This window comes from Dendropsophus ebraccatus, chromosome 1 (assembly GCF_027789765.1).
Source record: "Dendropsophus ebraccatus isolate aDenEbr1 chromosome 1, aDenEbr1.pat, whole genome shotgun sequence".
Classification (NCBI taxonomy): Eukaryota; Metazoa; Chordata; class Amphibia; order Anura; family Hylidae; genus Dendropsophus; species Dendropsophus ebraccatus.
Window position 1 is genome coordinate 36,301,293 of NC_091454.1, and position 72,089 is coordinate 36,373,381.

Here is a 72,089-nt window from a genome sequence, read left to right on the forward strand (position 1 = left end):
GCAATGCTGTATACTAATTGGGGGAGAGCACACAGGGAAGCTAAATATTACTGGGGGGGCAACAGGGGGGCTATATACTACTGGAGGAGAAACAGGGGGGGTGATATACTACTGGGGGACCAAGGGGGGACTATAGGGGAGGGGGAGAGCACACAGGGGGAGAGATGTGTTTATTTTGTGTACTATTTGCCTGAACGCCGGATGCCAGAGCCGAACGGCATGCGTCCTGCCCGGCGAGGCATCCGGCGCTCTATTCGATTGTATTGGTGCGGCGCCGCATCACCGGAGCGGCGGTCCGCCAGGACGCTGCAAGATACGTCCTAACGCACCGACGGTCCGGCGATGCGGCGGCCACTATTTCCCGCCGCACATTTTGAACGATCCCATTGAAAATAATGGGATCAGTTCAAAGATGCGTTTCCCTCCGGCGCTTTTCTCCTGCGCCGGAGGGAAACGCCGCCGCACCGCCGGACATATGTAAACCCGGCCTAATAACATTGAAAGACAAGAAGGGGCTACACATAGGATTAGATGTTAGTTATGGAGGCCTAGTTGTGGCTATAATGGCCGGTCATCTACTGGGCAATAATTGGACAGGCACAGTCAGGTAGAAGGGCGTATTTCCTAGCTATAAAATGGCAACTGAGGGGTACTCCATCAAAAATCTTTTTCTTTCATATCAACTGGTTTCAGAAAGTTATATAGATTTGTATTTTACTTTTATTAAAAAATGTCAAGTCTTCCAGTACTTAATAGCTGCTGTATGTCCTGCAAGAAATGTTGTTTTCTTTTCAGTCTTACACAGTGCTCTCTGTTGCCACCTCTGTCCGAAACAGGAACTGCCCGGAGCAGTAGTAAATCCCCATAGAAATCCTCTACTGTTCCTGTCTTGGACAGAGGTGGCAGCAGAGAGCACTGTTCCAGACTGAAAAGATAACAACATTTGCTGCAGGGCATACAGCAGCTGATAAGTATGAAAAGACTTGAGATTTTTAAACAGAAGTAAATTACAAATCTATATAACTTTCTGAAACCAGTTGATTTGAAAGAAAAAGATTTTCATTAGGTTACCCCTTTAAGTAACAGGACTACATTACAACATATCTCACCATGTGGCCCCCAGGTGCTGGTCTTAGGCATTGCAGCTAAAGACGTGTTCAGATTGACTGTTCTTACGAAGACCTCTATGTACATTTCTGTAGAGCAGCCTATATGACTAAACATTTGTAAACTAAAGGTGCCCATTTACATTAGAAAATTGACCAAATCTGCTTATTTCAGTAGGACCCTCCTGTCATTTAATGTATATGGGGTTGTGCCGACTTTCCCCTAGTTGCAAAAGGGACCTTGTTCTTAGGGGAGATAAGCCACTGCCAGAAAAGTCTTATATTATTGTTATTCTCTCTATTGAAAGTATATGCATACTGGGGGAGGTTTATCAAACATGGTGTAAAGTGAAACTGGCTCAGTTGCCCCTAGCAACCAATCAGATTCCACCATATGCAGTCCAGTATATACTTTTAACTTTGCAATGTATTCTGATCCTAATGTGGGATCTTGTGTTCAATAAACATCTTACAAATGTATTTCTAGCTGGTATCTTACCACATGAAGCCAAACCAGAAACTATTACAAATAGACTGGAGGGGCTTGAAGAGTATTGGTTTGAATTCAGAAGAATGTATAGTTTTTTAATTGTCTATGAAACTTCAGTTGTATATATTACAATTAACCAAGTGTGAATAAACCTCTATATCCATATCTATATCTATAACCTCTATATATTTAATTGGTTTGAACCATATACAGTACAGTATATACTTTAAACTTTGCAATGTATTCTGATCCTAATGTGGGATCTTGTGTTCAATAAACATCTTACAAATGTATTTCTAGCTCAGTTGCCCCTAGCAACCAGTCAGATTCCACCTTTCATTCCTCATAGACTCTTTTGAAAATGAAAGGTGAAATCTGATTGGTTGCTAGGGGCAACTGAGCCAGTTTCACATTACACCAGGGGGGAGATTTATCAAAAATGGTGTAAAGTGAAACTGGCTCAGTTGCCCCTAGCAGCCAATCAGATTCCACCTTTCATTTCTCACAGACTCTTTGGGAAATGAAAGATGGAATCTGATTGGTTGCTAGGGGCAACTGAGCCAGTTTCACTTTACACCATGTTTAATAAATCTCCCCCTATGTTTGATAAATCTCCCCCTATGTTTGATAAATCTCCCCCTATGTTTGATAAATCTCCCCCTATGTTTGATAAATCTCCCCCACTGAGCTGAGTTGAGTGTGCACATGTATGCCATGGTTAGCAGGAATGGCTGATGGGGTATTGGCTGTTACCACTTTAACATATGCAACCTCGATAAATGTAGGACTAAATCCTACCAATGGGGCCTACCAATGAAAGTGTGCAGATTCCACAAAGTTCTTTGAAAGGATATAATTTGTATCTATTGATTAAGATTCACGTTCAGTACTATTGATGCCCAACTGGTCCCAAGCATCAGCAGCATAGAGCACATTTGTATGTCCTATTACCCCTGCGTCCTCTCTGTGCATTGACTTCTTCTGAACATACTGTCGGACTATGTCACATGATACTTTTGGCAGTCGCAGTGCACACAGCGTCTCAGAGTGGGGTTACTGTGTTTCACAGAGGCCAAGTGTTAAGGCTCTGAATTGTTAAACGTAAAGATGGACAGAAGGTGCTTTCCCAGAGGACATATCACCCCCATGATTAAGATTTGGAGTCAGTTTACAGTTCAAATGCTTCAGGCAATAAAGGATTTTAGCCTAAGTAGAAAGCGACTGGATGCTGGACTGGAGGATGCTGAGGCCAGGGCTTAAGTTTACAGCTCTATCAACCGTTACAATAAGTTCTCATACAGATGCAGCAGAGCCGAGTGTGTCACATGACTGATTTTTTTTATTTTTATGGTACATTGTGATCACTTACACATTTTTTTGCCAAATTGATGCCAATGAAAATCTCTCCAATAGATACGGATGGGTTATTTCAGTAGCATGGATATAGATTTTAGAAAAATTATAGTTTTTTTTACAATTTTGCACCCAAAGTTGTGCAGATTTATTCAAAGCTGTCATGCGTATGCGGAGTACCTGGAATAAACTGGTTGAACGGTGCAAGTAAAACTTTGAAAAAAACCTTCATTCTAGATCCATGAGAAATGGACATGTGTAGGAGACTTCACATGGAAATAACAAGAAGGGAAGCTTAATAATAATAATAATAATAATAATAATGATAACAGGCTGCACCTTAAAAATAATGTGAAAAATTACATATATCTTTTATTATGCATGTCCACTCAATACAAGATATTTAGAAACACTAAAAACCATATACATACCCTGCGCAGATCCCTGAAAAACAATATAGCAAAAGAGTTGCCTATCTATGACCTCATTAGCATGAAACCAAATACACACTAAGGCTATGTTCACTCAGCATATATTTTTGTAAAAGTACGGCCGTTGTTGCAATCCGCCACAACGGCCGTACTTTGTACGAAAAGACACGCTGCATGTTTTTCTATGGGATCCCGGCTGGAGTGTATACACATAGTATATGCTCTGTCCGGGATCCAAAGCAGCGTCACAAACAACTGACATGTCGCCGCTATACATTTAACAGTGGCCGTAGAAAACCATGTCAGCGCACACTATGAAGCGAGTGGCTCCGGCCGCTTGCTTCATAGTGTGCTATGGGGAGTTCTGATGCGGGCGTGCATGGATGCGCCCGCATCATAACTTTACGGTCATAAACTTTACGGTCATAAAGACCGGGATGATCTTTGCAGAGAGCGGCCGCTCCGTGACCCGGCCAGGTCATGGAATGGCCGGTACAATACGCTGTGTATACATGGCCTAATAAAGTGTCCTAGTGTTGTGCCAATATAACATACAATGTATGTAAGTATGATCAAATAATATGCAAGTGCACAAAAATACTAAATAGTCAACCAAGCAAAAAAAAAACAAAAAAAATAAAATAAAACAAGAATAGAGCAGAAATTTACACAGAAGAGGGTTAAGAGGTTGGGAAAAGAATGTAAGTGATATTAGTATTAGTATGTCACATGGTCCAGCTCTCAGAGGGTTGGATGGAACAAACTCCCACGCGTTCCGACCTCAAGACTTCATCTGAGGTAAATGACCATCAGTGCCGGTGCACTATTTATAGGCCAGCTACAGGTTATGCAATCAGTACCCGGTTGTCACTGTGTAGAACTTCATACACATTCCAAAACGTCAATGCATTTCAGATTGCATCCTTCTCCAACCTAAAGTCTGAAATGCGTTCTAGAATGTGCATGAATATGTGTTATATTCTAATGGAGCTTGATTTTGGAAGTGCTGGATTCTGCTTCCACATCTTTGTAGATTTTAAACAAACCCTATTGAGACAAAGAGAACCTATAGGTTTTTCCGTGGAGAGACAACGCATCATAGTTAGTGCTGCTTACATACTTAGCTCTACTACATCTGCTCTAGGAACACTAGGTATTCCCAAACAGCAGCAGCAACAATTATTTATAGTCAATGTCCGTCATATCTCTCGGCCTGTTTCATTCATGGTGGTGCAATAGAAGTCTGAAAGGACATAGTGGCCGCGTATTTCAATGCAGATGTATTTTTTATTTGCCGCAATTAAAATGTTTTAATGAGACAACCATAAAATCCACCATTAATTATTTATTTCCAACACTTCTCGACTCCTTTCAGTCGCCTCTATTTAGGAATACTTTAGCGAGGAGCCTGCAGTTTTATTCTTCGCCTGGTATTATACATAGGAGTGAAGAAGTCATTTATAAATAATTACACAATGTTTTGTGTCTCTTGGTTTGTATAATATATCAAAGCGATTAGTACAGCCATTGTCCCATTGTAAACGCCTTTTTTTCTTCTCCCCATCCTTTCAGTTTCACTTGCAATGTCCTCTTTCCTAACCCTTTTCTAAAAACCCTTTGTCTTCTTCATTCTTCCCCCTTGTTGCAGTCCTCACCCTTTATTTTTATTCAAACATTCACAGCAGGCAGAGAGAAAGCTACTTCTGTCCAGGCCTACGGTATAACATAACTTATCCTCACCGACTGGAGCAGAGGAGCCTTGCTTAATCCTTGACTACTTCACCCATCGTGCATAGAGAACAATGAGGATGAAAGAAAATTTACTCTTAGCTTCTTCATTTCATACTTGGTAGATGGTCCATCAGCAATATCATTGTCGTTTCATCACATCTTTTCTCTTTCTGCCGAAAAGAATTTCAGCCCTTGAATCAGATAAAAAAAATTCTGGAAGTAAATGTAATCTTTTTCTCTAGGATAAACTGCTATATTGAGAGAGACATATTAAGGGTCCTATTACACAGGCTGATAAAAATCCCAAACAATATTGTAAACGAGCGCCGATCTGCTTACATGCCCCGATAATCATTTAGCAAGGGCTGCACGGACATCATTAGCGATGTCTGTGCAGCCCTTGCCCAAACAGTTATTACTTTACCTGTCCACTCTCCCTGTCTTCTCCTGTGCTCTGTATCCGTGGTGGTCCTGGGACACTCTGAAGCTGCAGCACGCGGTGTAAAGTATTAAAAGTTTGGGCGATGTCAGCCGCCGGCCTTGCATCGCTATTAAACTGAATTTCCGGCCACAGAAAACTGACCTGTCAGTTATTTGCGGGGCCGCACAGATCCTGGCCGGAGGGCATACGATGGGTGTACGCTCCGGCCGGGATGCCATTGCTTAATAGGCTGTGTTCCACTGCACAAAAACTACGGCCGTTGTTGCCGATGCCGTAGTTTTACGTAGTGTGAACATAGCCTAAGCCAATAAATATATATATATATATATATATATATATATATATATATATATATATATAAGATTGTCAACAAAAAAGATCATGTTGTCCAACTAGTCTTCTCTTTTATTATTTCCTTCCTTATTATCTTAGGATAGATATATGTAGTTTATCCAAGACAGGTTTAAATTCAGCTGTTGTAGATTTACTTATCACATCTGCTGGAAGTTTGTTCCAAGCATCTACTACTCTTTCAGAAAAGTAATAATAGAAATACAAGTTGGCCGAGTCTGCAAATTTTAGCCGGAGTGCAGACTGTTTGTCATACAGTACATAGTTGGCCTCTTGACTCTCCTAAATTGATGATGTTGGAAGAGAGAAGAATTGTGCTTGTTGCATCTCAAGTGCCCCATCCTTTTGTTCTCTAAGAGATAAACTCAATGAGGAGTCTGGTAGCCGATTACCCCTCTTCTCTCCATTCAGGACACATGAATGTTTGGCCTGATCGTTCCTGTGTATGAAAAAGTGCTAGCTGTCAGCTGACGTGAGGGTAGGAGAACTTTTATCAATATCAGTCTGGTTGAGGTCTGAATCCCAGCGCCCACCAACAATCAGCTCATCACTTACCAGGCACAATGCTGTAGAATACTTTAACTAGTATTTTCTTATTCACTTCAATGGGGGTAAACTGTAATATCAGGTACAGTCAGGATGAAACATACAGCACTGTGCCTGGTAGTGTAATGTAGGTTGTGGCACTGTCATGATTGCCGCACCCCCTTCAGTCAGCTGATTGACGAGGATGCCAGGAGTCAGACCCCCACCAATCTGATATTGATGGCCTATCCTAAGGACCCTTTAGGAATAGATGTAGGAATAGCCAATCTCAATGCATACATGTAGTTTCAGGTGATTTTTGAGCATAAGTTGCCTTGTGTGTATACATGACCAGCAGCACTTGTATAATAATTTGGTTTATTGCATTTTTCTGCAGATTTCTGTTCTGCAATTTGCCTTTTAGCTGTCTTTCTTTGACCTTCCCTTCTCATCTTCCTTCTCCCTACTCCATAGACTTGTAGCTAGCTCAAAGATCAGCTTACAAGTAGTGTTGAGCAGATACGCCGAACTAGGAATGGAAGAAAGAGAGAACAGGAGAAAGAAGCACTTTTATCTGATAAGATATATTACAAATTTTCTTACTGTGTTTTCCTGAAAATAAGACAACTTCCTAAAATAAGGCACCCCCACCCCTCGGGACTCACCTAATCCCCTCGTGGACCTTCACAACCAGGCTGCAGGGATACTGGTCCATGGCCCGTCCAGACGCATGCCAGAGGTCACCTTGTGCTCCTGGTACCGCTGCTGCTGCGCTCCTGCTTCACTCCTACACTGAGGACAGTGATGAGTATGCTGGTGGGAGAGTTGGGAGGGGAGTAATTAGACTTCCCCAAAAAATAAGACATAGTGCCTCTTTGGAAGCACAAAATAATATAAGGCACTGTCTTATTTTCTGGGAAAAACAGTATATACGCTATATACGCAAGCTAGTACATTCGCTTGTTCTATTGATCAATGCAAAGGTCGTTGAAAAGACAGTCATTATCAAACATGGTGTAAAGTGAAACTGGCTCAGTTGCCCCTAGAAACCAATCAGATTCCACCTTTCGTTTTCCAAAGCTTCTGTGAGGAATGAAAGGTGGGATCTGATTGGTTGCTAGGGGTGATTGAGCCTGTTTCACTTTACACCATGTTTGATAAATCTCCCCCAATGTCTGTTTAATAGACCTGCCCTACTGTGTTATGTCTTATATCTAGTGCTGGGTGTGAGTGGGAGGATGTAAGACACTGTTTGATGTTACAGGGGTACTCTGGAGGCGGAATAAAAAAAAACTAACTCTTTTTTGCTAATGCATGGATTTTATAAAGTTATATTACAAAGCAAGGTATTTCAAATTTATTTTTTGTCTATATCGGTGTATGAGGCGTATTTATTAAACCATTAAAATGTAAAACATCTATTTTTTTCTAGTTTTTTTTCCCCAACAACTATTAAAGGGGTTATCCAACTTTGGAAAAACATGTCCACTTTCTGCTGAGACAACATCGCTCTTGGGTTTGGGCGGGGTTTTGCAGCTAAGTTCCATTGAAGTGAATGGAGCTTAATTGCAAACTGAACTGGAGACAAGAGTCGTGTTGTCTCTGGAAGTAAGTGGCCATGTTTTTCTAACACTGGATAACCCCTTTAATGTTCTAGAAAGCTGGGTGATAACTGGGTGATAATATTCTGCAGCCTGCAGGGAGCGAGACCCCCGCCAGGTTCCAGGATCTCCAGGGTGTCCACGTCGCCCCCCCTCCCCCCGAGTCATGATGTCATCACAACTTGAAAATGACTTCCGGCGGGGGTCCCGCAGCCACTCCAGCCACTCCCGATGGGCACAAGAAGAGGTACGTGTGAACTTGAAATCAATTTCCCCCCTCTCCCTGCAGACTGCCGGACTTCTCCAAGGGTTCCTCCAAACTTACCGAGTTTGCAGCGAAATCCGCTGCGGATCCTAATGTAGTGAAGGTCTATGGGGTCATTCCCCCCCCGCATCCCGCCGCCCGTAGCCCCGGTCCGGAGCATACATTACTTGCTCATCGCCGTGACTGTGTAAGGCTCCCGACTCCCGTCGATCCCCATCAGCCAATCAGTGCACAGCAGGTAATGTATGCTGCGGACCTTCACTATACCAGGATCCGCAGTGGATTTCGCTGCAAACTCGCAGCGTGAAATCCACTGTGTATCCGGTACATGTGAAGGCACCCTTAAGGGGTTTTCCGATATAAATTTACTTATCACCTATCCACAGGTCAGGGCACAAATATGAGATTGTGGGGGGTCTGACCTCTGTGCCACCCCCCCCCATCTCTAGATCGGTGCCCCGACTCCTTTGTTATGAATGGAGCCACGGGTTGGCGTGTAACACACAGCACCATTCATCCTCTATGGAGCCGCCGGAGAGTGCTAAGTGCTGCACTGGGCTCTCTCTTGTGGCTCCAAAAAGAATGAATGGAGCTGCGGGTCACATGCTGAGCTGCACAGAGTATAATCTCATACCTGTCCCCTATCAGCAAATTCCTTTAAGAAATATATATACATATTTAAGGCATTAAATGTTTGTTTAAGGCATTAAATGTTTGTTTAAATCCCCTAAGCAGTTATACTGATGATTCTGGTCCTAGGACCTCTCTTTTCACTTCCTGGTTTCTGATAATGCATTATCCTTGCAATCACTGGCCAAGGGGAAACACTGCAGAGCTCAATTGGCTGAGCAAGGTGGCTGTTTTCGCAGAAACATGGAAGTAGCTGAGAGGACCGTGGACTGGGAGAATCAGCGCTGCAACTGTGGGTAATTCGGAAGGTGAGTATACATTCAAAGTTTTCTTTTAGACCACCTCCAGGCATCTGTAAAAAAATATATTTTTGATTCTATGACAACCCCTTTAAGTGTTTTCAGAAACAGCGCGCACACTTTCGTCTGGTATTACAGCTCAGACCCATTCATTTCAAGAGGTGTCAAGTGTGGCTCTAATAGGAGTGATCTTACATCACAGATATTTATTGATCTCATTTTCCGACATGGTGTCCTGCAGAGAATTCGAGGGCCTCCATAGCTTGACCTCAGTTGACCCTAGGGTCTCCCAGTAGCAGCTCCTCCTGCAATCAAGCTATCTATTGGTTCTGGACAAAGGTTGCCAAGCTGGACAAACATTTAAAAAAATGCTTAAGTTATAGGTTTTGTCCTTTAGGATGAGCTAAAGTAACAGAAAATACTATCCAGTACCAAAAACTGAAGGGAAAGTGCACATCTGGAGTATAAATTATGCAACAGGAACTTTAGAAAAAGAAGGAAACTGTGTGTGATGATGGCCGTCATTGTAGCTCAGGGTGCTAGCTTTAATTGTCTTGGCTGGCGGGATCATTCCACATGATTACCCCTATAAAGCAATAAAAATAACATTTTTACAAGATTGTTGAAGCTCAGTCTGTAGGGATATTAGGAAGAGAATCAGCCCTCATTATGCACAGAGAGTGACACAGGATACTATACTGTCTGGCCCCGCAGATGACATAGAACGTGATATGGTTCTGCATATAAGAGGATTCTACTAGAAAGCCCTGTTATGGGATTAAAAGTTCACGAGATGGGATCAGATAGATTCCCAGCTCTTTATACAGGCACGTGAGAAAATGTTCCAATATCCAAAGTTGGAACACAGCTAATCCATGTTATCCAAAGGCAAAACCCATGGCACTTTTGGAGGTGGGGGGATAAATACTCTGCCCCTCTCATACACACAGAGGCTTAGCAGACTTTTTTTTCATACCATTTTAATGTGATTAACATAATTAAGTTTACTGTATAATATACACCTGCAGGTAAACTATATGAAACAATTCAGTCCCTACAAGGGTATTGGGACTCAAATAGGGACATTTCTTTAATTCGGCATCTAATTAGCATGGAAACCCTATAATCTGAATATAATGCGGCATTTCTTAAGAACAGACAACCATGCAGAGGGAATCAGCTTGGAAATTTCTAAGTGACAGTGACAAATCTTTAGACTTCCCAAAGGTTATTGACATATATGCTACCGCCGCAAATGGCACTCATAAATTATGGGATTTGGAAATTTTTTTGCACTTATAACCATATAGCAAAAGTTTGCTAACGCCAGATAACACCTTTGATATTGCAAATGATCTGGAATTCTGCCACATTTTGCACCACAAAACTGACATTGAGGACATGTTCACACAGTGATTTTCAACGGCCGTTATTTGATACTCAAAATGATGGGCGTTGTTTAACATACAATGACGGTCATTGGTACATTATTCTAGTTCAGGTTAATGATGGCCCGTCTGGGTGGGGCTGATTTTAAAAGATCTATTAGATTTAATTGAAAAGACTATGAAAAATAAAATCTATATTTAAACAATGTAAAGTAGTGATTAATGTTCGCCGGATAACTGTCACAAATTAATGACATGAACGTTATTCAATGCATTGTGTGAACTAATGGTCGTTGTTTCCATAGACTTCAAGGAAGACTAAAAACAGCAGTCGTTATTTTGAGTATCAAAAACGGCTGTTATTTTAATAAAAAAAAGACTGTGTGTGAACATGGCCTGTGTGCGAACATGGCCTGATCCGCAAAATGATTGTGCCAACATTTTGGCACAGGATTCTGGAGCAAATTAAAGGGTTTATCCAGTGCTACAAAAACATGGCCATTTTCTTCCAGAGACAGGACCCCTCCTGTCTCCAGTTTGGGTGCAGGTTTTGCAGCTTAGTTCCATTGAAGTGAATGGAGCTTAATTGCAAACCACACCTGAACTGGAGACAAGAGTCCTGCTGTCTCTGGAAGAAAGTGGCCATGTTTTTGTATCGCTGTGTGGGCTGTGGCTGCTGGAGAGAATGATGGCAGAGGGATGCTCAGTGTCCCTCCAGTGCCCTGTGTCCCTCAGTGTCCCCCTGCCATCATCCTCTCCAGCAGCCACAGCCCGCACAGCATCTGACATCACCATTTTATCCAGGAAGTGACATCACCATTTTATCCAGGAAGTGAAGCCTTGATGCAGTAGTAAGTGCAGGGAAAAAAGCACTTTATAAGCATTTCCCGTAATAAGTGTCTATTGGTAATTTGTATAACTTTTGGGGGACAATACAATACAATAATAAAAATTTTCACTGGACTTCTCCTTTAATTTTCCCTGTAGTGGCTTTGTAGGGAAATTAAATATTTGCTGCCCCCCTTAGTACAGATAACAAAGTAGACAGACACTTTATTGTGATCAGTTTTCTATTAAAGGGTTTTTCGAAAGCAGAAAAATCCTTTAGTTTATGTTCTCACTACATACAGATGAGCCCAAACAACGGTTGATGTTGAAAAATCACGGTTGGAATCAATGTTTATTATGATTAATTCTGGCCGTAGCTTTACAACAACATCTGTGGTTTAGCATTTCATTACAGAATAGCCATTGTGAGTACATAGTGGGAACATAGCCTCAAAGTGTCACTTATGTTAGAACTTTCAAAATGTAAATGATCAGGGATGTGAAATAAAGCAAGTTTACAATTTACTTTACATCCAGGTCCAGTCTCCTGTAGGCAGCTTTTAGTCTTGAAAAAAAAAAGACTAAACATATGGCCAGTAAAGAGTAAAATGGCTCAGTGCTTCCATCAATCATGTCTTCTCTGAGCGTGAAGATGACCGGGACTTCCTGTGTTTAGTCTCTTTTTTTCAACCAGCACAAGACTAAAAAGCTGCCTTCAGGAGACTGGACCTGGATGTAAATTGTAAACTTGCTTTATATCACATCTACTGTTGATTTAGCCTTTAAAAGTTATGACAACAGTGACACTTTAAGGTATTTTAAATAGCTTCAAAACGGCTGGAAATTTTTCTTTAAATTGTTAAGTTCTGTTGAGCATGATAAAACAGCCATCATTGTCACGGCTAGAGATGAGCGAATCATTTGATCAGCACTCCACTCATCAAGTGGCCGGCCTTTCAGCGCTGCTCCGCTTCCTGCTGCTCCATCATGTGTGCCAGGGAAAGCAATAAACCAAAGGGGAAGATTTATCAAACTGGTGTAAAGTAGAATTGTCTTAGTTTCCCCTAGTAACCAATCAGATTCCACTTTTCATTCCTCACATATTATTTGAAAAATGTAAGTTAGAATCCGATTGGTTGCTAGGGGCAACTAAGGCAATTATACTTTACACCAGTATGATAAATCTCCCCCAAAGTGTTATGATGAACATACATCACAAATGAAAGTAGACTTTTTCTTTGCTATTGCCCAAAAAGGCAACTAAAATATGCCACGAAATTCCAAAATAGTGGTAGAAAAAGGTCCGAAAACAATCCAAAATAAGAAAAGTCTTGAAAAACTTTTTAGATTTCAGATTTGCGTAAAAAATGGCCAATGTTTTGAAGCTCGGAATAAGCCTAAAAATGGTCTGTAACAAAAGCCTTGCAAAAACAGCAGTGAGAGAGGGAGGGCCACACATCAGCTCAGATTGTAGATAAAGAGAATAGAAACCTTGGAGGGTAGCTTACAAAGGCTGGAGAGAGGAGAGAAATTACAAGGCAGCCTGCAGGGAATCATATCAGCTGTGTAAGGGAAAAAAAGTCTCATACAGAACATCTTGGAGGCTGCAGTAGCAAAAGTAAGAAAAATGTTATCAACGACCTGTGGAAATGATTATTATTTCACCATTGGGCTATGTTCTAAAACAGTATTTTGTATTATTTTTAGACATAAAGTGGCTGCTTTATGGTCCAAAAAGTTATTTAAAAAACAGACCAAAGTCAAGAAAAATGGCCTAAATGAGCTTGGGCTGTTCACACACAGTTTTTATTTTCATTTTGATCTGTAAACAGTTGACCCGGACCAGTCAAAACTTTTGATATGTCTCCCTTTTTTGAAACGATAGTGACACAGTGGTTGAAAAAATTCTGTGGAAACCTTGCTTAAAAGTGCAAAGCAAGAATTAAAAAATTCTGTTTAAAGAGGACCTGTCACCCCCCCCGTGCCGGGGTGACAGGCTCCTGACCCCCGTTAGTTCACCCTATACATACCTCAACGCGCCAGGTCCCGCTTCCTGAGCCGGTCGGGTGACTGAGATTTAATCGCCCGAAGCCCGGCTCGCGCGCTCACAGAGTCAGATGCTCATAGAGAATGAATGGGGAGTCCGATGCTCCGTCATTCTCTATGGGCATCGGACTTTCCTGTGAGCGCGTGCGCCGGGCTTCGGGAGATGAAATCTCAGTCACCCGACCGGCTCAGAAAGCGGGACCCGGCACGATGAGGTAAGTATAGGGTATCTAACAGGGGGTCGGGAGCCTGTCACCCCGGCATGGGGGGTGACAGGTTTCCTTTAAAGGTGTCCATGGCCCTTAGATCACATGTATCTCTCCCCATAGAAAGAATGTTAAAGGGGTTATCCTGCGCTACAAAAACATGGCCACTTTTCCCCTACTGTTATCTCCAGTTTGGGTGGGGTTTTGAAACTCAGTTCCATTGAAGTAAATGGAGCTTAATTGCAAACTGCACCTGAACTGGAGACAACAGTAGGGGGAAAAGTGGCCATGTTTTTGTAGCGCTGCATAACCTCTTTAAGGCCAGATTCACACATTGCTTTAGTGCAAGGAAATAAAGGACCTACACGTCTCTTTCTCTTTTTAATTATATATGTTCTTGATCAAGTATTAAAACAGATTTACATGAAACACTAGAGGTTTAGTTATGTAGTTTAGCTATATGTGACCAATGTATTGTCTTAAGAAGTATATATATATATTGATCACAGAGAATGACATGACTTGCCTTCTACAATACATGACGCTATAAGGCCCTTCTATCTAAACACTCATAAAGCTATGGACAAACAAATTCATTTATGACCTGTGACTGCTGTCACATTCCTAGTGCAGAGAGACAAAACGTTTGATGGTCCTCTTTATACCTCTCAGAGACAACGAGAACCCCTCGGGTGTTAAAGGATTGGTCAGAATATCAGCATTTCTTTATAGGGACCGTTCAGCAATCTGTCAAGACCGGGTTCACGTTTTCATGCAAACAACAAACTCGCCCTTACATTTGTGCTTGGGTGAATGCACATTACTTGCATTTTTTTTCTCTCTAAAGAAAAGTCTCTCCAAACTGGGCTGGGATCTATACGCATTTGCATAGCAGGTGTTTGATTCTTGTTCATTCCTACTTAAAGAACTTTTAATATGGGATAAATTACCAGGAATTAGGCACAGCCTTTGTGAGAATAAATGGAAGCAGGGCTCACTGCTGCCTTTTTATTTTAGGATTGAGCACTGTGGGCTGGTGGAGAAAAAAAAAAAATATATAGGCCTATGTTGGCGAGTGAAAAAAAGAAGAGGCAAGTTTGCCTAATTTGATTTTAAATTCAAGTTTTGTATGTGGTAAACCAATAATCCGGGGGCTAGTAATACGATTACTGAGCAAGCATCTTTGAGTCAGTAAGTCTGCTACGAGTTTAAAATGTTAATCCTTAGCATAATCTCTGTAGCCCCTTTAATGTGGAATCGCGCAAAATCTCAAGAGCGATTTTTTTCCCCTCTCCTCTGTCTTCTGTTATTTCTTATTACTGACATTAAAAGAAAAAAAACATCACGCTCGACCATTACTTGTAAATGGTAATTAATTCTTTACTCCATTGCCTCAATTGTTCGACAATAAAGCTTTCCACTCTAGCACTAGTCCTCTTAGCAAAACACAGTCCAGCTATGGAAACCAATCTCTTTGTACTGGAGCTGTGCAGACATTAGCGGCTTCACAGCCCCGCACTATTATCCCTTCTGGAGCTCAAAGTTAGGTTTAAAAGACTTGTGGTCTCCATCTTTATATTTGTATCCTGTGTCGTGTGTATTCAAATCATACTAAATATATGCCGCTATAGATACTCAATTGGAGTATCTATAGAGGCCAAACCGATCTTATAAGTGATAAGAAATCAATGTCACATCAATAAAAGTATGGTCTGATTTATTTCCAGAAAGAGCGCCCCTTCACTCCATGGACTGTGTCTGGGGTTTCTTTTCAGTCATTTAAAAGAGACTGAGCTGCAGTACCAGAACCAGCCTATATTTGAGAGTGGCACTGTTTTTAACAAAAACGTACATGCCTTTTTTTTTAATCCTTTATGGTGCGTTTACACCTACAGGATATGCAGCTGATTTTCTGCAGCAGATTTCAGTTAAATAACTGAACACAGCATCAAATCTGATGCTGTGTTCAGTTATTTAACTGAAATCTGCTGCAGAAAATCAGCTGCAGATCCTGTAGGTGTGAACGCACCCTTAGATCAGAAATTGAGCAATAGCCCATTCATAAACTGTTTTGATTGTTAAAAAAAGATTTTTTTAAAATCTTTAAAAAAAAGAAAAATTACAACTATTTGATAAATGTCATCTACTGGCAAGTCTGGTTATATACTGCAGGCGTTATCAATCTCTAATCAGGATTGGAAAATGCACAGCTGCCTTCTTACAAAAACAGCGCCACCCCTATCCCAGGTTATATGTGGTATTGCAATTTAGCTCCAGTCACTTCAATGGAACTAAGCTCTAAAACCCCACCCAATGTTAGGACAAGAGGGGTGCTGCTTCTGGAGGAAAGGGATCATGTTTTTATAAGTCTTGATAAACCCCTTAAAGAGTGAATTTGGTGTGTCCCATGCTCTTCCTGACCATTGCAGAAAACCAAGACCATTTTTAAGTTGGTCCATTAAGCAAAAGTTATGCACCAAGACAATGCAATCCTCTTCATTAATATGATGTGCTTCTTGACAACCCCAGAGATGTACCACCTATTGGTGTTTTTTAGACAATTGGCAGGGTTGTCGCATATTGGGTAAATGGGTTTATAAACGCGCACTTTTGCTGCAAAATGCATAGGCAATGGCCCAGTATACTTTATTAAGGCCGCCCGATTCCTTGGTGGAGCCCTTTATACTTACCCCTTCCTCAAAGTCCCGGTCCCCAGAGATGAGTCCGACGCCCATAGAGAATGACAGCTCTAGTCATTCGGGTGGCCTTCACCCGGGCAGCCAGGGTGAAAGGTTCCCTTTCAGGCTATTTTTTCACTAAGGGATGATAGTGGGAAAAGGCGTCCGTCATATTATTATTATAATTATTAATATTAATAAGACGCCACAAATAATGATCGTGACAATTACTGGCGGCCATCATTATCAATAGATGGTCGCCTTTCTCCGAAACAGGATAGAATTCCCGTAGAGGGAACATAGCCTAATATAGTGTTTCCAGATATATGATCCTGATCTGCAGCTATCGTGGAGAGCAGCTACAAAGAATTTTTCTTGCTTAGGAAATTCTGATACATTTTATGAACCCTGTAGTTTTCCATTGTGCCTCTGGTGGCGCTGTAGGACTTTAATTCGTTATCTAAGATTACAATTTATCACCTATATAATTGGTGGTACTCGGCTATCTCAGTCAATAGAAAGTACTATAGAAAGTGCATGCTTAAAAGGGTTATCCAGCACTACAAAAACATGGCCACTTTTCCCCCTCTCTTGTCTCCAGTTAAAGGAAACCTGTCACCCCCCGTGCCGGGGTGACAGGCTCCTGACCCCGGTTAGATCCCCCTATACATACCTCATCGCGCCGGGTCCCGCTTCCTGAGCTGGTTGGGGGACTGAGATTTCAGCGCGCGCGCTCACAGTAGAGTCAGATGCTCATAGATAATGGGGAGTCTGATGCTCCGTCATTCTCTATGGGCATCTGACTCTCCTGTGAGCGTGTGCGCCGATGAGGTATGTATAGGGGGATCTAACGGGGGGTCAGGAGCCTGTCACCCCGGCACGGGGGTGACAGGTTTCCTTTAAGGTGTGGTTTGCAATTAAGCTCCATTTAATTCAATTGAACTAAGTTCCAAACCCCACCCAATCTGCAGACAAGAGAGGGGAAAGAGTGGCCATGTTTTTGTAGCGCTGGATAACCCCCTTAATGGCTGCTCTATTCACATAGATGAATAAGGCATAGTCGCTCATGTGATTGGGGGGGGGGGGGGGATACATGCAATGGGACCCCACTGGTAGGATACTTATCACCTAATCTGTGGATAGATGACGCCACAATCTTGGGATAACCACATTAAATACTTGTCACTGAGTTCGCACCCACAGACTTCCAGTTACTTTCTGATTTTATTCTCACACCCTTATGAGCAGCCTATTGTTGGTGGACATTAGACAAATACATTGCCCCCCTGTACAGGGTCAGCTTTACACATCATGTAGTCAGAATAATAATGATGTCAAAGGGGGTTATCCAGGATTCCAAAATGAGCGCCACACCTGTTCTCAGGTTATCCACTAGAAATAAGCTGCAACACCACACAAAGACTGAGGAAAAAAGTGTCACTGTTTTTGAAAGGAAACAAACATGTTTTTGTAATCTTGGATAACGGTGTTGCATAAAATCATCTTTATTACAGAAACAGCTCCACCCTTTTCCGTATACACTGTTTCTGGTATTGCATCATATCAGCTCCATTAGCGTCGATGCGGCTGAGCTGCAATATGTGACTCTCTATGGACATCAGTAGTGCTTTTTCTGGGAAAACAGGCAGAGCTTTTTCGAGTTTGTGCTTCTTGAAGAAATTATTTAGAAATAATCTCTATAAAAAATTATAGTGTTACAGTGCTTGGCTAGGTTCACACTATGTAAAAACAATGGCCATTGTTGTTTAATTTGAGAAATAATGGCCGTTGTTATGAAATACAGCCATTCTTTTTACATTGTGTAAGGCTATGTTCACACAACGTTTTTTCAGCTTTGTCATTTTGAGTCTAAAATAACGGACGTCATTTAGCAGCCTGGCCTCCCCTTGATGACTGGTGTTTGCACATTATTCTAGTTTGGGGTTACTAATTGCCCTTAGGGTGTGGCTTAATTGAAAAGTCCATTGAATTTAATAGTAAAAACAGAAAACGGTGACAAAAGAAAAACTGTGTGAACAACTAATAAAAAACGTCCGCTGTTTGCAATAGACGTCCAAAAATAATGATCATGTTCATTATTTTGACGCCCACGATAAAAACGTCCATTATTCAATACATTGTGTACATTGGACGTCCGTCTTTTTTTTTTTACTTCAAATGTCCGTAAAATATCAAAATTGGCCGCCTTTTCTCTATTTTTGACGTTGTGTGAACATAGCCTCAACCTAGCCTTTTAGTGTATATTGTATATATAGTTTTACAATTTCATGTGATTTTTATTTTACACTTCTAGGTAAAACTTCGTACAAAAATAATATATATATATATATATATATATATATATATATATATATATATTTTTATCACCGTTTAACAAATGTTCTAAAAGAAAAATTTTAACACCGAGTTGTAAAAACTAAATAGCCATTTCTTAGTAATTCCTAAAAGAACCATATGGTTTGGACAGCAATAACTTGCAGTACGTAAACAATAGGGAAATTGAGAAGTAGAGGTCAGAGTCTGAGCGAGCCGGCCTGCAAACCTCCCATTCAGCCTAATAAAGCTGTTGTCTGGGGGTAATGATGCAAATGTTTCCAGCCTTTCTGCCTGTGATAGTCTAGGACGTGATTTGTCATACAATCTGAAACTTTGGGAGGACTTTAGACAGAACAACCCCCAAAGATGGAGATGAGCCATATGTCCACTTGTTTTGCATGTGAAGAGGTAGACAAATCTATGGAATGCATTCCTGTCCACTCTCCCCGGATAGGAAAGAGAAAGGCCTGACAACAAGAGCTAGACTTTCCCTGATTAGCTACTTAGATCTAAAGCCTTTGCACTGCTTAACCCCAATTAGCCAATGGGGACGAGGCAGCTCCAGCGGACGCCTTCAATTGGTGCCTAATACAGTGTGTAAAGAGGACTGCTCCATAACCTCACTGAAATACAGGCAAGAGGAGAAAATATATACAACATGTATATAGCTGCTCATTATAAGGCTATCCAGCTGTATATATATATAGCTGCTCCGTATGAGACTAGCCAGCAGTATATACCATGTTGTGCTATGGAAAGGCTACCATTATTATTACATGCACAGGACACAGTGTTCACCGCAGATCCATTCCTCTAGTATCTGTCATTGTAGCACTATGTAAAAACAACGGTCGTATTTCTAACAACGGCCATTTTTTTTGCACAATAACATCCATTGTTATGAAATACAGCCATTGTTTTTATATAGTGTGACCCTAGCCTAAATCTAGAACTTTCAGATATTTGGAAAAAATTTTTTTAACAGTTTTTGAATTTTTGGAACCATATTCCCAGACTATTTTTAAACACGTATCACTCATTTCTTATGGGATACAGCAAACGCTAAGGTGCAATTTGCATACCTGAACTTTTTAATTTTTTTTAAACATCTAAAAATTAAACAAAAAAAGTAAAAAAAAATAAATAAAATGTAGACACTGAGAGTGGCCAAAAAGAAGACTCTTGTCTTAAATTTTTATGTCTGTCATAATTACAGATATACAATTATACTATTTGTAAACTGACATGGAATTCAATGCAATTCAATGGGAAAAAACAGCCATTTAAGGGGTTGTCCAGCAAAAATCTTTTTCTTTCAAATGAACTGATATCAAAAAGTTTTATAGATTTGTGATTTACTTCTATTAAAAAATCTCAAGTCTTTCCGTACTTATTAGCTACTGTATGTCATGCAGGAAATGTTGTTTTATTTTTAGTCTGACACAGTGCTCTCTGCTGACATTTCTGGCCGAGACAGGAACTCTGTCTCGGTTTTGTATGAATCCCCATAGAAAACCTTTCCTGCTCTGAACAGTTCCTGTCTCGGCCAGAGATGTCAGCAGAGAGCACTGTGTCAGACTGAAAATAAAACAACATTTCCTGCATGACATACAGCAGCTAATAAGTATGGGAAGACTTGAAATTTTTTAATAGAAGTAAATTATAAATCTATATAACTTTCTCACACCAGTTGATGTGAAAGAAAAAGATTTTCTCTGGACAACCCCTTTCATTGACACATAAATGGACAATAGAGCTACATGTTAAAGGGGTAGTTCACACGCAAAAAAAAAATCAACTGCCAGAAATTTGTAATTTACTTCTATAAAAAAAACTCAAGTCTTCCAGTACTGCTTCCAGCTGCTGTATGTCCTGCAGATAGTGGAATTCTTTCCAGTCTGGAGAGCAGGAGAGGTTTTCTATGGGGATTTGCTCTGGACAGTTCCTGAAATTGACAGAGATGGCAGCAGATAGCACTGTGTCAGACTGGAAGGAATACACCACTGGCGGAACTACCGCCGTAGCAGCCGTAGCGGCCGCTACGGGGCCCCGCCGTATCGGGGGCCCGTGGCGCGGGCCCCCGGAGCTCACATAGCCTGTAGCACCCGGCGGCCGAGCAGGCCTCCCGGGTGCTACAGCTGTTTGGGGTCCAGGCAGTGGCCACGAAGGGGCGTCTTATCCCCGGCAGCCGCGCATCCCAGAACTCCCTGCGCGCCTTGGGCCCTGACTTCCGGTTCCGGCGCGCAGGGAGCTCTGGGATGCGAGCGCTGCCGGGGATAAGACGCGACACCCCTGGCAGCCGCGCAGCAGCCGAGGACAGACCAGGAGAAGTGAGGATCGACGTGGGAGCGTGTTGTCAGGTGAGTTAAGTTTTGTTTTTTTATCAGCCTACAGGGTGGGGGGAAAGAGGGGGGCATCTATGAGGGTGGGGGGGAAAGAGGGGGGCATCTATGAGGGTGGGGGGGAAAGAGGGGGGCATCTATGAGGGTGGGGGGGAAAGAGGGGGGGCATCTATGAGGGTGGGGGGGAAAGAGGGGGGCCATCTATGAGGGTGGGGGGGAAAGAGGGGGCCATCTATGAGGGTGGGGGGAAAGAGGGGGGCATCTATGAGGGTGGGGGGGAAAGAGGGGGCCATCTATGAGGGTGGGGGGGAAAGAGGGGGGCATCTATGAGGGTGGGGGGGAAAGAGGGGGGCATCTATGAGGGTGGGGGGGAAGAGGGGGGCATCTATGAGGGTGGGGGGGGGAAGAGGGGGGCATCTATGAGGGTGGGGGGGGGAAAGAGGGGGGCATCTATGAGGGTGGGGGGGAAAGAGGGGGGCATCTATGAGGGTGGGGGGGAAAGAGGGGGGCATCTATGAGGGTGGGGGGGAAAGAGGGGGCCATCTATGAGGGTGGGGGGGAAAGAGGGGGGCATCTATGAGGGTGGGGGGAAAGGGGGGCATCTATGAGGGTGGGGGGGGAAAGAGGGGGGCATCTATGAGGGTGGGGGCATCTATGAGGGTGGGGGGAAAGAGGGGGCCATCTATGAGGGTGGGGGGGAAAGAGGGGGCCATCTATGAGGGTGGGGGGGAAAGAGGGGGGCATCTATGAGGGTGGGGGGGGGGAGAGGGGGGCATCTATGAGGGTGGGGGGAAAGGGGGGCATCTATGAGGGTGGGGGGGGAAAGAGGGGGGCATCTATGAGGGTGGGGGCATCTATGAGGGTGGGGGGAAGGAGGGGGCCATCTATGAGGGTGGGGGGGGGAAAGAGGGGGCATCTATGAGGGTGGGGGAAGGAGGGGGGCATCTATGAGGGTAGGGGGAAAGAGGGGGCATCTATGAGGGTGGGGGGAAGGAGGGGGGCATCTATGAGGGTAGGGGGAAAGAGGGGGCATCTATGAGGGTGGGGGGAAGGAGGGGGGCATCTATGAGGGTGGGGGGAAATAGGGGCATCTATGAGGGTGGGGAGAAGGAGGGGGGCATCTATGAGGGTAGGGGGAAAGAGGGGGCATCTATGAGGGTGGGGAGGAAGAGGGGGGCATCTATGAGGGAGGGGGGAAGGGGACCATCTATAAGGGAGGGGGAAGGGGGCCATCTATAAGGAGGGGGGAGAGAAGGCCATCTATAAGGGAGGGTGGGGGGAGAGGGGGCCATCTATAAGGGAGGGTGGGGGGAGAGGGGACCATCCATAAGGGAGGGTGGGGGGAAAGGGGGCCATCTATAAGGAGGGGGGAGAGGAGGCCATCTATAAGGGAGGGGGTAGAGGAGGCCATCTATATGGAGGGGGAGAGGAGGCCATCTATAAGGGAGGGTGGGGGGAGAGGGGGCCATCTATAAGGAGGGCAACATGGGGGGAGAGGGGCCATCTATTTGGGGGGGGGCAACATAGGGGGAGAGGGAATACACAGAGGGGGGCATATATTATTAGGGGGTCACATAGAGTCAGGGCTACCTACTAAATGAGGGTGTAAAGGGGACAGTACAGATGTGCAGTGTGTATAGAGATAAGGATGGTGCCAGAGTGAGGAGTCTAATATGTCTGTCTGGCAGATTCTGTGGATTCGTGGCTCGGAGAAGTTCTCATAACGGCCCAGGACGGATGGAGAAGATGAAAAGGAAAGAACTCCGATCAGAGAAGACGTCCCCTGTGAGTCACTTAATATAACTGTACTGTAATTTATATGGTGTACAGAACCTGTGTAGAGCTGAGTGTGTTTATGGCGTAGTGGTCGATTGAGGGGGTTGGGGCCCCAATCAAAAGTTTGCTATGGGGCCCAGCCATTTCTAGTTACGCCCCTGGAATACACCACTTCCTGCGAGACATACAGCAGCTCATAAGTACTGGAAGACTTGATTTGAAATAATTTTTTTTGTTGTAAGCAACCCTTTTTAAGTGTGTGTACTATGGCTGTTGCAATCTGTAGGTAGATACAAGGTAGATTTTTGGCTACGTGTACCTACTCTTTCACACGTTGAAAAGGGGATGTATCTGCAGCCTGGGCATGGGTTTATACACGGCCTCTTCATAGACTGCATACGGAGCACTGTATGTGACCATGCCATAAAAACATAGGAATCATACATGATTACAAAGCAGCTTCACACAACCTTTGAGTCGAACTGAGCCTGAAAGGAGTCATCCAAAGATTAAAAGTGATGACCTATGCGCAGGATCATAGATGTCTGGGGTCCGACTGCTGGGACCCTCACTGATCACAAGAATTAGGATCATTAAGGCATTTATGTCTCCCCAGTGAATGGAGTGGAAGCACGTACACTCAGCCTCCCCTCTATTCATGTTGTATAGGACTTCTGAAGACCACTGTACCGAAAGACTCCAGCTCTGCTGTGTGCATTTATTAGGTTGTTTGTACCTATCAACAATATAGGCATTGCTATAACTGATGGGAAACTGGGGCAAACATATCATCTTAATTCACTATAAAACAATGCACAACTGCCTGGTCCCTTCTAGATACAGTTTGGTTCAGTATACTCCTAGTGATTTAGTGTAGTCTTGTGGCAGTAAGGGTTAGAGCTGTCGCCTTGGAGCACTGAGGCTGGTGGAGACATACAGAGGGGGGATAGAGAGGTGACACATCTGTCCTGAGCTTCAGGACAATTCTATAGGCAGACAGGTGTTTAACATCTCAGTTACATTACAGATGTGGTTTAATGATTTTATATCAGCATTGTCATTTAGAAACCTCAACTGCTAAAAAAAGGGGGACTCTGGGGAACATTTTATTTACACATTGCATTAATAAGGTTGTATTACTTTGTATGATAACTACATTAAAATGAATGTTCATGTTGAAAACTGCAGGGCTTTCAAAACCCTGGTGTATGACCCCCCTCTTCCCAGAACAAGAGCTACTGCTGACACAGCGCAACGGATACTGAGCATCAACACTCTGGGGAGATTTATCAAACATGGTGTAAAGTAGATTTGGCTTAGTTGCCCCTAGCAGATTCCATCTATTTTTTCCAAGGAATCTGTAAAGAAATCTGATGGGGCAACTGAGCCACTTTTACTTTACACCAGTTTGATAAATCTGCCCCTCTGTGTACCTTATATTCTTATGTGCTAGTGGTTGCAGCACAGAAAATGATGATAGTAAGCACCTTTTACACTGCAAAGGCTGCTATGCAAAGAGTAATAATGACAGCCAGCCTCCACCTGTGTAGTCTGTACTCTAAGGATTCCAGAACCTTCTATGATCTTTTATTTAGGCATCTTTCAATCACTATTGGCATAATGTGTGCACTACTCATCTCTGCGCCCCTACTACTTAGGAAAACAGAGATTCCCTGATGACTATTTGCAAATCCTATCTAACTTGTGAAATCTGCAGGAACCTGCATCGTCTGTCTCCATAATTGCAATAAATGTCAGCAGAGAAGGCCAGTTGTATGTGTAGTGTCCCAGAACAGGCCATTTTGTCTGCTATTCTATCTTTACACTTTTATTATAACCATTCCTGTTCTGGAAAGCTATGGTCCACTGCAATTGTGTATTGTGTAACCCCCTGCAGTATTCAGGTTTGCTGTTATGCTCATGTCTTATGTATATTCTCTTGTATATGCCCAAATGGTGATGATGCAAAGGCTGGTGTATCACGTGACTGTGCCCTGTTGCCATGGTAGCCCCAATAGTCATCGAGTTTTGGCTGGGGTTACCATGTGACTTCCTGTCCTACCTCAGTCTGTCTTCTTCCCACCTTCAGGGAAGAAGGGTGTGTGTGTGGTCTCTCTCCACTGCCAGGAGAGAGGTCAGTGTGCTCTGCTGCTACCATCCACTGGCTGTGTTCCGGTCTCAAGTTTCAAGATCCTCATCTGGGTGTCGCTTTCCGTTATCTTCCTCATCATTCCATTTTATCTACTGCAAGTATTCATCCAAGTCTTATTCCACCCAGCATCTCAACTTCAGTATCACTACTACTCCCATCATTCAGCACGCTACTCTCACAGCCTATTGCAGCATCACCCATTACTCTGCCTTATTCAAGTTTGCCTGATTCCCGGTTGCATCCGGAGAGACTGGTGCTACTAGTTACCACCGTTACAATAAATATACAACTACCGTTGTTTCTAAACCTTGGCATTGGTGTAATTATTGGTGCCCTGACTAAGGACAACAAAGAATTGCATGCCCAGCCTCTGCATGGTCAGGAGCCCGGTTTCCAGCTGCGACCCCTCGTGCCTAAACCGTGACAACCCTCTAGCTAGCAGCTGCCCCGGTTCCTGCCCGCAACAACACCTCTCAGTGGAGTGGCATCCCATATATATATATATATATATATATATATATATATATATATATATATACAGCACTCCTATGTGCAACATGACCACATTTCCCAGAATGCCTGGAAGACCTCCAGGAAAAGGGGAGATCTCCCGCACTTTGAGAAGAACCAGTAAATCCCATCATGGAAGCTCCACATACATACTCATTAGTGATGAGCGAATACTGTTCGATCGAATAGATCGAATATTATCGAATAGTTTGCCAAATATTCAATAAATATTCGATGATCGTTCTAATCCCTCTTCTTCCCTGTTTTTTTAACCAATCAACATGCAGGGAGGTTGCCACAGCCCCTTGGTGTGCGAAGCATCGTGAGAAATAAGAATAACAATGATTGGATGGCATAGTCACATGACCCAATAGCATATATATGTGTGTTCATCTAGTGCTACGTGCTGCTATGTCATACAGTACATAAATACAAAGGGTAGTTCAAGCACTCTGCTCACCAAGTGCTTTGTGCTGCTGATATGTGCTAGATCTAAAAAAAATTGTAGTACGTGTGTTCATCCAGTGCTACGTGCTGCTACATCATACATAAATACACAGGGTGGTACAAGCAGGTTGCTGTGCTACTCATAATACAGCCATCCAGCTGTACCTATAAAATATTCATACACCCTTTAATAACCAGGTAATTCACCTGTATAACATCGACTTGAGACTTTATTACCGGCGATTTTGGGGTGTCAGATGCTTCTTCTGCTGTCCCAGTTGCATTCTAGTGGTGTTGGCATCATTTCCTGAGGTGTCATTGTGGACTTGGTGACCTCCAAGTGGTCGAATAGATGTTTTTCAATAAACGTATACTTGTTCCCATAGACTTTAATGGGATTGAACATTCGATCGAATATTCAAATACCGGGGAGATATTCGAACGAATATAGAATATTCGAATATCTCACTATTCGCTCATTACTAATACTCATCTGTGTCCATTCCTGGGCCCCACTGCAGACAAGGTTCTGAGGATGTTGGGGCAGAGAGGTAGAAAGTATAGAAAAGGGGAGAGGTAGGTATCTGAGTGTATAGTCTGGGTTTGTAAAGGGGAAGTTTGGGTGACCTATCAGGTTTGTGGGAATTTTAGAGCTTTAGTAAAAAACAGAATTGTTCATCAATATCCCATTACTTATTATACTGGACATTTTCATGTTTTATAAAATTTCACATTGATCTTTCAGTATTAACATTTACATTATGTTCCCTTGAGGCACTTGCTCTATAAAGGGTGACCCCTGCCCCGATCTATTACTTTTCACAATCCCTATATAATCTTATATGTGTCTTCCATGTGACTTAATGTAGGGCTTGTGCAAAGGGGTATACCAGTGCATGGGGGTCACCATTATAAGGACATGTTCTCCAATGGACCCTGCGAGAGAAGTACCATCAGGGATTGGCAGGGGCAGTACATGTCCTCCCACCCTGGAACTATTAAAGCTACTACAAAAGAATCAAATCCCATTCCCACAATCATAAATGATCTGGATAAGCATACTGTTTTGGTGAGATGTAACAGTATATTGTTTTCTGCTCTATGTCCAGGATTAGTGGAATCAATGAGAACTTTACTTATTGCGGTTAAAGCATTTGGTGTTGGCCGACATCTAAGTTTAAATCCATGTGTGTTGTGGGGTTCTTGTTTTAAAGGGGTCACCGATCAGATGCTACACAGTAAATAGGACTGAAAGTAGCGGGCTCCATTCACTGTGTAGTGGTGGTGACCTAGAACTGCAGCTGGGTTGTTTTAATGGAATTGTATTATTTTGCGGTGATAGATCTGTAAAACACCAAAAAATAATGAGACAATTGCAGTTGTTCTTCTCAGAAAGATTTAATAAAAAGGTAGTAATAGATGAAACCCAACATTGCACCATTGAACAATACAACTCATCCCACCAAATAAATTGATAAAAGTTATGGGTTACTGAATGAGGCTGAATCTAAAATGCAGCCCAGATTGTCAGATTAGGTGGTGTCCTGAAGGGGTTAATGTTTAATGCAATACACTTTGTGTACTATTTGGAGACTGATTTGTTCAGTAGCTGCAGCCACCCACATTGTATTGATCAGTGTACATAGCTTTCATCCTCTGAGACCTCCAGAGGGGTCCTTTGTGTGTAGGACAGTGAATTGCATGCTTTTCAATGGGTAAAAGCAAATTACATAATAAGTATACTGAATAACATTAACTGTACCTGAATGTACCATGCGCAGCCGAACATTACATAGAAATCCAGTGCAGCTCAGATCCTGTCATCTGGGACAATACAACCAATACAATTATAATGACAAATACAATAATAATGACCAAAAGTCATATATATTATATCGATATTGTGGTAAAAAACATACAATCCGTATATGTGTTGCGGTTTCCAACTCTGCAGTGAAACTCTTCCATTACCTACCGGAAACTTGGAAAGTGAGGTGGTGCAGTAGCAAACCAGGGCCAGTGTATGGACAAAGGTTGTACAGATCAGTATCCTATAACCCATGGACACCTGTACAATCGCCAATTCACTTTCCAGTGGCTGTGTCTGGAACTTCAGGGCTACTCAAGCCCTGGTCTCAGCTCAGTTGCACAGATGCCTATTCTAAGGTGCAGCACAGTGTAAAAGAACGGCCTGGGATAACTCACTGCTCACTCTGCCAGACTGTGCAATGCTACTGCAGACACAGGAAGCTTTCCCAAATATAATATCAGTTCCAAAGCTAATAGAATAGACCTCAAGGGAGGCTTAGTACTGGTAGCACTGCAGGTGGCAGCGATAGTGATATGTAACTGTACTGAGGCCAGATTTCGGGTTTCCTACACAGCCACTGAATGCAATCTACCATTGATCTCACTGGGAGATGAGGTACCATTCTGAAAAAGAATTGACTTTTTTCTGTTATGGTTGCACCTTAAAGTCTAGCTGTCACAATGGTCTGCCTCAAAATTAGTGGTGGTATCCACTGCTAATGCGAAGGTTCAGGTCTCCATAGATACGGAGAGAAAATAAGACGGTAAAGCAAGCGACCCTACTGAATCCAATGGGGGTCACATGCATTACAGTCTCATTGCATCTCTATATCAGTGGAGATGTGAGCGTCCGGTGGATCTCACCGCTGATCCGGAAGCAGCCCATCCTGACGGCTACACTTCAAGGCCATGTTCACACAACGTAGGTTGTGTATTAATCCCGGCCGTTGTTGCACATCAACGGCAGTGATTAATACACAACCTATGTGTAGTGCAGTTAAAGGGAATCCCGTCCGGAGTGTATACACATAGTATACGCTCCAGCCAGGATCGCCAGCGGCGCCACAAAAAACTGACATATCAGTTTTCTGCGGCCACTATTCAATGAATAACAGCCCCAGAGAACCAGTCAGTTCACATAATGGAGCGTGCGACTCCAGCTGCACGCTCCATTGTGTGCAGCGGGAAATATGGATGAGCCCGCATTCCAATTCATCAGAAATGAAGATCATCCGGCTGGTACTGCAGTACTGGCCGGGGTGATTTTCTCTGACACCGGCCGGTGACACACCCTGGTCACAGAAAGGCTGCTGTCTTGCGCCACGTGAACATGGTCTAAGCCTAAACCTAGCGATAGGTTTTTATGAATCTCTGGTCCTGCATTGTACTTGTGACTGAGTTAGAGGGTACTTACCATTTCGATCCCGTTGCAGTATACCCTTCTAAACCCTGGCAGGTTCATAGTCAGATCCTAAAGCTGCTAGCAGTATACAGAACTGGTGGAAGCACCATAGACTTACACTGTAATACACCTCTGCCAGTTCCGTACTTTAGAAGTGGACTATGAACTTGTCGGGTTTTGAAGATATTCTGCAAAACAATCAAAATAACGGGTACTCTATCCAGGATTAGAAAAAGCACAGATAATTTCTGTCCTCAGGTTGTGTGTGGTATTAAAATTTAACTCCAATCACATTTTTTTATAGGTCTCTCTTCACAATGGGCAGACCCTGAAATTCTCATCCCACATACATCACAAGAACACTAAAAACAATCACAAGATTGCTGATGGCTTAATCTTTTTCAGAAAAGATCGCCCCCTACTGGAAGCAAGTAGCCTGGGTTAGTTGATGCAGTAAAAAAAAAAAAAAACCCTGTACATGTACAGATGTGTCCTTACTTTCCTTTCCTTACGAATCACAAGATGACTGATTTTTTTTTTTCTACAATACTGTCAGGAAATGTATATGCTATGTGTGCCTGTGGCCACCCAGTGGTTGCCATGTGAATTGCATGTGTCTCATGACAATATATTGTTATACTGTATATAATAACAAAGTAGCAAATCATATTAAAAACTCGGTATGGCTATGTTCCTTTTTTTCAACCAAAAAGAGAAATTTGGTCAGCTCTCCTACAACACTGTTCACACTAAGCGCTGCGGAATCTGTTGGCGCTATACAAATAAATATTATTATTATTACTATTACACTAGGCAGGAACATGTTGCTATGGCTGAAATTGTAAACACGCAAAAAGAAGCTGTTGCATTTCAGCCATAGAAACATGCTCCTGTCTAGTGTGAATGGTGTTTTAGGAGAGCTCATCAAATTTTTTTTTCCTGTGTTTCGGATGGGAAAGTGGCTGCCTCTAATTGGTTGTGCTTTCCACCCATCCCACCCAGGTGGTAGGGCTGGGCGATATGGCCAAAAAAATAAAATGTCAATTTTTTTTTACATTTTTTTCTTAATTAAAATCTCGTTTTTTTGTAAATGTATTTATTTTATGCAGGGTGTAGTAGTAGAGGCATAGTGGATAAGGGGTGTAGAAGCATAGAAGATGAGGGGTGTAGTAGTAGATAAGGGGAGTAGCAGTAGTGGGCGTAGAAGTATCAGTATTGGAGGTAGTAGTATCAGGAGTGGGGGTAGTAGTTGAGCAGTATTGGGGGTAGTAGTAGAGGAGTATTGTGGTAGTACTATCAGGAGTGGGGGTATTGGGGTAGTAGCAGAGCAGTATTAGGGGTAGTAGTAGAGCAGTATTGGGGGTAGTAGAGCAATATTGGGGGTAGTAGTAGAGCAGTATTGGGGGTAGTAGTAAAGCAGTATTGGGGGTAGTAGTAGAGCAGTATGGGGAGTAGTATTGGGGGTAGTAGTAGAGCAGTATGGGTAGTAGTAGAGCAGTATTGGGGGTAGTAGTAAAGCAGTATTGAGGGTAGTAGTAGAGCAGTATGGGGAGTAGTATTGGGGGTAGTAGTAGAGCAGTATGGGGGTAGTAGTAGAGCAGTATTGGGGTAGTAGTAGAGCAGTATGGGGAGTAATAGTAGTATGGGTAGTAGTAGAGTATTATTGTGGTAGGGCGGCGGCGGCAGCTGCAGTGCTCCGGGTGCAGGCAAGTGGCGATCATGTAGGTGGGTTTGTGTTTAGAAGAGCATCTTTTGAGGTTCTCTGTGTGTGGGCGTGCGGTCCTGCTCTGAACTGCAGGAGGAGCAGCTTGCCTGGAGCGCTGCTGCTCACCCTGCAGGTCGGAGCGCATTTTTTTCTTTTCCTTGAAAATCGTATTTATGATTTTCAAGCTAATTTAAATCGCTTCTCAAAATCTAGGCAAATTAATCAAACTAGTTCAATAAATCGCCCAGCCCTACCAGGTGGTTATTATTATTTTTGCCAGTATTAGTTGGATCCTGCATGCCCAGAGCATAGGCGTATTACATGCCATGGAAAGTACAGTGTAGGTCCATCCCGGAATGAGGCCACCTTACTGTGGTGGGATGGTTTACACTGTTTGCAAATGGTAACCAAGAGCCTCATTATTTTTATGGAGATTTATTTAGCAGTTGGGGGCTGCTTTTAGTGACTTTCATATCTGTGTTGGGTTTATGTCTTACCATAAGCGACGAGCTGTTGTATTTTTGGTGTTTTTAGCAACCAAAATCAGAAGTGGAGCTGACAAACAAAATTATAATGGAAAGGTTTGCATAGCTTCTGTGTTTTCAATCCACTCTTGGTTTTGGTTTAAAAAAAATAAAAAAACTAACCAAAAGGGAAAGGAAATACTGTGTGTGAGCATAGCCTATCACTGTAACTCTTTATAGTAAAATGAAGGATGTCAATTGTTAATACAAAGTACAACTGCCCAATCCCCATTCAAAAAAAAAAAAAGGGCTATCACAGGTGTCTCTCACATAGCAGTAGCTAAAATGGGACATCTCAAGTGCAACAAATTCTTTTCCATACCATTGCATAAAATATTAAGAATAAAATAATAAAGAAAATAATTCAATCATAAAAATAATAATAATAAGAGGAAGAGGAAGAGGAAGAGGAAGAAATGTGTTGTGTTATGGGACGGATATAACTAACCTGTTGCTGTTACGAAAAGTAGTGCAGAAAAAGGTTTAGCATTCTGCAATAACACAATGTTATCCTGATGTACACTGATTGCTGTAACCAAAATGCAGACACAGCACCACCTAGTGGAAGCAGGTAAGATAGGTTGTTGTCTACTCTTATCCTTATGTACTGTATGCTTTATTTACAGCTATTCACACTCTGTGAGATTGGGGATTTTAGCTAGAATTTATAATTAAAGACAAATAGCAAGACTATAATTATTATTATTATTATTATTATTATTATTATTATTATCATTATTAGAGATGAGAGAAGCAAATTACGCTGTCAATTTGCTTTGTTTTGCTTAGCTTGCAGTAGTGGTAGTACTAGGCGGGAGCAAGGGATTATCCATTTCTTTTTAATTGGGATGCATTTCAATTTCACATAGCCGACAATGTGTCATACATAGTGTGAATCCTGCCTTAGATTGCATTCTTCCGTGAATGGTTGCTTTTCGTTTTTGTGCTGCCTAAAACCCTCAGCGGATGGGCAGCTGTTTTTCAGTCACTTTTCAATACTATGGGGTGAGTGTATAATACAAAGTTCAGTGCAGAACTACCTTGTCCAGCACTAAAACTGCATATTTACCAAAGTCTACATAGTACTGGCCGGCATAAAGATCCACTGATGGTTTTATGCAGCAGCCCTGGTGTGACATGTAAATACATAAAGACCAAACAATAGTAAATAATGATAATACTAGGAATGAACAAAATCTTAGGCCTCATTCACATGTCCGTTTAAGTTTTTACTCAAAAGGCTTTAGGAAAGCATCAGAATTTATTGACAGTAATTAGTTTTTACCTTCAGGATTTACTGATCCTAGTGTATTGTGCCACTGTCTCCCCTTTGTGTACTATGTCACCGTTTCCCCTCCTTTACCATGCCACTGTCTCCCCTCCCTGTGTACTGTGCCACCCTCTCTCCCCTGTGTCCTGTGTCATACTCCAATCTCTTGCAGAACTACAACTCCCATTATCTAATGTAGTCCTGCATATTACCTCACACACCATGCTGGGAGAAGTAGTCCTGCACATTACCCCACAACATGCTGGGAGATGTAGTTGTACTGTGCCACTGCCTCCCCCTGGTACACTGCATCCTCTAATCTGGTGCAGAACTTCCATTATGAACTGACAATATGGCTTGATGGGTGTTGTAGTTCTGCAACCTGGATGGCCATAGGCATCAAAACTACAACTCCTATCATGACTTGTCAGCAGGGTATGATGAGAGTAGTAGTTCTGCATCCTGGATGGTCACAGGCTACAAAACACTCCACAGCTGCGCCACACTCCTGCCCAGCCTCTCTTCTCTCTCCAGGAAATCACCCGGCAAGCTCCTGCCCTGCCGCGCTTCTTCACCTCAGGGCAATCACTGCTCAAGCGAGGTAGGGTGTGGCGTGGGGGTGGTTAACATGGGGCACAGGTGGGGTAATATGTATGTGTGGATGGGGTCAGGTGAGGTAGTGTGTGTGTTAGGGAGGGAGCTAAGATGGGGCCCAGATGGGGTAATGTGTGTGTGTGTGTGTGTGTGTGGAGGCGGGAAAGGGGGGGGGGGCAGGTGGTGTAGTATGTGTGTTTGTGGGGGGATGAGGGTCAGGTGGGGTAGTGTGTATGTGTGTGTGGGGGGGTCAGGTGGGGTAGCGTGTGTATTGGGGGTAATGTGTGTGGGGGGGGTCAGATGGGGTAGTGTGTGTGTGGAGGGGGTCAGGTGGGGTAGTGTGTGTGTATGTGTAGGGGGTCACTTGGGGTAGGGTGTGTGGGGCGGGTCAGGTGGAGTAGTGTGTGTGTGTGGGGGGGGGGGGGTCAGGTGGGGTAGTGTGTGTGTGTGTGTGTGGGGAGGGTCAGGTGGTGTAGTATGCGTGTGTGTGGAATGGGTTTGTTGAGGTTGTGTGTGTGTTTGTGGGGTAGTTTGTGGGGGGATGAGGGTCTGGTGGGGTAGTGTATGTGAGGCGGGGTCAGATGGGGTAGTATGTTTGTAGGGAGTCAGGTGGGGTAGTGTGTGTGTGGGGGGGCAGGTGGGGTAGTGTGCGGGGATGGCGGTTAGGTAAATTGCAGGCAGGAGGGGAACTTAATTACTATGGTGGGTACAGCAGGGGGCATTATTACTATATGGAGGGCACACCAGAAAACATTATTACTATATGGGGGTACAGCAGGGGACATTATTACTATATGGGGGTACAGCAGGAGGCATTATTACTATACGGGAGCACAGCAGGGGACATTATTATTATATGGGGGGCACAGCAGGGAGCATTATTACTATATGAGGGTACAGCAGGGGACATTATTACTATATGGGTGTACAGCAGGGTGCATTATTACTATGTAGGGGGGCACAGCAGGGGACATTATTATTATATGGGGACACAGCAGAGGACATTATTACTATATGGAAGCACAGCAGGGGATCCTATATACAGGGGGCAATACATTTACCTTCCTACTCACTGACACCAAGCAATGGAATTACTCTATATGGGATTCTATAGGTGGGAAAAGGGAAGGAAGTTGCTGGAAATGTGCGGAGCCTAAGATGTTTGTCTGGCAGGTTCTGACAAGATGAATTGCAGCTGAAAAAAAATCATCATGGAGGCCTGGGCCAGTTGGAGAGGAAAAGGGAAAGAGAACAACTCAGATCAAAGAAGACGTCACCTGTGAGTCACTTAATGAGGTTTTTGCATTTTGTAGAACAGCCGTGTCATACTCAGGCCCTCCAGCTGTTACAAAACTATAATTCCCATCATGCCTAGACAGCCAAAGCTAAAGCTAAAGCTTTGGCTGCCCAGGCATGATAGGATTTGTAGTTTTGCAACAGCTGGAGGGCCTGAGTATGACACTCCTGTTGTAGACCGTTATCTGGTAGGAGTTCCCTGAGGCAGAAACGGTTAGAAAACACTGGCCTGGAGGATAGGAGCTAGGACAGACCTCCCAGAGAATGTGTGTACAGGGGGAGCTGCCTGGGCAGTGGTGTGCACCACTACTAATGACAGTGACCCTGACAGGAGCCCAGGGCGGGTGGCTGCCTGTGTCTGCTTAGCCGCAGTGAGCTGGGCTAATAATGAGGTCATTGGGGTTACTAGCTTCTGCACTGGGCTCCTTCACTAACTGCTTATGACGGCACTCAGAGGGCCCGTACCCTGCATGTTTTTGGACCCTAGCAACGCCCCTGCTTGATACAAAGATGATTTCCTTGATCCCCTTGAATAGTCCTGGAGTCTGTACTTAGATCTGGACAATTGTACTGACTTCTTATAACCTGACATCTGCCATGAAGTCCAGCAGTGTCCCCATCAAAGAAATCAATGTCTGTCTGTCACAGATTATAGTTTATCCTTCTGTTTTTTTTTCCTCAGAAAAAGCGCCACTGCTATTCAGAGCAGGGCCGTTTTAATACATTGGTGGGCCTGGTGCACAGCCCTCAAGAGTGTCCCCCCCCCCCCTCTTCACTTTCGGCGCAACCCCCCCCCACACACACACACACATTATCAGAATAGGCGCTCCACTCCACACTGTATCAAGAGCCCCAATACATACAGTAGTTACCTTATAACACTATTTCCACCATACAGTGATTACATATTACATAAAAACTGCACTGAACAAAACAGAAATATATCAACACTGATACCATTTCATAATACCGTCACACCGTGACTCCTGTCACTACAAGCCTATAAGAGAGTGCATTTACATTCAGTGACTCACAGGGAGCGTCTTCTCAGAATCAGTCACCTTTTCTTTTTCGCTCCATCCAGTGTGGGCCACCATGATGACTCCCCCGGCTGTGAATCTTCTCTCCACAATCTGCCAGACAAATATTTCAGGCTCCAACACATACAGTAGTTAGGTCCCTTGTACCCCTATATAGTAGTTACACCTCTCTGTACCCCTATATAGTAGTTACTCCCTTCTGTGCCCCCATAGTTTTAAGGTGTCCCTGTGGTAAATAGACCCCCGTGTGCTCCCCCAGATATATACAGCCCTGTGCGCTCGCTCAATAGTATATTGCCCCCTGTGCACTCCCTCAATAGTATATAGCCCCCCTGTGCGCTCCCTCAATAGTATATAGCCCCCTGTGCGCTCCCTCAATAGTATATAGCCCCCCTGTGCGCTCCCTCAATAGTACATAGCCCTGTGCGCTCCTTCAATAGTATATAGCCCCCCTGTGCACTCCCTCAATAGTATATAGCCCCCCTGTGCGCTCCCTCAATAGTATATAGCCCCCTGTGCGCTCCCTCAATAGTATATAGCCCCCCTGTGTGCTTCCTCAATAGTATATAGCCCCCTGTGCGCTTCCTCAATAGTATATAGCCCCCTGTGCGCTCCCTCAATAGTATATAGCCCCCCCTGTGCGCTTCCTCAATAGTATATAGCCCTCCTGTGCGCTCCCTTAATAGTATATAGCCCCCCTGTGCGCTCCCTCAATAGTATATAGCCCCCCTGTGCCCCAACCCCCTCCCCCCCCATGTGCTACCCCTCCCCTATAACATAAAAAAAAAAAACTTATACTCACCTGGGTCTACACGTTCCTCTTCTCTTCCCTCTTGTGGCCGCACTGCAGCGGTCACAAAAGGCCCTTTTTCCCTTACCCTGGTGCCAGCACTCCTGTGACGTCGGACGCCAACACCAGAGGGAGGGGGGGCCTGCAGGGGGCGGCATGGATGGGTAAGTAGATTACCCATCAATGGCGCTCCCCCCTGACAGGCTGGTGGCCAGAGCCCTGTGCGACCGCACTGGTCCCACATAGCAATGGCCGGCCTGCTCGGGAGGGGGCCTTTAACCAGTGGGCCCGGTGCACGTGCACCTTTTGCCCTCTGATTAAAGTGGCCCTGATCCAGAGGCCATATCTGGTATTACAGCTCAGCCACATTCATGTGAATCAGCCAATCAGAAATTTGCATTCAGGACATGATTGATGACATAGGAATGCTGTATGAGGGGCTGCAGTGCGGTTCTGGCATCATTTCCTGCATGGAGAGTGGACTGTACGCACAGACCCTATACATCTAGGCAGGTGGGTGTAACTAGTAACTATTAAAGGGGTATCTAGGCTTAGAAAAACATGTCCGCTTCCCTCCAGATACAGCACCACTCTTGTCCTCAGTCTGTGTGTGCGTTTTGGAGGTGAATTGTAACCACACACAACCTGAGGACAGGGGTGGTGCTGTTTTTGTAAGAAAGCAGCTGTGTTTTTTCTAAACCTTATCAAAGGGAAACATCAAGCATCTAACCAGCTGTCATGTCCCTATAGGGCATGGGGAGCCGAGGATGAAGGTAGTTTTCTTACTTTCATCCTCAATACTGTTTTCAGGATATTAGTAGTTTATTTCATATGCTGGTGAGGCGTTTTGGTGCACTGGGGGCAGGAATATCCAACCACTGCTAACCCCAATCCACCAAATGAATATTGGGGAAGTGCTTTCTCTGCTAATAATTTTTTGGAGAGACGAGTTGGCCAGGGAGGATTGGTGCGGAGGGTAGTATCCCTGTCCCCAGTGCGCCAAAACTCCTCATTAGCATATGAAATTAACTATATCTTTAAAATGGGGCAGAGGATAAAGGTAAGAAAATGACCTTCATCCCTGGCACCCTGTGCGCTATAGGGACATAACAGCAGGTGAGATACTTCTAACCTGCTAGTGATTTTCCATTAAAGTGTCACTGTCTCTTTATAACTTATAAAATCTAAATCAGCAATAGATGTGATATAAAGCAGGTCTGTAAAACAAAGTTATACTTTCAACTCCTAAATGCAGCTTGATTTTGAAAGTTATAATGATAGGTGCACTTTAACCCCCTCAGAAGTGGGTGAATTCTCGTTTTTGCGCTCTCGTTTTTTCCTCCTCGCGTTTAAAAGGCCGTAGCACTTCATTTTTTTCACCTACAGACCCACACGAACCCTTATTTTTTGCACCGCTAATTGTACTTTGCAGTGGCAAACTTAATTTTTCAATAAAATATGCTGCTTAACCAGGGAAAAAATATTTGCACAGTGAAAATGAAAATAAAACACAATGGGGGAGATTTATGAAAGGGTGTAAATATACACCTGGTGTAAACTACTTACATTAACCAATCACAGCTCAGCTTTCAGCTCTAGTAAAATATTATTGGTTGCTGTGGGCAGTTTACACCAGGTGTATATTTACTCTCTTTCATAAATCTTCCCCAATATTTTTTAATTTGGGGGGGACGGGGGGGGGGGGGGGGGGGTGTGAGGTTGTGTTTACACCGTTGGCCCTATGGTAAAACTGACATGTTATCTATGTTCCTCAAGTTGGTACGACTACAATAATATGTAACTTGTACAATTTTTTTTATGGCTTTAAAAAAAATTAAAACCTTTTTAAAAATATAAATGCTCCTTAAAATTGCTCTATGACCTTGCTTATAACGCTTTTATCCTTTTGACGCTTTTAGGTGTCATTTCTTGCGCCATAATGTTTACTTTCTATCGGTACCTTGTTTGCGTATATGCGTCTTTTTGATTACTTTTTATTGCAATTTTTCTGGATTTAAAAATAAGCAATAAAATAAGCAATTTTGCACTTTAGCAGGTTTTGCGCTTACAGCGTTTACCGTGCCAGATCAGGAATGGTATCATTTATTTGTTTGGGCGATTACGCTCACGGCGATACCAAATATGTTTATTTTATTTTTTTATAAAATGGGGGGTGATTTAAATTTTTATTAGGGGAGTTTTTTATTTTTATATAATGAAAAAACTTTATTTTTATTTTTTTACACAGTAATATGAAGCCCCTTGGGGGACTTTTATATACACAGCACTGATCTCCCATTGAGATCAATGCTGTGTATACAGTAGGAAACCAATCCATTAGATCTGTGCTCTGTTTGGCTGTTTTAATGGATAAGTTAAACCGATCGCCCCTTGCGATCGCATCACAGGGGGGCAATCTGCCCACTAGACCACCATGGATGGGGGACAAATAGCCATTTAGATGCAGCTGTCAGCTTTGACAGCTGCATCTAAATGGCTATTTAGCTCTGACGGAGCCCGCTAACTGCCGCGGTCCCAGGCTATTAACAGCAGCTGGGATCGCAGTGCACGGCCCCCCTCTGAACTCCACCACCATACCCAGGGCGTACAGTTACGTCCTGGGTCGTGAAGGGGTTAAAGGGGTATTCCCATGTCAGCTTGTTATGCCCTATCTATAGGATAGGGGATAACAAGATGATTGCTGGGAATCCGACTGCTGGGGTCCCCACCCATTCCAAGACTGCAATTGTCCCTACAATGAATGGAAATAGGGGTCTAGGGAACAAGTGGCTCATACCCTACAGGAAAAATCATGGGGAATGTTTGGGGTTTAGTATTTTTTATGGAAAGAACAAAGCCGCACATTGTGCGGATTTTGCCATCAAAAATATTAGAAACTCCAATGCATCCCATAGAAATAAATGTAAATTGTTAAGAAGCTGTACAGGATTCTAAGACATGGCGGCTTTCTTCTAGAAATAACCCCTGTCTATAGGTTGTGAGCGATACTAAAGTGAATGAGGCCAAAATGCAATACACAATCTACAGACATGTGTTATGTTTTTATTATGAGATCCCTAAGCTGTTGATCCAAAAGAACAGGAAAACCTCTGGACATCGGGGTCAATATGTGTCACGGGGGAAATTCCTTCTTGACCCCAAAAGGCGGCGAGCGGTCTGAGGACCCTGGATCAAAGCTGCTTATGTGTGTAACTGGGGGCTGATAGTAGTAGGGGGGCAGGTGTCATGCGGCGTAGGGGGGTGTCATGTAGTGTAGGAGGGTTGTCATGGTGTAGGGGTGGGTGTCATGGGATGTAGGGGCAGGGATCATGTGGTGTAATGGCGGGTGTAATGCAGTGCAGGGGCAGGTGTAATGTAGCAGGGGCGTAGGGAGGGGGGAGCAGGGGGGGGGGCAGCTGCCCCCTGTGCAGAGACTGGGGGGGGGGCATCAAGTCCCTGAAGTTACATGGTAGAGCTTCCTACTACTGTTTAGCTCTATCCCCTAGCTCCATCCTAAATCCCCTAGCTCTATCCTCAGCGCAACATGATGGGAGTTGTGGTCTGCCAGCTGAAGAGCCACATGTTGCAAAACTACAACCCTCATCACAAACTGTCAGCATGGCACGATGGGAGCTGTAGTTCTGCAACCTAAAGAGCCATAGATTGCCCCTGTGTACAATCCAATGTGCCCAATGTATGCCAGCAGCTGCAATAAACAAGCCTGGGAGCTCAGAGCCGCGCGGTTTGGACATTACGGTTCTGTTATTACAGTGCCTCGGCAATGACAGGCATTCACTGTCCGTGTCATCCGTGATTCATGGAGCGAACACTGAACATGTGAATGCAGCCTGAAAGTCTTTTGGTCAGTATTTTTTCAACCAAAACCCAGGAATGGGTTGGAAACACAGAAATTGTGCAGATCCTTCTACTATAATTTTGTCCTGTCAGTTCCACTCCTAGTTTTGGCTACAAATACTAATCATAATACCATGGGGCCTGAGTCCACTTTATGGCCGTATTAACTTTTTTGCCCGTCTTTTTAGACAGATATCATTGTGAAGCAAAAAACGGACGAAACATGGCCAGAAAAAGACATTGTGTGAACACGACCTAAAACAGTGTTAAGAAAAAAAAAAAAAAAAAAAGAAGATTATTGTGTATGCATCTCATTAGATATTAGATCTGAGCAGGTTTTTAAGAGTGGCCTTCAGTCCAGTGTGCAGTTACAGCGGTCAACACCATGGAGTGTATGCAGGGCTGGATTAAGGTTGGTGGAGGCCCCGGGCGACAATTTTGTTGGAGGCCCCCACTCCACCACCCCCACCACCCCAAAAAAAAAAAATAAAAAAAAATTAAACTATACCCCGATCTATACATATGGCAGCTTACTGTATCCAACTTAGCACAGACCCCCTCCTCGCTCCTGGCTGTATGGCTCAGCATCCTTCTCTGTTATGCACGTCACTAGAGGCTGCAGTGCAGAGGAAGATGCCAGGCTTAGAGACAGGAGCAGAGAGGGCTGACTATCAGGGTGTGTTCTCACATTGTGTTAATAACGCAATGTAAGAACCCAGCACTTGACAAAATACCGAAAAAAAATGTAATTCAGTAACTCACAGGTGATGTCTTCTTTGATCTGAGGCGATCGCTCTCCGTTTCCTTTCCATCTTGCCCAGATCTCCAAGATGATTTCTTCAAGCTACAATTCATCTCTTCAGAACCTGTCAGACAAACATCTTAGACTCCGCACATTTCCAGCTTCCTTCCCTTTTTCCCACCAATAGGCTTTCATACAGTAGTAACTCCGCTGTTTGGTGTCATGTGCAGTAAAGTAAGGAGGATTCTGGGTCCCGTGCTGTGCCCCCCATATAGTAATAATGTCCCCATGCTGTGCCCTCCATAAAGTAAAAATGCCCTCTGTCCCCATAGTAATACCCCCTGCCATGTCCCCATAGTAATGCCCCTGCTCTGCCCCCATAGTAATGTCCCCTGCTCTGCCCCCATAGTAATGTCCCCTGCCCTCCCCCCATAGTAATGTCCCCTGCTCTGCCCCCATAGTAATGTCCCCTGCCCTCCCCCCATAGTAATGTCCCCTGCTCTGTCCCCATAGTAATGTCCCCTGCTCTGCCCCATAGTAATGTCCCCTGCCCTCCCCCCATAGTAATGTCCCCTGCTCTGTCCCCATAGTAATGTCCCCTGCTCTGTCCCCATAGTAATGTCCCCTGCTCTGTCCCCATAGTAATGTCTCCTGCTCTGTCCCCATAGTAATGTCCCCTGCCCTCCCCCCATAGTAATGTCCCCTGCTCTGTCCCATAGTAATGTCCCCTGCTCTGTCCCCATAGTAATGTCCCCTGCTCTGTCCCATAGAAATGCCCTCTGCTCTGCCCCCATAGTAATGTCCCCTGCTCTGTCCCATAGAAATGCCCCCTTCTCTGCCCCCATAGAAATGCCCCCTACTCTGCCCCCATAAAAATGCTCCATGCTTTGCCCCATAGTAATGTCCCCTGCTCTTCCCCCATAGTAATGTCCCCTGCCCTACCCCCATAGTAATGTCCCCTGTCCCATAGTAATGTCCCATGCTCTGCCCCATAGTAATGTCCCATGCTCCTTTAGTAGATGCCCCCTGCTCAGCCCCTATAGTAATGTCCCCTGCCCCATAGTAATGCCCCATAGTAGATGCCCCCTGCTCTGTCCCCATAGAAACGCCCCCTGCTCAGCCCCTATAGTAATGCCCCTTGTCCCCGTAGAAATGCCCCCTTCTCTGCCCCCATAGAAATGCCCCCTGCTCAGCCCCTATAGTAATGCCCCCTGCCCTCTCTCAACACAAAAAAATAAAAAAAGAAAATCATACTCACTAATTCGGGCGGGGAACGGGTCCTCTTCTCCCTTGTGTGTGCCTTGTGGATCCACCAGCAGGCATGATGATCTCATCGCTCTGCGCCTGCGGGTGAGATCGGATCCACCAAGGGATGAGATTAGAATGAAGTTGCTAGAAGGAGGTCCACCCCCTGGAGTCTGTATTCTAGCTTCTTCACCTTAGAGCAATGGAGTTGCTAGAAGGAGTCGCCAGACATTATTACAATCAGGAGGCATTACATGAGGTATACCGGGGGAACTACAACTCCCAGCATGGCCAGCCTGTTATTATGGGAAATCAGAGGACATTACAGGAGGAGATATAATAGGACTACAACTCCCAGCATGTCCAGCCTGTTATTATGCGTGATCAGAGGACATTACAGGAGGTGGTATGAGGACTACAACTTCCAGCATGTCCAGCCTGTTATTATGGGTGATCGGAGGACATTACAGGAGGAGGTATAAGAGGACTACAACTCCCAGCATGTCCAGCCTGTTATTATGGGAGATCAGAGGACATTAGAGGAGGCAGTATGAGGACTACAACTTCCAGCATGTCCAGCCTGTTATTATGGGTGATCGGAGGACATTACAGGAGGAGGTATAAGAGGACTACAACTCCCAGCATGGCCAGCCTGTTATTATGGGAGATCAGAGGACATTACAGGAGGAGGTATAAGAGGACTACAACTCCCAGCATGGCCAGCCTGTTATTATGGGAGATCAGAGGACATTACAGGAGGAGATATAAGAGGACTATAACTCCCAGCATAAAGAGGGGAGGTATAAGTGAGCCCCACCCCCTCAAGTCACATGACAATGATCACAGGTCCTTCATCCACCAGCATCCTCCCGTTCTCAGCCCCGCCCCTTATGACGTCACCACAGGTCCTTCCCCATCACTCTGCTGCAGACACGGCAGGTCCTTTACACCTCCTTCTAACAACTCCATTCTAGGGGGCCCTGGGGGCCCGAGTAAGCTGGGTGCTGACGCCGGCCCTGATAAACACCAGCCTGAACCCGGAACTCTGCTTCCGGGTTCGGGCTGGTGGGGGCCCCGGGGCACGTGCCCGTTGTGCCCTCCCTTTAATCCGGCCCTGAGTGTATGTGTGGGGGTGCCATGTGAGTTTTTTTGTTTGGTTGTTTTTTTAGCGGGGGGAAACTAAGTCTTTGCCCCTGGTGCAGGAGAAGCTAGCTACACCTCTGAATATAGTGCAGAGGCATGTGTCATACAGTGTAGATGTATGTGCAGATGTCTTACATTACCGGTCTGGATGATGGTCCTCCACCTCATGGTGTTTCTTCCTACTGTCTTCGCTTCTTGCTAGTGCCTTCTTCTTCATCGTCCCTGGTGGTCTTCCTCTTCAGGCCAATCTCTTTGGAGAGGGATGAATGATGATGTCTTCATCCAGGCAGTCGAACAGCAGTCTTGCTTGCTCAGATCTTCGTGGCTCGGTCCTCTCTTAAGTCTTGGGTACTGTTCTGTATGGCTGCTGGGCGTTCTCATTGGTCATCATGAAACGCTAAAAAAAAAAGTAAAGTCAGTAATAGAAATTCTTCTGAAAATTTCTACCGACAGAAAAAATTTTTTTGTATCAGGGATCATAGTAGACAGTGTGGCTACTTATGCCCGTCTTGAAGATGGGAGACGGCAGGAACTTTACACAGTAGGCAAACGACTGAAGAGTCTTCAGATCCGTAGTCTTGACATCGACTAGTAAAGCAGATAGTGAGATCAATCATAAATATACAACAATATACAGTATACTGGCAATACCCACAACAAAGTCACAGGTGGAAGAGGGGCTCTTGGACCGCTAAGACACCAAGTCTCCTGGCCAACCTGGCACCTAGAAACATAGAAACATCGAAGTTTGTCGGCAGAAAAAGACCACTGGGTCCATCTAGTCTGCCCTTTTAGTATTTTCTTTCTTATTATCTTAGGATAGATATATGTCTATCCCAGGCGAGTTTAAATTCTGTTATTGTAGATTTACCAACCACCTCTGCTGGAAGTTTGTTCCAGGTATCTACTACTCTTTCAGTAAAATAATATTTTCTCACATTGCTTCTAATCTTTCCCCAAACTAACCTCTCACTGTGTCCTCTTGTTTTTTAGCTGTTTTTTTACTAAAAACACTTTCCTCCTGAACCTTATTTAGTCCCTTAACATACTTAAAGGTTTCAATCATGTCCCCCCTTTCCCTTCTTTCCTCCAGACTATACAGATTAAAATCTTTAAGTCTTTCCTGATATGGTTTATGCCTCACACCCTCCACCATTTTTGTAGCCCTCTTTGGACCCGTTCAATTTTATCAATGTCCTTTTTTAGATGAGGTCCCCAGAACTGGACACAGTATTCCAGATGGGGCCTCACCAGAGCTCTATACAGCGGGATCACAATCTCCCTCTTCCTACTGGTTATACCTCTAGCTATACACCCCGACATACGATTAGCTTTCCCCACCGCCTGGTTGCACTGGTGACTCATTTTAAGGCTGTCTGATATCACTACCCCTAAATCCTTCTCTTCTGAAGTCTTTTCCAACACAGTACTGCCGATGTGATACTCAGATAGAGGATTCCTCCTACCCAAGTGCATTATTTTACATTTGGAAACGTTGAACTTCAATTTCCACAGTTTGGACCACTTATCTAGCAAAGCTAAATCATTTTCCATATTACTGACACCTCCAGGAATATCAACCCTATTGCACACTTTTGTGTCGTCAGCAAACAGACAAACTTTACCTACCAAACCTTCTCCTATGTCACTTACAAACATATTAAAAGAATAGGATCCAGAACAAACCCTTGTGGCACACCACTTGTAACCAGTCTCTGCTCAGAATATACACCATTAACAACAACCCTCTGATATCTATCCTTCAGCCAACCACAAATCCACTGAGCTATCCAGGGATTAAGTCCAATTTTCTCCAACTTCTCTATCAGCTCTTTATGGGGAACTGTATCAAAAGCTTTGCTGAAGTCCAGATAGGCGATATCCACAGCACCACCTTCATCCAGCACTTTTGTGGCATAATCAAAGAAATCAATGAGATTAGTCTGACATGATCGGCCCTCAGTAAAGCCATGCTGGTTTGGAAATTGTTGATTCTTAGGTGATCCATTATCTTCTTTTTTAGAAGAGTTTCCATCATTTTCACTACTACAGATGTCAGGCTCACTGGCCTGTAGTTACTGGGATCTTCTCTACTCCCCTTCTTGTGGATTGGTATAACATTGGCTGTTCTCCAATTATCGGTGGACATCTCCTGTTAGCAGGGATTGGTTATACAGATCTGTCAGGGGGGCAGCAATCACAGATCTGAGTTCTTTAAGAACCCCGGGATGGATCCCATCTGGACCCAACGCCTTATTCAGCTTTAAACGGGCAAGTTCCTCTGCAACTTCAGTATCTGAAAATACTGGAGCCGAACCCATATAGCTGGAGGCAATGCTGTGTCCAACCATACTGTGATTGTGACGGCCGCCTTCTGAAAACACTGAGCAGAAGTAACTATTCAAATAGTCAGCGACCGCCTTATCTCCATCAATAAACGTATTCTCCCCATTACTTATTTTAGTAATGCTGCAGCCATTCTTCTTCTTCTTCCTGTCACTTATATATGTAAAGAAGATTTTATTCCCCTCCTTAACAGATTTAGCCATTTCTTCTTCTTTTGAGGCTTTAGCAGCATTTATAATCTGCTTTGCCTCCTTCTGTATACTTTTATACGTCTCTCTGTCAGCTTCCTTCCCAGTCTCCTTATACTTCTTATACGCTGCCTTTTTTCCCTTTACAATGGCCTTAACCTCTCTGGTAAACCATAATGGATTCTTCTTCCTTTTACTTTTGCTAACTTCTTGTACATGTAGTCTAGTTGCCTTTAATATGGCATTTTTTAATTCTGCCCACTGAGTGCTCGCTCCCGATGTTTTATCCCACCCTCTTAATTCTTTATCTAAATACTTCCCCATTTTATTAAAATCTGTCTTCCTAAAATCCAATACTCTTGTTGTAGTATGGAATTGGACGCAGTCAGTTTGTATGTAAAACCATAAACACTGGTGGTCACTGGAACCTAAATTTTCTTCCACTCTAACTTCAGACACTCGATCCCCATTAGTAAATACTAAATCTAGAATGTTCTCTAGTACCCAGGGCACATGTCCCACCAGCCTCCCCCTTCCCAGCTATAGCCCTGAAATATCTTACCGTCAGCAGTGTAGGCTCCATAAAACATGGGGAGGCGTTGATAGAAGAGCTAAAGAGAAGACAATACAGTGAATGTAAACTGCCCTATAGCTGGTATAAGGGGGGACATATCAAACATGTAACCTGTGCAGCTATATAGGGGTCCTATGGGCAGGGTGGCAACCATCATCTAAAGAAAACCAGTATTATTCACCTACATACGGCAATACATGGTGGTAATGACACCGTTGTGCTCAGTAACTGGAGGATTGGGGTCCTGGTAATGATGGGGGTTCCCTATGACTGGTTCCACGGTATACTTCTGTTAGCAGCTGCACTGGGGCCTGTGGTTTCTGAGTTCCTCCCCCATACTGGGATATCAGGGGCTTAGTAAAAAATTCACTGACCGGAACAAAGGCGCGGGCGTCGGCCATCCTCCAGTATTCCTCCAGTGTAGCTTTCATGTCCCGAAGATGTAAATCCAGAAAATCCAGAAACTCCATAGCCAAAGTCGCAATTCACATATCGTAATTTGTTAAATCAGAAGCCAAAAGGTCAAAATCCAAAAAGTCCTAATCCAAAAATAATCACAATCCGAGGAGCGCAAAAGATCAGCTGGGCTGTCGGTCGCAGGAAGTCTGTCATCACTCAGCGAGGAGATCCAACAGACTGAGTGTCCTAGCAATGTGTTGTTGTTGTTTTGACTGACAGGTAGAGACTTGTTCACACCAGGCAGCAGTTTTTTCTTTTATTTATTTATACACAATGCTATGTACAACTCATAATATATCTGTATAAATAAGGCCCATCTAGGGGATGGACATGGGTCTCTTAGTACCGTATCTAATAGGAGTGTACGCCAGTCTTAAATAAAGCCCCGCCTCCTTTTCCCTGGCTGGATTTACTAAAAGGTGTACACCTCTTAGTACAGCCGGCCGGCCCTGCGCCTGCTCAGAGCAGGTGCAGATTTTTGCCTGGTTTACACCTGTTTGTAGGCATAAACCTTAATAATCCTTGCCGTGCCCGCCCCCTGCCCACCCATCAGGCAAGCGGGGGATACGACTGGCATATGCCATGAAAAAGGGATAAATCTGCCCTTTTTCTGTAGCATATGCCAGGGGCGCATGTTAGTAAATGTCCCCCACAACCTGACAAAAAGAATATTCTTTGTTGCCCATAACAACTAATCGCAGCCCAGCTGTCAAATATTAACAAGCTCTGGTAAATTTAAAGCGGAGCTGTGATTGGTTGTTATGGGCAACAGAGGAAATTATTACTGTCAGACGGCTGATATCCCCTTATGAGATGTTCTCACCTATGGAATAGTTACTGGTTTAATGTTCCTTCTATCCTTTATATTGGAGTCTATAGAGGAACATGGGTCTATACATACAGGCCTATGGGGGGGCAGAACAGGGGGCGCTGCCATGTTTACCCCATATTGGCGCCTCTTTTCCCCATATTACAACTGAATAAAGTGCCGGCAGCGCCTCTTTCCCCCATATGCCGCCCCCTGTATAATGAGGTGGATGCTGGGAGCTGCTTATGTCTCACAGCCCAAATCTTACCCCAGCCCCATGACATATACACTCACTATAGCAATAAAAATTTCTCTGACAAGAGTATACAAGTAATAAAGTGCAATAAAATATAACTTTTAATAACTCAGTATTAAAATTGCTCACCAATAAATACATAAAGCCCAAACAATAGTATATAACGATAATACTAGGAATGAACAAAATCTTAGGCCTCATTCACACGTGGAAAATTTGCCACCCTTTTATTTAATAAAATAAGTGTAAAGCCTCCTTAAATTTGGATTTTTTTCTCTTCGGGTGGGTTCACACTGAGGAATTCTCGCAGATAAATTCCGCGGAATTCCGCCAGCTGTACGCGCGCACAGCCGCGTGCCTTTCCGCCGGCTCCATAGGCACCATTCTATGGGCCGGCTGATTCCGCATTCCGCCGAAAGAATTTTTTTTAGAATGGAAGTCAATGGAAAAAAGGATCAAAATGGATGCACACAATGCAATCCGTTTTTTTTCATCCATTTTTTATCTGTTGTTTTGTAAAAAACGGATGAAAAAAAAATGATTGCAAAAACGTAGTGTGAACCCAGCCTAAGTGTATCCCAATTGACTAGGGGGGACATTTATTAAGTCCGGCGTTTTCTGGACTCTGTACTGCCTCTACATAAAGCCGGTGCGCACGGCCGAAAACCTACGCCAGCTGAGGACTGGAGTAGGTTTTCGGCGTATCTTTTGGCGAAACGAATGGTGAATCACGTGGACTCTGAGTCCGCTCCCTCCATTCCGCCCCCTCCACACACCCTTCCCGCCCCTCGGCGTACCCGGCGGAAAGTGGCGAGTTGCGAATACTTTATTCGCAAATGGCCGTTTTGCAAATATTCGCAAAATGACAATTTCCGTAAAAAAATTTTCTTGATACATGTCCCCCTAGGTGTTCATTTCCATTTTTGGCAGTCGGATGGCCCATTCAGCTCAACTGTCGGATTTACTTGACGTGTTACTTGACGTCCCGCTACAGTTACCACCCTCAACTGTCTATGCTAGGCCCCTCGGAGTTAAAGAGTCAGAGTGCTGCTGCTGCCATGTCCAGGTGTCTCTTTTAGAGCCTTCTAGGACTAAGACATTACCCATGATGGGGTTGCCTTTTAGAGTTTCTACTGCTGGCCTGGGAGAAAGTGTCATTTTACGCCGTTTCTCTGTAATAGTCCCACTATTGTAGCTGCTATAGTTTGGCTGTTTTAATAAGATTTGTTTGCATGAGATTCATGAATCTGACCCAAGATAACCAGACCAGATAAGGCTTTGTTTCTACAACCTACAAAATATTTGATTTTAATACTGTAATTTTTCGAATCTACCACTAGATGGCAGATAAATACTGTTTCAGAAGAATAGCATTTGCAGTATGAAGCCAATTATCTGCTATTTACTGCTCTGCTCTTTTTTTTAAAAAAAAACCAAAAGGACAAATGAAAAGTTACAAAATAGGCAAATAAAAGTGTGAGAATTTCTGTATATTAGTTTATTCTCACCAACACCTGCGTCTATGATGTTTGCTTTGTCTGTCCTAGGTTAGACTACTTTTTGACACTACTACTGCACTTTGACTGAGTGATGTGCTTGTGTGTGCGATATGTTTGCAGTAGATTAGATTTCATACAATTTGTTTTAATCATCATATTCTGAGCCCCCTTAACATATACATTTTTTCTCTCTACAGAACTATGTGAGGGCTTGCTTTTTTCAATGTCAGCAGGGGTGATTCTAGCCTCTCTGCTGCCCGAGGCGAACTATAGGATGACGCCCCCCCCCCGGTCAATCCGCCCACATTATAATCCACTACTGCCCCCCCCCCCCCAACTGCTGTCCCCAATAAACATAATGTTTGGTCCCTTGCTGCACAGAGGATGTCAGGAGAGGAGGGGGCTGATCTTATAGGGGAGGTCACAGCATCACAGAGGAGGTCAGGAGAGGAGGGTGCTGGTCTATAGGAGAGGTCCCAGCAGCACAGAGGATGTCAGGAGAGGAGGGTGCTAATCCTATAGGAGAGGTCCCAGCAGCACAGAGGATGTCAGGAGAGGAGGGTGCTAATCCTATAGGAGACGTCCCAGCAGCACAGAGGATGTCAGGAGAGGAGGGTGCTGATCTTTTAGGAGATGGTCCCCCTCTTCCCCCCTTATAGATGGACCCCCTCTTCCCCCCCTTATAGATGGTCCCCTCTCCCTTATAGATGGTCCCCCTCTCCCCCCCCCCCTTATAGATGGTCCCCCTCTTCCCCCCTTATAGATGGTCCTCCTCTCCCCCCCCCCTTATAGATGGTCCCCTCTCCCTTATAGATGGCCCCCCCCCTTATAGATGGTCCCCCTCTCCCCCTCCCTTATAGATGGCCCCTCTTTCCCCTCCCTTATAGATGGTCCCCCTCTTCCCCCCCTCCCTTATAGATGGTCCCCCACTTCCCCCCCTCCCTTATAGATGGTCCCCCTCTCCCCCCCCCTTATAGATGGTCCCCCTCTTCCCTCTCCCTTATATATGGTCCCCCCCCCTGCACAGCAGATAAAACAAAAAACAGCACACAACTCACCTGCCATCCGTTCCCCCGTCGAGCACAGGGAGCTCTCTGATGCGCGCGCTGCCGGAGACAGGATGGAACACCTCCGGCAGCCACACATCAGCCGGGGGACTAAAGGCTGCATTCCCACGTTCCGTGGAATGCCGGTACCAGAGACCCCCGAGCCCGGACAGCATCTGTAATTAGATGCTGGGAGCGGGGGGACTGTATTCATAAGCGCCGCGCTGTAGTAACAGCCCCCCGCGGCTGATTCATTACAGCGCGGCGCTTATGAATACAGTCTCCCCCGCTCCCAGCATCTAATTACAGATGCTGTCCGGGCGCGGGGGTCTCTGGTACATGGTACAATCAGTGGCGGATTATAATGTGGGTGGCCGCCCGAACCGCCCATATTATAATCTGCTACTGAATGCCGCCCCTAGGGGCGTAGCTAATGTCTCTTGGGCCCTGGTGCAAGAGGTCAACTTGGCCCCCCCCTTTCTCGATGCTATTGGTATATATATATATATATATATATATATATATATATCTCAAGACTGATATTACCAATAATACCAGTATACAGCAAATATTATCACCGCCATACTGTTACTAAACAAATCCTGTTTACTGAGACCAATATTGCCAATATTACCAGTACACAAGGGGAAATATTACCGCCACTATACAACCATCACCACCATATTGTTACTGACCAAATCCAGTATACTAAATCCAATAAAACACAGTACCAGATAACAAGTGACAAATAATACCACCTCATAGTGACTAACACCACCGCTGCTACTGAATATAATCCTCTGTACATAGATCACTATCACCTCATACAGTCATATAGAGGTGGACGCACTGTACACAGGATCTATACACCATATACATTACAGTGCAGTTATATCAAGTGACTCACAGGGGACGTCTTCTCTGATCGGAGTTCTTCCCTTTTCATCTTCTCCATCTGTTGTGGGCGATTTTGAGAACTTCTCTGGGCCACGAATCCACAGAATCTGCCAGACAGACATATTAGGCTCCTCACACTGACACCATCATCTCTCTAAAAACTGCACATCTGTACTGTCCCCTTTACACCCTCATTTAGGAGGTAGCCCTGACACTATGTGACCCCCCTTAAAGTACATGCCCCCCTCTGTGCATGCCCTATTGTATACACCCCCCATGTAGTCCACCTTATAGATGGCCCCCAATGTTTCCCCCTTATAGATGGCCCCCTGTGTTGTCCCTCTTATAGATGCCCCCCATGTTATCCCCATATAGATGGCCCCCCATTTTATCCCCCTTACAGATGCCCCCCATGTTGTCCCCTCCTCCTGCCCCTTTATCACCATACTACTACCCTTTTTATCCTCCTGCCCCTCCATCATCATACTACTACCCCTTTCATCCTCCTGCCCTTTCATAATCATACTACAAACACCTCCATCATAATACTACCACCCCCTTCATCCTCCTGCCCTTTCATCATCATACCACTACACCCCCCATCATCCTCTTGTTCCATCATCATACCACTATACCCCCCATCATCATACCACTACACCCCCATCATCCTCTTGTTCCTTCATCATCATACCACTACACCCCCCATCATCCTCTTGTTCCTTAATCATCATACCACTACACCCTTCATCATCCTCTTGTTCCTTAATCATCATACCACTACACCCTCATCATCATACCACTACACCCCCCATCATCCTCTTGTTCCATCATACCACTACATCCTCATCATCCTCTTGTTCCATCATCATCATACCACTACACCCCCCCATCATCCTCTTTTTCCATCATCATCATACCACTACACCCCCATCATCCTCTTGTTCCATCATACCACTATACCCCCCATCATCCTCTTGTTCCATCATCATCATACCACTATACCCCCCATCATCCTCTTGTTCCATCATCATCATACCACTACACCCCCCATCATCCTCTTGTTCCATCATCATCATACCACTACACCCTCATCATCATACCACTACACCCCCATCATCCTCTTGTTCCTTAATCATCATACCACTACACCCTCATCATCATACCACTACACCCCCCATCATCCTCTTGTTCCATCATCATACCACTACATCCTCATCATCATACCACTACACCCCCATCATCCTCTTGTTCCATCATCATCATACCACTATACCCCCCATCATCCTCTTGTTCCACCACCATACCACTACACCCCCCATCATCCTCTTGTTCCACCACCATACCACTACACCCCCATCATCCTCTTGTTCCACCACCATACCACTACAACCCCCATCATCCTCTTGTTCAACCATCATACCACTACACCCTCCATCATCCTCTTGTTCCACCATCATACCACTACACCCCCATCATCCTCTTGTTCCATCATACCACTATACCCCCCATCATCCTCTTGTTCCACCACCATACCACTACACCCCCATCATCCTCTTGTTCCATCATCATCATCATACCACTACACCCCCATCATCCTCTTGTTCCACCACCATACCACTACACCCCCATCATCCTCTTGTTCCATCATCATACCACTACACCCCCATCATCCTCTTGTTCCATCATCATACCACTACACCCCCATCATCCTCTTGTTCCATCATCATCATACCACTACAACCCCCATCATCCTCTTGTTCCACCATCATACCACTACACCCCGATCATCCTCTTGTTCCATCATACCACTATACCCCCCATCATCCTCTTGTTCCACCACCATACCACTACACCCCCCATCATCCTCTTGTTCCACCACCATACCACTACACCCCCCATCATCCTCTTGTTCCATCATCATCATACCACTACACCCCCCATCATCCTCTTGTTCCATCATACCACTACACCCCCATCATCCTCTTGTTCCTTCATCATACCACTATACCCCCCATCATCCTCTTGTTCCTTCATCATCATACCACTACACCCCCCATCATCCTCTTGTTCCATCATCATCATACCACTACACTCCCATCATCCTCTTGTTCCTTCATCATACCACTATACCCCCCCATCATCCTCTTGTTCCTTCATCATCATACCACTACACCCCCATCATCCTCTTGTTCCATCATCATCATACCACTACACCCCCATCATCCTCTTGTTCCATCATCATACCACTACACCCCCATCATCCTCTTGTTCCTTCATCATACCACTACACCCCCATCATCCTCTTGTTCCATCATCATCATACCACTACACCCCCATCATCCTCTTGTTCCTTCATCATACCACTATACCCCCCATCATCCTCTTGTTCCTTCATCATCATACCACTACACCCCCCATCATCCTCTTGTTCCATCATCATACCACTACACCCCCATCATCCTCTTGTTCCACCATCATACCACTATACCCCCATCATCCTCTTGTTCCACCACCATACCACTACACCCCCCATCATGCCCTTTAAAACAAAAAAATCTTTACTCACCTGAATGGTTCCTCTAGTCTTCTTGTCACGCGCGCTGGCGGGCTTACTGCGGCTGGGGGCGGGGCTTCCAGCAGAGGGGGCGGAGCTTCGCGGGACCTGTTTTTTTGCCCTCAAGATGCTCCCAGCCCCGCAAGTTAGCCGGGGGCCGTCCCAGCCGCCTCTTGTGATCGCAGGCAAAACATTGCTTGCGGTCACAAGAGGGAGTGGGAGGCGGGCAGTACAGTGGCAGTACAGTAGCGGCCCGGTCGCGGCGGCGACCGCTGCGACCGTGGTAGCTACGCCACTGAATGCCGCCCCCATGATAACAGCTGGTGGCGCCGCCTGAGGCAGACGACTCAGGTCGCCTCATCATTGCGGCGCCACTGAATGTCAGCTATAGTTTTCACTGGCATTAATTTGGGGACTTTATGATCCCTTTTTATTCTGTGTCTGACATGGGAAGATATTTAAACCTATTTATTTATTTGTTTTTAAAAAAAGGGGTGGAATTTTTTTTATTTTTACACCTATTGTTTCTTTTCCTAGGAGAGAGATCTTTCAGTTGCTTATACAGTAAACTGCAATATTATTTGTATTGCAGTGTACTGTTTTTTTTTTTAATCTTTTATCTATTTTTGATCTATTATTACTGTCAACCTATGAATGAGCGAACCTGGAGCATGCTCGAGTCGATCCGAACCTGAACTTTCGGCATTTGATTAGCGGTGGCTGCTGAAGTTGGATAAAGCCCTAAGGCTATGTGGAAAACATGGATATAGTCATTGGCTGTATCTGTGTTTTCCAGACAACCTTAGAGCTTTATTCAACTTCAGCAGCCCCTGCTAATCAAATACCGAGTGTTCGGGTTCGAGTCGACTCAAACCCGAACCCGGTTTGCTCATCTCTACATGTAATGTTTCTTTGTTGAACAACCACTTGCACCTTACCATAACCCACAACTTTTTGAACGGCCAAAGAGGGACACTTGTGGTTTATCTAGGAAAATTTTACAGACATTTTTATACTTTTTAGTTCAGGGATGCAATCACAACTCCAGGATCTGCTGCAGATTGATGCATTGATGCTGCGTTTACACGGAGCAATAATTCGCCTAACGCCTAGTGACAATGTGTGTTTTTATAACGATCAGCGTTTAGACAGAACGATAGATATATCGTTTGGAAAAATCGTTATTGCTATCGTTTTAATATCGCTTAGGCCTATCTCACACATAGGGTTAATCGGTGAAAGACTGTTTACACGAAGCAATCTGCAAATTTTTAGCAAACAACCCACGACGATTTGAGAACATGTTGAAAGATCACAAACGATTCCTCGCTCGTCGCTTGATTGTTCGCTGTGTTTACACAAGCAGATTATCGCTCAAATGTGATCGTAAATTCGAACGATAATCATTCCGGGTAAATGCACCATGAGTTACATTGATATCTGCAAATCTGCGGCAGATCCTATATGTGTGACTACATCCTTAGGGCTCATTCACACATCAGTAACCCTGTCTGTAATTCTGGACCCACCGATTCAAATAGGTGAAACAGATGCACCGTGGCTTAATCTTTTTTTTTCCCCGGCACGGATCATGTCCCCAAAACAGATCCCTGACAACTACAGATGTGTGTATGGGGCCATAGAAATTAGTAACTCTGCATGTGTGAAATGATGTGTGAAAGGAGCCATAATGTCACATGATTCATCTGAATATAACAATTTTTAGGATCCAACTTGCACCATATGATGGAATAAGTACAAGTTTGGGTCTATAATACAGTAAGAAACCAGACACTATCTATAGCAACATAAAAAGTTTATTAATGTAAATCTAATTCCTAGGTAAAAAAGAGGGACATGCAAGGGGCAAAGAGGGACAGAGGGACATGAATCAAAAGTAGGGACTGTCCCTCCAGACGTGGGGTTTTCCAACAGTTTGGTTAAACTGGTTGGGAGGGGTGACAGCACACCTGATTGGGGTTCTAGTCAGTGTTGTTTTTTAGTTTTTAATTGATTCCACTGTATTAATTAAGCACAGTTTTTTTTTCTGCACATTAATTAGGCTGGGTGCTTTACTTTCTGTTTTCCTTATTACCGTAACACTAAATAGCCCAATAGAAAGCAATGGGCTATAAAATTGTCCGGAATTTCATGGAACATGCGAATAAGGCCATAATCTGACATGGCAGCCACAGGGGTTTTCAGGAGACCCTCTATGTTGTCATGACAACTGATCAGCACGCTCCTATCATTGTGTCTAAAGGGTAGGAATGCTGATTGCAATTTAACTGCCTATATGCTGCGGTAATTATTGACTAATGGTGGTTTTACACTGAACGATTTATCGTTTGAATTTGCAAGATAACGATCGAATACAAACGATAATCGTACGTGTAAACGCAGCGAACAATCAAGCAACGAGCGAGAAATTGTTCATTTGATCTTTCAACATTTTCTCAAATCGTCGTTGATCGTTCGCAAAAAATTCGTAGATCGTTCAGTGTAAACATTCTTTCAACAATTTCACCTATGTGTGAGATAGGCTTAAGCGATCGCAAAACGATCGCATAACGATTTTTCCGTACAATGTATTATTCCGTCTAAACGCTGATCGTTATAAAAAAAACATTGTTCATTCAAAATCGTTAATCGTGCAATCGGGCAAATTATTGCTCCATGTAAAACCACTATAAGGGTGTCTTTACATAGAGAGATTTATCTTACAGGTAAATGGATTTGAAAAAAAGAGAAATCTCAGTCTTTCCTTTATGACCTGATCTCTGTTTATAGTCTGTTCCTGGCTTTGGCTTCAAAAATCTGTCAGATAAATCTCTCTGTGTAAAGGCACTCCAAGGGAGTTAAACAACTGGCATTGGAGAGATCTCTGATTCAGTTCACTGATGGCTGATGTCAGCTGTACATAGCAACTGACCTTCACCAACTATACAGCAGTCTCTAGAGCCCACACTATTTGTACCTAATCGAATACTTAAGAGAAAAAAACACCAGGAAACCCCATTACTAGACCATGCTGAATTAAAAAGAAAAAAATAAGAAAAAAAAAATCGAGCCACATAAAAATGCTAATTTAACCCCTAGACGACCAAGGACGTACCGGTACGCCCTGGAAGTCTGTGCCCCGACGACCCTGGGCGTACCGGTACGTTCTTTGCTATGAACCGTGCTCCGGAGCGGAGCGTGCTTCATAGGAGGTGGGGGCTGGCGCCTCACCGTTAATGACAGGCTACAGCGACCGCTGGGGTCCCCTGTCACTTAACAATCGGGACCCCCGCAGTGTGACTGCGGGGGTCCCGATCGTTGTAACGAACTGCCAGAGGTCTCTCACTTGCCTCCATGCGGTCCGATCGGCGATCTGCTCACTGAGCCTGCACAAGCAGGCGTAATGAGCAGATCACCTATCACACTGATCAATGCTATGCCTATGGCATAGCAATGATCAGTGTATGAATTCAAAGTAATGTATGTAAAAATGCCCCAGGGGGACTTAAAATGTGTTAAAAAAAAAAAAAGTTAAAATCATTATTGCACTACCCCAATAAAAGTTGAAATCACCCCCCCCCCCCGTTCCCATTATATAAATAAAACATACCAAATTAAATAAATAAATAAACATATAATATACCGTAGTGTGCGTGATTGTCCAATCTATTAAAATATCACAAGCATCATTGCGAATGGCAAACGGCGTAAACGAAAAGAGGGAAAAAAGTTCCAGAGTTAATGATTTTATGTTACTATATATATATATATATATATATATATATATATATATATATATATAAAATTAAGAAAAAGCGATCAAAACGTCTGATCTTCACAAATATGGTACTAATAAAAGAGATCATGGCGGAAAAAATTACATCCCATACAGCCCCGTAGGTAAAAAAATTAAACCGTTATAAGCGTCACAATAAGCTCATTTTATTAATAATTAATTGCCAAAAAAAAAAAGGATTTCATTAAAAATATATATATATATATATATATAACATTAGAGAACCTGCATATGGTTGTGGTAACGTTGACTTGGTTTACTACTTGTTAATATGCAGCAGGTAATACAACGAATCTTGAGATTCACTTGATACAGTTTCAATAAATACACAAACAAAGAACCACTAGATCTGTAGGATAAGTGCTGAGTAGGATGTAGTAGAGCAGATAAGGTTGTACTTAGGTAGCATAGTAGAGAGGAGAGTGCCGTAGGAGTCTCAACCCAAGTTGTAATGTGCTCTGCCAGGATGTTGGAGAGGAATACTTGTAGAAGAAGAAGAAGAAACAACCTGTGTCTGTGTTTTGACCTTTCCTTTAGTCTTCATACCACCTTATAACCACTAGCGTTGGCCGAACCGTACCAATGGGTGACACAGGACCCAGACCTTGTTTCCTGGGATGAGCGGAATGGTAAAAATTTTATGGGTACAACCGCGTTGCAAGATGGAGTTCATCGACTTTTAGTAACTTTGCTCCGACCGGATCAGTTCATAGCTCTGTGGCTTTTTTGCGGATACTGTCCTGCACTTTAGTTACTCCTAGTCCTCGGCATGAATTGAGGTGATTTATAGGCTAGTCCTCTCTAGAAGGGTTTAGCACAATGTGTTGGTTCTTCAAGAAAGAAACTTGTAAGCAGGCTCTGTCCTGCGCCCCCACCCATGCGGGGTACTGACTAAGACTGCTGTAGAGGGGACCTGGCAGAGGGCCAGGGCCCAGGTAGAACCACTGTGGAGAGCTATCTGAGCTGCGTCCTTTCTCCACAGAATCCTGACTAAAACTAAGCTACACTTCATTTTTCCCATGAAAATGGTTCCTTTAGTGGATATAAGCGTTTTGGACAGGGGTAAAAGAAAAAAGAAACACCGTGGTGGGACACCACACTAGTACCTCTTCTAAAGAGGATCCATATTACATTTTGCAGTAAAGCCCCATTATTTGTTCTATTCCCACTTAATCACGAGATGCCACAAAAATCACAAGTAAAAATTCAGTTCATAACAATGGACATCAACCATAGTAAGTACCCTGCATGAACATACGCCCAGGAGTATTTCCCCCAGAAATCAGAGTCCCTAAGAGTGGAGGTTGCCCTTTAGATGGGTTTAATCCATTCATACATGCAAATAGGCCCCGAGATTGAACTGAGAAAGTCTTTACGTGTGGAAATGCATAAATTAAGTACTTAATTCATAGGTTAAAACTGCAATATTGCCTAAAAGGAATGTCTGTTCTCTGCTCACAAACAACTTGTATTCTTAGAGTGTTACATACTTAGTTTTAAGCAATTTAGTTCCTAGCAACCCCACAAAACACAGTCTAAGAACATAGTGTGAGGACAAATTGGCAAGAAATTGTGTTTCTTTAGAATACTATAATCTACAAAGAGGAACTTGATTTATTTACATTGGCCAAATAGTTTTATTACAAAAGAAGTTTATTTCCCATTTATCTTTTTTTGAATAGATTTTCAGTAATGTCATTGCCAATAAACACTATGTGGTACTATATACCAGCTGGTCTAGTTTATAGACACACTGGTACACTGTATTATAAGTAATTCAGGGCCTGACACAAGGATTCTCACTTGGTTGTATTCCAACATCCTTTCAGGGAGAGAAAACGTCAATCTCTGTGTTTAAAGGCACGATAATCCGGGGGAAGCAAGCGCCAACCTGTCAGGAAAGCACTCGCTACCCCCTCGCCTCCCGCCATGCTTCATATTTCCATAAATTATGCTGTGAAACCGAAGGGGGGGGGGGGGGGGGAATAGTAGGTGAAATTTCAAATTTGAGAAGGGGGGGGGGCAGTGTTGTGTTTATGCCATTTCCCATGTGGTAAAACTGACGTTATCTATGTTCCTAAGTTCAGTACAATTACAACAATAGGCAACTTGTATAATTTGTATTTTATTTAAAGAATATATATATTTGTTTAAAATTGTTCTATTCTTGTAAGCCTTATAACGCTTTCAATTGTTGGACTATGGGGCTGTGTTTATACACTTTTGTAGCCCCCTTCGTCACTACTATGAGTAATACCATGATTGTTCATTAGGATCATTGCAGTACATAGATCAGTTTTGTGGCATTTAAATGGTTAAGTAGTTGACACTGAGGATTGCTCCGTGCCGCCTATTAACAGCGGCGGCCCTCAGCTACTGAGAGGAGCAGGGGGGCGCCCGGTATGGAAAGGGGTCACATCGTGACCCTTCTCTATACCCCATTACTTGCACCACAACGCAACTGTACATCGTGGTCCAGAAAGGCGACACCACTGAATGGATGTTAATGAAAGCAATCATACTGCCTAATGTTTATTATGGACAGAATAATGTCAAAGAGGTGAGGCCTATGATCCCTGTGCTCTAGGACTGCTATAACTCACTGGTTAGGATGGCCATACACATTAGCAATACAAACAATAGGACTTAGCTAATACACCAGATTTTGGTTTTTTTTCTATAGTGAAGAGAAAATAAATATAAATACACTATGCTAAAATATCACAAAACTGCAGCTTGCTTGACTTTTCTCGTCCACGAACAGAATTTATGTTACTTTCAATGCGCAAGCTGCACTAACAACGACCGTTGTTCCCCCTACGACTGTGCAAATAATAATAACTCCTAGTACAGAAACAACGGCCATTATGACGGCTGTACATTTAATGGACTGCAATGGTTAATTGGACAGCAGGCACGCCCAAATGTGCCCACAATCCAAATAAAATAGGATTGTCAGGAACATGTCAAACAGCGGCCGTTGTCAATACAATGTGTGAACGTTGCCTTAAAGCAGTATAAAGTAAGAGCATATCACTATGACTGTGATTGTTAGGCAGAGAGATAACTGCAGCTTGGAGCCACTTTCTTGAATGAGGATGTACTGCAGGAAGCCAGGAGAATAACTGTGCAGGGAAAATGAACGAGACTGCAGCACTCAATCAGGACTGCAGCCCCTTTTATTTCAGGATCAGTTGAAATGCTAGAGATCACAATGGAACTATATTCTATCACTTTATGAAATAGAAATAGACTTTTGAAGGTGTATTCCAATCTGGCAATGGGGGCTGCCGAGCTGTCCCTTGTGTACTTTTTGTACTTTTTGCTGTACGCCCACGGTGCTGCACTGTAATCTTCCCATCCTCCATTCTACAGTTCCTCAGCAGCAGCATCAGGGATAGTAGCAGCTTAGTGGAACTCAGTGTATCAGCAGCCCATTTTCCCTCCACATGTCATCGAGTACTACAGGGTGTTAATCCTCCGTCCAGCACAGTGCCGGCCTGTTTAGTCTAGTGCACTTTCTCCAGCACTACCTCATGGCATAACAGAAAGGAATGTGCAGTGATTGGTCAGAGAAATAAGTCCTGACAAACTATTTCCTTAAATAGAGAGAATAAAAAGTAGCTGTGCACTAAGAAGGGGGCCTCAGGGGCTCAATTACAACAATGCGAGAACTAAAATCTCCAGCAGAAAGGATTAATCTAAAAAAAAAACAGGCAGATTTTTTAAAAAGGTTTTGGTATATGAATAGGAGTTACACAAATTGCACAAAATGGATGACCTGACTGTTTTTGGCTTTCCAACCCCCTCCTGCCTGTGTCGGGAGCCCTTTATCTGAAGATAAGGATGGGTCTTATAGTTGGGACCTGGATCTAGGGGACATTTTTGGCATATCCTGTGGCTATGCTATAACAGCCCCAGATGGGAATACCCCTCTAACTATCCTTGATCACTGAGACCTATTTAAAGGGATTTTCAGATTTAAAAATACTAGTCCCCTATGCATGGGATTGCTGGGGTTCAACCCCTGTGCCCTTTGGGGATCTTTCCATCGGCGCCTTGGCTCCTTTGTTATAAATGCAGATGTGGGTTGGCGTTTGACCCGTAGCTCTGCTCATTCATTATGTAACCACCAAAAAGCCAATCCCCAGGGGGCACAGAAGTCGCACCCCCCCCCCCCCCCCACACACACACACACGCCATCTTATACTTGTCCTGTATCCTGTGGATAGGAGACAAATATTTTTAAATAGGAAAACCCTTTTAATGTTAGAGGTGAGCCACTGGATGGCTGCTTCTTGATAGTCATACCCTCTTTTCTATAGTTACTCTGCCTTATTTTGTAAAGCCACTAGAGGTCTCTTCAAACCTTTCTTTTTTCATATTTCATGACTCAGTCCTAAGTATAATTTGTTCTATGGATCCTCAGTAATTTTCTGCATTAAACCGGCCATACATTAAATAAACTGAAATAATAAATTGCTGTTCATATGCCTAATTTCTTATCTGGCAAGATTCAAAAACCTGTCACGCTAGCTGACTGCTTCTAACTCCAGGCGTACTATTTTAGGATCTCCTTAATTCATGGGTCTTGGACGTATTTTGAAAGTGATTGAAAAATAATAACCTGGAAAATTAGCATCTAAAATGAGTAAAAACCATATGGTGCGAATTAATGTCTCATATCTGTGTTATTCATTTCTTAGCTTTTTTAATCTTAATATTAATTCATTGAACACATTAGATTTTAACGGTCTGAGATATTATATGAAAGTATAGTGTTAGAAGTAGTTGCTTAAATAGAAGCTCAACCAGACTGCAGAGGTTATGTGGTAAAAATCAGTCTAGTAACTAACTAGTCAGTTGTCTGGTGGCATTTCTTAAAGGGAATCTGTCAGCATCCGGGCCCTACCTAAGGTGCTGAAAGTGTGCTGTAGCTGGCAATCACCTAGTGAGCATGGTACCTTTTGGCAATTTGCCCGTGCAGTGAATTATGCATAATCTTACTGTAATAAAGTGTCAAAGTGTTTGTGCCACTCCCTTCTCCTCCCTCCTCTTCATGAATAATCAATGTTGCCTGGCCTCCTGCTCGCTCAGCTGTCAGGCAGTGTCTCTGATTGCAGATCAGGCCTCTCTAGGCAGGTTATGTCTAAAAGAAACACTCAGCTGGTGAAGAAAGAAGACATCGGATGGTGCATAGCATTCCCATTCAACCCAGTGGCCAAACTGATCATGCACTGCACCCGTGCCAGAAAGGAAAAGGTTAAGTGACCCTTTTCCTTGCTGGACAGGCACAATGTGTGTATGTGTGTGGGTGGGTGTGGGGGGGGGATTTCTCCCCTGTACAATATGCTTTGACAGATCATATGCAAGGAGGCTTAGTTTGTGACTCCTAGAATAGCTATGACTTTATTAGAGAATAATGACCAAGGGACTCAAAACAGGTCGCCAATTAGGTGTTGATCAGAGCCCTCTGTGAGGCAATACAGACTTTTCTGAGGCTTTTCATGGTGCACCATTTTTCAGGGTGCATTTGCAGAAACAGATGACAGAATTAAGGCACTAGACCAGTGTTTCCCAACTGGGGTGCCAGGAGAACAAGCCAGGGGTGCCGAGGGATCCCGGAGGGAATTGTGACACTGTCACTTTAAGACTCCCTAGAAGCTGCGGCCGCGCAGCTTCTAGGGATGCACCGATCACTTTGATGTTCCGCCCACACAGTGAGCTGGCGAAACATTAAAGTAAACCTGTCAGCATCCTGCTCCTACATTCAATCCTATATGCCGCTGGCACTTTATGCCTGCAGCCTATGGGACTCTGGGACGTGACCTCTCCGGCAGCCGTGAAGATGTGCCGTCATCACACATGACGGAGGTTCCGGCCCCCGTGGCTCGCAAGATGGAGCCCGAAGAAAAAGAAGAGCTGCCCCCTGCAGCCACACAGTGCGGATTAGGTGAGTATGATTTTTTGTATTATATTTGTGCATAGCAGGTGGGGGACTTGGTAGTATAGGGGCCATATCATGGGGGACATTATTACTAGGGGCAGAGCAGGGGGCATTATTATTGTATGGATGACACAGCAGGGGGCATTATTATTGTATGGATGACACAGCAGGGGGCATTTTTACTATGTGGGAGCAGAGCAGGGGGCATTATTATTGTATGGGGTACACAGCAATGGGCATTATTAGTATAAGGGGACATATCAGGGGGCATTATTAGTATGAGGGGGCACGTCAGGGGGCATTATTAGTTATATGAAGGCACAGCAGGGGATCCTACAGTGGACAACCCACATTCCTACTCGCTTTACTGCACATAAAACCAAACAGCGCAGTTACTACAGTTTGGGAGCCTATAGGAGGGAGAAAGGGAAGAAAGTTGCTAGAAATGTGCGGAGCCTAAGATGTCTGTCTGGCAGGTTCTGAAGAGATGAAACGTAGCTGGAAGAAATGATCATGGTGGTCTGGGCCGGATGGAGAGGAAAAGGGAAAGTGACACCTCAGATCAAAGAAGACGTCACCTGTGAGTCTGAATATCGGTTTTTGTATTTTGTAGAACATTCTTTGGTAGGGGGTGCCCGAGCTAATTTTTTCCCCCAAGGGGTGCCCTGATGTGGAAAAGGTTGGGAAGCACTGCGCTAGACAGATACTCACAATCCCAGAGAACCTGAATTGGGCACAAGAATAACCAACCAGCTCAGATCAAACCCAAGAAGGTATGGAAAACCAATTCAGCGGACAAAGGGTTTGCCAGAAGACAATCAGAAAAAAACCCTCAGTTTTCCTGTTCTCAGAACAGGAGTATGGAGCCAGGATGCTTATGACAATTGTAGGCACTCGTAGACACTAATGCACCTGGGCAAGTGCCTTAAAATCTGTCACCTCAGCCCTAGATTGGACTAAGAGCCCTATTCCACGGAGCGATAATCGGCCAAATCGGCCTGATTCGGCCCATTATTGCTCCGTGGAATAGAGATATAGGGTAGAACCTATATTTGTCGGGCACCGACTGCGCACTGCTACGTGGAATAGCGGTGCGCGGCCGGTGACTGACGATATAGATTACCTATGCAGGGTGCAGGGCTCCTCTTCTCCTGCTTCTCCCCGGATCCCGCACGCTCCTCCAGCATCAGGGCGGCCTGTCTCAGCTCAGGCCGCTCAGCCAATCACTCAGGCCGCTCAGCCAATCACTGGCTGAGTGGCCTATCAGCCGAGACAGGCCACCCTGAGAAGCAGGAGAAGAGGAGCCCTGCACCCTGCATAGGTAATGTATACTAGTTAAGCTAGGGCTGCAAGGACATTGGTAACGATGTCCCTGCAGCCCTTGTTTAACGGTAATCGGGCTGTGGAATAAGCCCAGTAAACGAGCGCCGATCTAGCAGATCAGTGCTTGTTTATCGGCCCCATCGGCCCGTTGAATACCACCCTAAGGTGGAAGAGCCTTACACCTCAAGCGCTGCAGAATCTGTTGGCGCTATACAAATAAATATTATTATTATGGTTGGTCAGCATGGCAATACACCCTCTGCTGCCTGGACAGGAGGAGCAACAGCCATGAAAGGCCTTTTACACAAGCTGATTATCGGCAATATGCGTTTCTAGGAACGCTTATTGGGGCGATAATCAGCTTATGTAAAAGTGAAAATGTTCTCTCGTCAACTGATTGCATATTTTCTGCAGAGCTAAAATCTATTGTTATCAGCTGCACATCTCTCTGTGTAAACAATTAAAGCTAATGCACGCACAATATATTGTGCTTTGTAAAGGCACTGTAAATGAGCGCAGATCTTACTTATCAGCACTTGTTTGCAGGCGCGGTCAGCCAAAGATCATTTAACGTAAATGGATCTTAAATAGGGAGGTAGGTGCAACAGGTAAGTCTGACACATCCCCTTTAAATTTGTTGCATACAATCCACCAGTGAATATGTATGTAAACTGTGTACAGAAAGGATGTGTATTATAAGTAGAAGTAAACCAAAGAATCTTCTTTGTTGTTACATTTTTTTTCTTGTAGCTTTAAGCTTAAAACTTTGCCTTCCAGTTGAATGCTCATGATGGGTTTCTCCATTTTCTTAGTTTTTTTTTTTTTTGTGAATTTTCCAGCCCATAAACAAAGCTGTAATTAAGCTGGTGGTAATTATAATTTACACAGCTGCTAGTGTAAGCCATTGGATATCATCAACATAGAACTTGATAGCTGAATTGTTAAATTAATGTAATGCAAAATGAAGGGGTGCTGGAAATGGGTGTATTGAATATGCCCATTATCAAGTTCTGTGGCACAGCTGTGTAAGCCTGGCAAAGTCTGCCCAACTACAATAAGCGTTTAATCTTTTTTAACAAGGCCTTTTTTAAACATTTCCACTCTGAAAGCTCTCCAGAAGAATGTAGAGAGGTAAGATAACTTAATACATATGATGACAAAAGTGAACAAAAGACTGAAGTAGAAAAATGAAACCACTACCAATGTGAATCCACAGCAAAACAATAGGCAGCTGATCTGCCTGGCATATGATAACCCTTTGCTGAATGGGCTTGCAAGAAGAACAAGAAGTATGTTATTTTCATTTGTGCGCTCATGCAGACATTAAACATATTAGTCAGATAGTTTTTCATATGCTTTAGAAAAGGATAATTATGCAATCAAAGGACAGAGGATCCGTTTCACAATGAGCATTGGCGTCAAGAATGAGTGTCCAGTGTTTTTATTCAAATTATAATAATAAAACATCCAAACACAAAGAGCCCCGCCGATACTGAAAAACATAAATCTGTCCAGAGCCAGCAGGCAGAAGTCACTTCCCAGCTGATTTCTTACATTAAAGTGAATTTGTTGGAATTTGTTTGCACAGTATAAATCTATCTTATTATTATAGGTTGGTTACTCAGGTTGACAAAATCTTAAATAAGTATACAAAAATCTCATAAAAACTACGTTATTTTGAGTTTCGCATCTGGAGCAGTTATGCTTTATCCACCCTCTATGCATAATTGAGGATTCACGTGGGGAGACCTGGCCTGTTGGGGTTCCACTCAATCTCGATTATGAAATCCTCACTGAATGGAGTACCTGGCCATGCATGCCTGGTGCTCTGTTTATTCCCTATGGAGCTCTATCTTCTGGATACTGTGGATAGGGCATAACTACTTCAGATGGGGAAACTTCTTTTATCCATAGCAACATTGTTATGGCAGAATGGGCAGCCACGGTCTTGCGATATGTAATTCCAGTAATGCCCATGTAGCCCTGTCTATAAGCAATATAAGGGGCTTTATTCCCTGTTCTTCTTGGCTGTATTCTGTCACGTTCCATTCCCATCATGTCTACAGTTACATTTATTTTGTTTTTTTGCCTCAAGTAATGGCAAACATACATTCTGCTAAAGGTCTTGTATTAAGTTACTAGAAGGCCACGTGAGGTATGATGTTAAACAGCTTTATGAAATTCTTTTTCAGCTTTTCTCAACATTGCACGTATATAGCTTGTTGCGAAAGGTCCATAAAGAAAAATGCTTAGAAGAAGTAATGGCCCTTTGGAAAAAGAAAAGACTTGCGGTAATGTGATACAAAACTAAGGGTCAAGAGAGATTATTATCAGTCAATTCTCTGGATAATTTTCTTGAAGAAATACTATTATGTTATATGTAGCAGATTGCAGCACATGGATTGTTGATCAAGAAAAGATTTTTTGACTAATCCACCAAGAAGTTCTTTGACTTCTTCTTAAACACCAAAATAATCTAGGTGGATGGCTGTATTGGGTTAGAAGTACCAACCGGACACATCTTTGTCTCGGACAGATAGCAACCAACCAAGATGAGCTGGAATTTGTTGCTATTAGAGATGAATGAAATTCGCTTGGGTTTGTCTGAAACAAAACACTTTGCATTTGATAACCGGTGGCTAAAGATGTTAGATGCAGTTTTGCAACCACGGCCGTTATTTAATGAAATTGTAGATTGCTTTAATTACTCTGGAATCCCGGCCGCACCAAAAACTTTTAATCAAAAAGGACTGATCTGCAAACAAATATAGCTGAATATAGAGACCAACAAGTTTTTTTTCTGGGTTCAATTCCCTTTGTAGAAATAAAATATATGTGGTTTTGCCCCCACAGGTGTTATATCGTCGGGATGGGCGGTCACTAGCTAGGTGTTGGATGGCCAGTCACTCCAGTGGTGGATGGCCGAGATACAGCTAAACCTTATTATGTTGTCACATGACGCCAGTCCCTGGTGGGCACACAGGTGTGATGGCATGCCTGCTTTTAGTGTGTAAGGCCGGTTGTACCCTTTTCCCCTGTGGTCAGTGTCCTGCTGGGTTGCTACCGGGTCCCTTGGGATAGTGTCACAGATGATGTAGTGACGGATGGCCAGAGCGGTGTAATGACCCTCCCAGATAGTATTACCCGCCACCCACAAAGTTGCGGTGTGTATGCTGTGTAGGTAGTGATGAAAGACCACAGACTCCTGAGATAATGTCAGTAGCGGTCTTTGGCACCAAGCACCCCAAGCAATCACTTGGGGCCCCCAACATCCAGGGGGGCCCCCACGCCCGCTCTTCTCTTGTGCTCGAGACCGCTAGACAGGGCTGCTGCCCGCTCGCTGCTGTGATCTGAACTGTAACTATGAGCACTCGTAATGAGCGCACACAGTTACATGCAGCAGCACTGACAGGGCAGGAGCCATTGGCTCCCTTCCTGTCAGTCACTCTTGTGGCCGCAGGAAGTGTTTTCCCTGCGGTCACAAGTGGCCGCTCTGTCCTTGTGGTATCGGTGCTCCAGTGACATCACTGGAGCATCGTCGCCAGGACAAGGGGAGCGCGGCCTCTTGTGAGCACAGGGAAAACCCTTGCGGCCACAAGAGGGAAGAGAAGAGGAGATGCCCGGACCCAGGTGAGTATAAGTGTTTGTTTTATTGTGTTATATACTATATGGGAGGGGGGGGCACACAGGGGCCTGTGTAACTGGGGAAGCGCACAGCTGGGGTCTATATAAATGGGGGGAGCACACAGTGGGGCTATATCACGGGGAAGACACAGGGGGGCTATATATAACTGGGGGAGCACACAGGGGGCCTATAGACTACTGGGGCTTCACAGAGGGGTCTTTATACTACTTGGGTCAGCACACAGGGGATCTATATACTACTTGGGGCAGCAGAATGGGGTCTATATACAACTGTAGGAGCACACAGGAGGTCTATATCCAAGTGGGGGAGCACACGGGGCTATATACTACTGGGGGAGCACACAGGGGGTCTATATACTACTGGGCTAGCACACAAGGGGTCTATATACTACTGGGGTAGCACACAGGGGTCTATATACTACTGGTGGGGCACACAGGGGGTCTATATACTACTTGGGGAACACACAGGGGTCTATATACTACTGTTGGGGCACACAGGGGGTCTATATACTACTGGGGGAACACACAGGAGTCTATATACTACTGGTGGGGCACACAGGGGGTCTGTATACTGCTGAGGCAGCACACAGGGGGCCTATATATAACTGGGGGGCACACAGGGGTCTATATACTACTGGGGCAGCACACAGGGGGTCTATATACTACTGGAGGAGCACACAGAGGTCTATATACTACTGGTGGGGCACACAGGGGGTCTATATACTACTGGGGGAACACACAGAGGGTGTATATACTACTGGTGGGGCACACAGGGGGTCTATATACTACTGGGGGCAGCACACAGGGGGTCTATATATAACGGACAGCACACAGGGGGTCTATATATAACTGGGGGAGCACACAGGGGGTCTATATATAACTGGGGCCAGCACACAAGGGTCTATATACTACTGGGGAAGCACACAGGGATCTATATAATACTGGTGGAGCACACAGGGGGTCTATATACTACTGGGGGAACCACACAGGGGGTTTATATACTACTGGAGGAGCACACAGAGGTCTATATCAAAGTGGGGGAGCACACAGGAGGTCTTTATCCAAGTGGGGGAGCACACAGGGGGGCTATGTACCACTGAAGGAGCACACAGGGGAGCTATATACAAGTGGGGGAGCACACAGAGGGTATATGTAACTGGGGGCAGCACACAGGGTATATACGACTGGGGGCAGCACACAGGGAGTTTGTATACAACTGGGACAGCACACAGGGGGTCTATATACTTTTGGGGGAGCACACAGGGGGCTATATATAACTAGGGGAACACACAGGCGTCTATACACTACTGGGGGAAGCACACAAGGGGTATATATTATTATATACTACTGGCGGCTGCGCACAAGGGGTATATACTACTGGGGGCAGCACACAGCGGTCTATTGTTGTGGAGTGCGTGTCGAGGGAGGGGGCCCAGACTTAACATCGCTTGGGGCCCCAGAAATGCCAAGACCGCCCCTGGATAATGTTGAGTTGTTTTACTACTTGTAAATGTGCAGCAGGTAATACAGAAGATCTTTGATATAAACTTGACAAAGTTCCAATACAGACTTGAACAGAAGACAACCAGATCTGTAGGTTAAGTGCAGAGTAGGAGATAGTTGTGTTGGTAAAGTTGTGTTGAGGTAGCAGAGAGGAGGATGCTGTGAGAGTCTCAACCCATGTAGTACTGTGCATTGCCAGGATGTTGGAGGATACAATAGAATACTTGTAGAAGAAGGAGAAGAAGAAGAACACCTGTGCCTGTGCATTGAACTTTGCTTTAGTCTTCACACCACCTTATGCCCACTAGCATTGGCTGAACCGTACTAGGCCTCAGACCTTGTTACCTGGGTTGAGCGGAATGCTAAGGGTTCCCTGCTGAAACCCGCGCTGCGAGATTTAGTTCATCAGCTTACTGCAACTTTGCTCCACCCGGATCAGTTCCTAGCTCTTTGGCTCTATGGATACTGTGGATACTGTCCTGCACTGTGACTTCCCCTTGTCCACAGAGTGGGTTGAGGTTATCTTTTGGCTAGTCCTCTCCTGAGAGGTTTAATACGGCATAGTGCATTGTGTGGGTACTTGTAGGAAGCTTGGTAACAGTGTGCTGTCTTGCGTCCTACCTACTAAGACTGACCGACACGGGGACCTGGCAGAGGGCCAGGGCCCGAACAAGACCACTGTGGAGAGCTATTTAGCTTGCATCCTTTCTCCACACCGTCCCGAATGAAAAAATCTTGCTCCTCCCCCACCTATGGGACTAACTTCCTCTACAGCATGTAGGGTGCTCTCTGATTGGATGAAAATAGTGCACTTGAAGAACAGAGAGAAGAGGTAATAGGAAAGAAGAAAGCAGAAATCCTACTGGTCTACAGATTCTGGTACACATAAACACAATAACCCTTTGTGATCCTTCAGCTGTGCAGCTTCTATACACTAATACATAATACAGAAAAATCTAGTGGTCAACTCTTAATACTACTTGCACCATAATAAGACCACAAAAAGTACAGAATTTTGCAAAGGGTGTATGCAATAGTAACACCCCTAGTGGGACACCTTATATAGTTATTTATTTTTAATTTTTTCTCATTATTGTGTAAAAAAACCTGAGTTTTAAAACTAATCTGGACCTGATTGGAAATTCTGAGAAAAAATTCGGAGAAAAAATATATGTTTAACCCCTTAACGACATCGGGCGTTAACGCAAACGGGCGTATACTTACGCCCGATGTTTCCCCGATTGCTGTGTGTTCACACACAGCGGTCAGGGAAGATGGCCTGCTATAATGTATAGCAGACCATCTCTGCTCGTCGGCACGAGGGGTGATTAACCCCTCCCGTGCCGACAATCGCTGCTATATGCTGATCAATACAGATCAGCATATAGCAGCTAAATTCAGCTTTACAGGTCATCGGTGACCCGGTGACCCGGAAAGCAATAGTGATTGGTGCTGTCCGAGATAGCACCAATCGCCATAAGTGTCCCCACCAAAGATGGCGCCGATGCCACCCCCACGATTGCCGTGATAGGCCGGCCAGTACCGGCCGGCCCATCACTGCGATCATACTGTGAAAACACAGTTTTGCCGGGTTCTGCACCCCTCAGCTAGGTAGCTGAGGGGTGCAGAACAGGTGTGTGTGGTGCAGGTGTACCATACTCACCTGATCTGGGCGTCCGGAGCGAAGATCTGCGGTCCGCACCGTCCTCGCGTCTTCTTCGCTTCACTTCCAGGTTCGGTCGTCCAGCGTCGGAAATCTTCGGAAACGCTCGGGTCCTCGGGTTCGGCGGGTCTCGGCAATCTCCGGCAGCGTCACTCTACTGCCCCCTAGCGGCTGATCAGTGAATATCATTCACTGATCAGTTGCTTTGGGTTAAAAAGAATTATTATTTTTTTTTT